Consider the following 51,770-nt stretch of genomic DNA (forward strand, 5'->3'; position numbering starts at 1 on the left):
TCCAGAAGCATGCATATACTGTAAAATTTTATTGATTCTCTGCAGATAAGGCGATCCTTTGGTTAAAACCAATCTAGTGGTAAGTTTCCAAGGGCAATCTTTCATGAGCTTCATAACTTTTTTTCCATACAAAACCTCACCAGCGTGCTCCACTAATTGTCCCGTCGATTCGATCATTAAACAAACTGTGTTTTTTTGCAAAACTACTCTCTCTAAGCAATTTTTCCGACTTTTCCAGTCGTCTATATCAAGATTGTGATGTTCACGATCTTTATCAGTAATGCTCAAATATCGGTCTTTAATCAATAATTCTTCGTAATCCGCCTAAAAAGTTAGCGATGAGCATTATTGAAAAAGATTTAGCTTCCAAATTTTACACATTATCATTCACATACTTGTATCGTAAAGGAATGATCCAATAGGTCAACCAAACTTTTAAATTTTGCTTCTTCCAAATCTAAACGATGTTCGACAATTGACATGAAAATTTGAAAAAAAATAATTATAGAAATAATGATAGTAAAAAAAAAAACTATTTTCTCTGACACTCTTTTAGGTTGTTCACGTTTGCAAGATTGACCAAAAATAAATTGAAGCATAATGATAAACTTCCAAAATTTTGGTTCAAAATCTAAAATTCGCATAATGAAATTAATAATTATTGCTGCTATGAAACAAACAGATAAATTTAAAAATTGATGAATATTAAAGTGATGCACGTGAGATTTAGTCAAAATTGGAACAACGGCACAAAATTGACTGTATGTAATGGGTTCTGTAAATTCAAAATCTTGTACAACTTCGTATTCTGAACTATAAATGCGTTCATTAGCAATCAAATCGGCGTTTCCTTTTTTTAATTCTTTGAAAAAGTCATCTCGGCGAATTTCCGTAAGAAGATTGTTCCTTAAAACATGCAAAGCAATTTAAGAATAAATTATTAACTTACATTTCATACTTACTTATCATCATCTGTGCGTTGTACAAAGTGTATATGAAAATTCATTCCTTTGGCGATATACTTCAACAAATTAAGTTGTGAACCAACTATATTGGTAACCGATCCCTCAGAATCTCGTAACAAATTAACGTAAGGAGGTTCATTAATCATATCTACTCTCAAAGTAAAGCCATGAAGATTTTTTATAAAATCGGGAAATAGTTGTATATTAGGTTTACAATTAAATGAACTATGAACTTTCTGAAATGGATCATACTGGTGAATGGTAGCATTATATGATGAAGATTTCAGAAAAAGTTGAGATGATTTCTCGGTAAAAAAATGAACAATCCGCATCATAGTTAAGTCTAAAAATTTTTTCGACCAAGCGTAATCAAGTATGCTATTATCGCACTCATGGGAAATACAGATCAATATAATTGATTTTTCTCTTGAAGACCATAATTGTTGATACAAAGTATCGATAACTCTTTTTATTGATGTAGTATTTGTATCAACAACGATGAATGTAGTTTTTGGATAAATATTAATTTTTCTCTTCTGATCGAATAAGTAATATCGTGGTAAGGTTGGTTTGAAAAGTATCGTTGGCGTATACGACTGTGAACTTTTCAAAAGCTCATTATGTATAGTAGAAATTGTCCAAGTCGGTAAATCATTATTGTAAATTACAACTATTTGATAAGTGGACGAAAAATTCGAATCGTAATGATTTCTTAAGTTCACGACACACTCAATTAAATTTTCTGAAGTTGTAAAGACGAGATTGACAACTGTGCACAATATCAAAAATAAAACAAAAACATCACCAAACATTGTGAGAATAAATTTTTTTTAAGTATCAGTCTAGTGACTCATGTTCAAAAGAAGAAAAATCATTCATTGTCATTATTAAATAGTTACCTTCAAAGGTAAATATACATAATGATCTTGCAGACTGTAAAATTTTTTAAGAGCAATTTTCTTTGAAATAAGTAGAAATCAATATCTGATCAATTTTTATGATACAAAATGTCGCTATAATGCCAAGACTATAAATAAAGTAATAATAGTTATAACTACCAGAGGATTATATGAAAAAGAAAAATGTAAAATTACAGAATATAAAAATTAATGTGTAGACTTATAAAATTCATTCACAAGACGAACAATTTTACTAAAAAATTTGAATTTTCTCCTCCCCTCCATGCTCTTTCAAAATATTAATTTACTCGTTTCCAGAACGAGCATGTTTTTATATGTCAATTGCAAATGTAGAGTTTCACTCGTTATCAAGGCCCTATGTTAGTCCTTGATGAATATCATAAATACTTGAAAGAAATAAATTAGCTTACTTCGTCACTTTTGTGTACCTAGAAAGAAAGATTTTATGTATAGAAATATGCTCGCTATAATCCATGTATAGTAATTTTGCAGACGACAGTGTCTAATGTCTACACAGTAGACAGCCGTGAGCCGACAGGCTATGTATACACTCAAAATAGAGACTTCAATCTAACCTGTACTAGCAAAGTAAATTAACAAAATTTTAATTGTAACTAAACAAATTGTTCATTCATTTATCGAAACATTTTTCTTTTTAATATTTTAAGTAAGATTCAGTAACATTTAATATGTCAATAAAAAACATATAATTATAAAAAATAACCTTGCAAACGTTGCTTATAGAATCTTAAACTTAAGTTGTTTGAGATTGAGTTTTCTATATCAAATTTTCAAATATTTCAGCATGAATCTTCCAATGTTGTGTATGCAGTCTCGAGGACTCTCTACATCTTCGGCTTTAAGTCAAGTGATAAGACTGACTCGTCTGAGGGTAGTTGATAACAGTGAAATTGGGAAACAAGCAATGGCAGAAGGAAAACCTCCTTATGTTTTCCATGTTTACAATAAAATGGGTGTTGGTTATATAGGTAATTTAATAAAGATGTTATAGAGTAAGCTTTGCTATATAATTTCTGTGCGTCAAATTTTCTTAGTGTTTTAGATCTATTGCTAATCATTGAATTTAAAACACATTTTTGATTAATTATATTATCTAAACATAATATATTTATTAGACATTCAGAATGTTTTCAAAAAAATAGTTATATATTCAATAAACAGACATCCTTGAAAAAATGAATTAACACTAATTAAAAACTTAAAAACTTAAAAACTTTTGTAAAAAATATTGAGTGATATTTACAAACTTCAAAAACTGTATTTGAAATTTTTATTATTGACACACCAATTACTATATTGTAAATAGAAGTTATTTCATTATCTTAGTTGTTACATTTAGATTTTAAATTTTTATGCAGAAGTATCCTTACCTAGTGTAAATTTTGATAAAGAACTTATTTGACATTTGTACATTTTTATTCAATTTGTTTTTTTCAGGAGACAGAGTTATGGTAGCAATAAAAGGAGAAAAGAAAAAAGGCATTCTTGTAGGATTAAAACAAAATCAAAAAAAGAAAGTACCTAAATTTGATACCAATAATCTTGTCCTCATAGAAGATAATGGATCACCAATCGGTACAAGGATTCATGTACCAATACCACATATTTTGAGGACCCTCATGAAAGAAAAAACTCATTCAAAGGGAGCAGATTATACTAAACTTATTGCTATAGCCTCAAGATTTATTTAGGGTTTATGAATGTTAATATAGAATTAATTTAATATTGTAAAAATTTTAATAAACTTAAATGTTATGTTGTAATCTAAAGAACTAATTTTTTTTATTAAAACAAACATAAAATGTTTTTGTTGTATTTATCATATTAGTAAATAGTTTTTGACCTTAGAAAAAAGGAATAACTCTTTTTCAAAAACGAAAAAAAAAACAATAAAATTTTCAGGTGCAATATATTGATTACGATAAAGATTAAAATCATTGAATTTTCATTATCGTCAATTTCCTTGAATAATTTCGACTTAAAATCAAGTCAACTTTTTTATGTTATCGAGCGAGTCATTTCATCAATATTTGGTTTAGCTCCCTCTAGCGATAAAATAATAAGTTAACTTTCCAACCAAGTTTCGTTTTTGTGTTCACAGTTCAAGCCATTTTGCTTATGCTGACCTGTTGGTGGAAGAAAGACAGATATAAAACGGAAAAGACCTCCGTAGCAGAATTGGGAGACAAACTCGTGCTCGTGGCTTGAACTAATGGCGACCCACGTCGGAACACGCCGACTTGTGTAACACCGGCTTAAACGAAGAGTACGACTTCTGCAAGACTCCCAGTGCTTTCTCCCATAGCCTGAACTGTTAATCAAGACATCCAGTACATAAAAAGTTTTAAAACTTACCAAGTAAATCATTAATTACTACTGTCATGGGTAATGTTCATGCCGGATCTGCGGCTGCTCCGCCACCACCGATGGGTTTTGCACCCGCACCACCTTCATCAGCTGAATCTGATAAGGATGTCACAAGCCTTGGACCCCCAGCAGAGGCTGGTGATAGCTTACCTTATCCTGGCACCATGGAGGAACTTCATAAAAAGTGCAAAGGTACGTTTTTTGTATGAATTTTTCTTGGTTTTTGTATAACGTTGTAAGCTCTCTTGCACTCTGCAATTGACATGCATATCAATAAGAAAAATATCTCAGTTTCTGATGAAATATCACCTAAAATTTATGAAAACATGTTTTGTCTAGTATGTCTTGGGACATTTTTTGATCTACAATTGTTAGAATATGTATCATTTACAATATTGGAAGAGATGTAACTGATGACTTTGCATTTTAACTTTTATCATGAATGCAAATCAATATCTGCTTCCTGCAATAATAATTTTCAATTTTCTTCAGATATATTCCCAACAAACTTTGAAGGTGCAAAGTTGATGCTGAACAAAGCTCTTAGTAGTCATTTTCAAATTTCTCATACTATCAACATGAGCTCTATGATGCCTTCAGGATACAGGTAAAAATTTATCCATTTGTTTCTGATAATTTCAATTTAAAAGTACATTTTGTTATATAAAATAAATTTTTCCAGATTTGGCGCTACATACGTCGGCACAAAACAAATTTCCCAAACAGAAACGTTTCCTGTTTTAGTGGGAGACATTGATCCTTCGGGAAATCTCAATGCAAATATTATTCATCAACTCACTCAAAGAATCAGAGGAAAGGTAGCAACACAAGTTCAAAGAAGCAAATTTACAGCTGTACAAATGACTGCTGATTATCGTGGCGATAGTTATTCAGCATCAGTTACTTTGGGAAATCCTGATGTTCTTAATAACTCTGGTGATTATAAATTTATCCATTTAAAATATTGTTTATAAAATCATTAAGTAATTGTATATAATTTAATATTTCAGGTCTAATGGTGTTGCATTATCTTCAAAGTGTGACATCTAATTTGGCACTTGGTGGTGAACTTATTTATCAACAAGGTCCAGGGATTCCAGGTGGATATGTATCAATTGCATCAGCTGCTGGACGTTATACAGTTGGCGATTCGATCATAAGTGGAACTTTGGGTGAGTTGAAAATTATGTTAATGATTTTAAACTTACAACAATTTCAATAGTCTACACAAGTAATGTTTTCTTGAAAGTTATGCACAATTAATCAATTACATACTGTTTTATTATAGGTCTGGCTGGTTGCCATTTGTGTTTTTACCAAAAAGCTAGTCCACAATTGCAAGTAGGCGCAGAACTGGAAGTTAATAGTAGAATGCAAGAAGCAATTGGTACCATAGCTTATCAAGTCGATTTACCCAAAGCAGACTTAGTTTTTAGAGGTTTGTTCTTTCACATATTTTTTAGCGATTGAAACAATTATTTTCTTAATTGCAAATATAAACAAATAATTCTTATGCTATGTACTATTAAATTAATTGGTACTCAAAAAATAATAATTTCCTTACAGGTAGCATTGATTCAAACTGGTGCATTGGTGCTGTTTTGGAAAAAAGACTTCAACCACTGCCTTTGACATTTGCACTTAGTGGTATGCTTAATCAATCTAAAAACCAGTTTAGGTTAGGCTGTGGCCTAATTATTAATTAAATTGTTACTTGTGGAATAAAGTTGGAATTTCATGAAATTTGTAAAATAATTTCATGAACAAAATGATATTATATTGTATCGTGAATGAGGTGCAAAGTTTGCATTTGTGTCATATAACAATTTTTATACCACTTTCATAAAAATCATTGTTTTTATTAGATAGAATAAATTGAACCATTTTACAAAATCAATTTAAATTATTTTTATTTGTATATTACTTCAAAATTAGTATATCTTCATAAATATTTTTTGATTCTAAATAGTATCCTTGTAAAATGGAATGATGAACTTAAAAACTATTTTCATAAAAAAAATTTTTGATTCATTTTGACTGACCATCAAAATTATTGAAAATGGAAAACATGAAAAAATTGTTCTTCAATGAATGAACTATGTTTTTCTATAATGTAGGGTTTGTTTCGTTATGCTTTGCCATTTACTTCAACAATTCAATTTTCAATTATTTATAGATAATTGTATAACATTTATCTGATTGTGAGCATAAATTTGAAATCTATTGTTAAATGACACATAAAACTATAATAACAACTGTTAAATTCCAACTGCTTAATGTGAGTCAGAGGATCAATTTGTATATTTCTCGAAATGAACAACACCAACATTTTTCTATCCTTGATTGCTATTTGTAAATTATGAACTGCGCGTTTTCCAAAAATTGTGTTGAATTTTTCTAAGAGCAATATTGTAAATATATTACGATTGCATTGAATTTAAAATTATTGGTTTATGAAAAGTTTTACTGGCAGTTAATAATTCAATCTTAACAGCAATTTATTCAAGTACTTATGCTTGAGATTAATGTGTACATGATACTTTACATCTTGTCTATTAAATAGGTAAGTTTCATGACTGCAGCAAAATGACTCATGCTCAAGAACTGCCTAAAAACGAAGTGCTTTATTGCATTTTCTCACTCTGTTGCTAAAACATTTTTCAATTTGACGTATTCAGTGGTTGAATTTGAATGTTTTTTATTTCTAATTTTCAAAAAAGACGCAATTGTTAACCATATTTTAGATGTAAGTTACTCATTAATCACATATCGTTCCTGATTTACGAACAATTTTGTTTTGTAGAGATTTTTGACTTTACATATGCTGTTGATTTTTAATGTATAAATAAATAAAACCAAATAAAATCTGAGAAATATTATAACAATTATAGTTTTTACTTTATTTTATTCAAATCACTTTTTTAAGTAGCCAAATTGGAATGCTAATACTCATGAATGTAGATATATAAGAGGGAAAACTTGGCGTTAAAGCTTAGCTAGTGTACTTGGTGATCAACAATTCAAATGACCCTGAATTGAAAGGCGCAACGCAAAAAGGATGAGAATCAAGAATCTTGGATTTCCGTTCAACGCGATGGAGCAAGTGGTAAAATTTGCAAGTTATTTTACCAAATATGGATGTTTAATTATTCGAGGTAAAGGAATAAATTTTTACCAGCGATTCGCTCGCGGAAACGTAGGCTCGCGAAACGACTAGCTGGAGTATCGAGGAGAAAAAGAAATCTTCATTACGCCCGACGCTTTGTAAGTCCGAAGTATAGGCGCATTATACATGTACGGCGCGTTTGTAAAGAGCTGGTATTGTATCGGCGAGCTAGGCTATTCGACGATTCCGAAAGAGCCGAGCTTCGTATATATACATGCGCAATTGGCAGGTTGCATTGCTCTCCAGCAGCGCTCCGAGCTCTGCGAAACATTATATAGCCGTTCGAGTCTCGCAAGTTCGCATACACACACACGCATATAACTTGACGACTCATTTTTCTCTCTCTCTCTCTTTTGCGCGCGCTGTGTTTCTTTTTTCTAGTATTATGAACGGTCAGAAGCAACGGGCACAAGCATATGAGGCTAGCTCCGCGGCTACCAGAGCAACGAGCATCGGAGGCTTCGCCTTTGCAACTCCCCGCTCCGAGCGATTGCAGCAGCAGCAGTGGTCGTGCTCGCGGACTCGTCGAACTCGCGCGAGAGCTTTGCCGCGCGCGCACTTATTACTGCATTCGCTCGTTCACTTGGTGCAACTTGGCTTTTTAGACGTCGAGATTGGCTCGTGCGCTGGACACTGCTGCAGCAGCTGTGAATTGTAGCAGTTTTTTGACAATCGACGAAATGTGCCCGAGGGCCCAACGCGTGGCTCTTTCAACTTGGTAGACTTTACGATCGCCGAGCGTGCATAATCGTTATCAGTGCTTTTCGAGTATTTTCGAACGCTTCGAGACACGACAATTAAGCGAGTTTTTAGTTCTTCGTCCTGTGAATTTGCTCAAGTACCTTTTTTCTCTTATAAAAGACGAGAGTGCGCGAATCAACTCCACGATCTCATTGAATCTGGCAGCAATATGAGCTGTGAAACAGGTGGGTCAACTTTTCTTTCTTCATTTTTTTTTTGCAAAATTGAGAGCATACTTTGCTCATTGTAAACAATGAAAAAATTAATGCGAAAATTGCAAAATATCGAGCCGGTACTTTTATCGCTTCTCTTGACATCTTCAAAAAATGCAGTTCCAGGATTAAACATAAATTATTTGATTACAAACGAGTCAAACGTTTAGTTTCGCAAGTTTGAACTTTTAAGTACCAAAGAAAAATAAAGAAAAACGGTTCACCTAAATTTGATGTAGTACATTGTTGTAAAAATAAAGCGTGTTGAGCTTACACTGGGCCAGGGGTGAAATACGAGACATTCAGATCCAAAAGTATAGAAGAAAAACATACACTTGCCATGGAGAAAACTCAAGCGACACTTACCACAGACTCAACGCTTCAAAATTCTACTCGAGTTTTAAAAGAAAAAGAGTCCTTGATCGGTGTTAAATCTAATTATAGATGCGCGACACATACATATAATACACAGGCACATGCTTAAACTCAGAGTCTGTGTAGGATCGATCTGCTTAACTTATAAGATACACATAGGAATTTTGAAACGTCCGCACCAGTTCATTTGACGAGGTACATGTCTCTCGGATGCGTTTCCAAATTTATGTCAGATTGAAGACTCCTCATCAGTACGTGCACGTGGCCCGGCCGATCGCGTATATCATCATAAAAAGGGGCCTGACCGCATCGCGACCCCCTTTGACAGCTAGATAAACACGATTGACAAATGATCTCTTCGACACTCTAGGCGGACGGTTCGTGTCGACAAGTGCGCCCCGTGCAATCGTATACATACCTACAGACTCCGATCGTATTTGGTTGTGGCGCCATGCCACGACTCGGCTGATCCGCGCATCTCGATATAAGATCGCGCGAGCGACCCGATCTGATATCCATATCGGATTTTCAGGCGTGTACGCGAGCGGGTTGAATGGAGCCACAACGACTGCGACGACAACGGCCCACGAGCACGTGTAGTCTGACTTTATTGTACTCACAACAAGCCGATCAATGAGCCAGTCTATAATATTATTGTTGTTTTTCGATCGCGCGCGCACGACGACGACGACTACGACGGCGACGACACTCAGAGTTTGTTCGATTGATAATTAGTCACGCGTGCGCGCGCGAGCCAGTATAAACAAAATACAGTACGTGTCATCGCGGGTCAGTAAGAAAAACGAACGAGCCGAATTATCGCTGCGAGATTCGCGTCTATGAAGCACGACGATATAGGCCCCGGTGCAAGCTCGTGGCCAGGAACGGGCTTCCGTGTAGCCTATCTGGCTGCTCGCACATACGCACACTTATACTCGATTCCGATGTGTAGTGGTGCACGCAGAGCCGATGACGCACCGTTGTTAAATGTTCGCTGCGTTCCTTTTTTTTTTCCTCTTCGCCATAATAACACAGGCTCGTATACAAGCGGCATGAGCAACACCGACGACGACGACGACGACGACGCGCGTCTTACGAGAAAGAGTCGCTCGCTCGCCTATATCGAATTAATTATTCGATTGTTTGCGTTTTGCCACAGGAAGTTTAGACTTTCGTTGCTTCGCGCGAACGACTGCGAAGCGCGCGCACGCGACAGACGCACACTTTGCCCACTCCATTATAACATTAGTCCTTTGTGTGTGTCTCTCGTGCAGCTCTTCCAAGTGCGATTGCTCCGAGTCGCTCCGAAGCATGTGTATTAGGAACTCGTAGCATTTTTATGGATGATTCGTCGAGGCTTTTCCAGCATTTGTGCCCTTTTGTTCATCTAACTTATGGGGATTGGTATTGGCAATGCTATTTCATCTTCGTGCATTTTTCAAGCTTTATTCCAGACCAATACATACCTGCAGAAGTTAATTAATTTAACTTTCAAACTTGTATGAAACTTGCGCCAATATTTTTCAAAAATCGTAAACAATTGACTCGATTCGATTCCATAACGACATATGGGGAAATCGTGGACGTACATGAACAGATTGAACCAGATTTTACTTGAAAGTAAAAGCACTCCGAGTGTATTCAACTGTATCATAAATCATATTTTAATAACTCAAATATTTGAAATTAATAAAGTAGTAAAAATATATCTATGCAAAAATTGCACGTCAAACTTTCTTTTATTACACCACTCATAAACTTAGATCCAAATGTCAAAATTATGAAATTGATTTTAAAATTGTGCGCTAAATTAAAAATTTTATGATATTTTATATGAAGTTGGTAAATGAAACGGTAGAAAACTTTAAAAAGACAATTGAAAATGATTCGTAGGCAAGTCGTAAAAAACAACTGGAATTATGATTTATGACGTTCTTGGAGTATGTCCAATTTTACTAAAATGCACGCGATGACTCGATCAAACGCCAACGAGATAAAATCAAGGCTTTAAGTGCACCCAAGAGAGAAGAACAATAAAATTAAAGCTTGAGAGAGAGAGAGAGAGAGTACAAACAGCTAAAACGGAGCAATCTATTGTACTTTGTATACGTCGGCGTTCTTGCCTGTCGGTACATGCTGCTCGGGCCATATGTTACTTGCAGCTTATAAAACAGAGAAAGGAACACACAGATATACGTATGGGAGAAGGATGAGCTCCGACGGAGAGGTGGAGCGAGAAAGGATTCTTCAAAATGGCGTTTTTCGCGAACTTTCTCGCTCGGTAGCCGCTTGTACACCTATGCGAGCATAAAACGCGTATCGTGTCTGTATACTTACTGGCGCGTGTATCATGTCTCGAGCGAATGCTACACGCGCGCGTATACGCGTAATACGCGGCGAATCGCCGCGGTCTAGACACAATTGACTCCGCCTTTCGTTCGATCGCGGAGCGTGCGCGCCTCGCGATGCGTACGAAGTATCTCGCTCTGCGATGACTCGTGTCGGTGCTCTGCTTTTCGCGAATCAGCCACGCGCGCTGGACAAAATTTGAACGGCAAAAAACGTTTGGCTTCCAGGAAAAGAGTAGTCAAATTGCGGGTTAATAGACTCTATCTCGAATTCAATGTCCCGCGCGCGATCATTAGCCTCGCGGCTGTTGGACGGAAATTTTTATCGTTACATTCGTCACCGCGTATTGCTGTCTATATACTGCTTTGCAAGGCGCAAGTGTCAAACTCTCGGGTGCGCGCGATAAGTGAGATCCGTATATACGCGCGGTCGGTGTCGTCGCGCCCGATGGACGGATTATATACCACGTAACTTGCTCGGGAGTTTTTTATCTCCGATTGACGAGTTTACACGATGACGAGACGAAGATGACTAGATCTCGCGTGGATGCGATTATATTATAATGCTACATACGCTTCGATCGCGGCACCCTCTATTTTATGCGGGGTCAAAGCGTCAATCAAACGGTTGATTATCGAGTCGTTATAATATATATTCATCATCAGATGTATAACCGCAAGTGCGTCTGTTTTAAGCCGACTCTTATCACCTAGTTTTTTTTTCTCTATTCTTACACTCGTTTTCCTCGTTTTTTTGAAACCTACAAAATGTAACATGTAAACATTATATACCGCTCGTACATCAATTTATATTACGTAGACATAGCTCGGAGAGAGAGAGAGAGATCGAGCAAGTAGCTCTCGAGCTTGATAAGAGCCTTTTTATTACACGACTGATGCAAGCACTCGAAAGCTCGTAAAATCAAAAGTATCTTACGATCTAAAATGCGCATGTTCATTTAATGCGTGGATCATTAAATTATTTTTGTATTTGTGTATCAGTGCACTTCAAAAGCTCTTTATATATAAGCTTACTTGGGGATCTTCACATTCGACAAGTGAAAAACAAAAGTGCTCCATCTTGTTTATACGTTTTTTTTTTTTTTTTTACAAGTAGCGCAGTTGGCAAATGTATAATTGCTTGCATTAGCAATGCGCGACTATTTGAGCAGCGCGTTTATTTCTATCGGCGTTTTGAACCGCGACTCAAAAGGTGTACGCACACTCGCATACATTCGCGAGTATTATAAAAAAAAATGCTCAAAATATTGTGCAACGCGCGCAGCACATTCATTTACTCGTGCACGTATGGTTAATGAATAATAGAAACTTCGTACGTCGCATGGTTCGATGGATTTTTCGGCATGAACGTTCTCGATGTTTGCACTGGAAGTCAGGCTAATTGACTCTATAGTGCGTCAATTCCATAAGCAAAAACAAAAGTTGGTAGGCCTATATGCCGAGCGATCAGTAATAGTAAAAGTTTTCTGTAGTCACCTAGGAAGCTCACTGGCAAAAGGAGCTGCAGCAGCAGTCTTTGGCTCAGCCAAGTCGATCGTAAGATTTTATCGTTTGCTCGCGCGCGCGCGTTCAAGCATTAGGAGCTAGAGGTCGAGTGCTGCTGCAGGCCGAGGCGAACTATGTAGCTCGGTATATAGCTCTGGCTCGCATGCACAAAAGGTACAAGAGTCTATATTATAACTATACACACACATGGCTAGCTCGGCTCAGCTGCAGCAGCAGCAACAGCAGTCGCGCGTCCATAGCTGTAAAATTCATTGCGTCACGGCCGGCCGTGCGCTTACATGCGAGTTCCTTACTTATTTCCTTCTCTCGTTTTTTTTCTCCTTTTTCTCTCGTTTTTCGCGCCCGAGCTCGCGACTACGACCGTACTCCGACTCAATTTGCTCGTTGAGACGCTACGTGCGCGATACCCGTACGCACGCGCACATGTACATAATACGCGCAAGCTCTACTGTATATGGCATTAAGTCTTGGCATTGTTTCCTCGCTTTTCCTCTCGCACGATTGCTCTCTCGCTCCATTCTCGTTCTCTCTCTCTCTCTCTCTCTCTCTCTCTCTCTGCGTTATATACTGCGTATGTAGCTGCGTGCCTATATAATACACACTATGGGTGTTTCACAAGGAAAATATTACGCGCGCTCTCGGGCTGTTTCATTCCTATATTCATGCACATTTTTCGTGCCTACAGCAAAGTAGATGCATTTCTTTGACTTTTTGCTGTCGCTCGCAGTTTCACGAAAATTGAGCGAATTCCAAGATTGAAAAATTATATGGCGCGCTCGAAGCGCGACTCTTGACGGATCGCGATCGTTGCTGCTGCTGCTGCATTGGACGGTGGCGGCGGCAGAAAAACCGATTAACATTCCGAGCTCGTCGTTACGTACGGCTGGAAATTTCAATAATGTCACTAGGTCACGATACATTGGGAGCGATAAGGCGTCGTGCGTCGCAATAATAACGCCTAGCCTGCCGCGGCACGTACTCGAGGCTCGATATGCTCATGTGTATGCGTATAATATGCCACTGCACGTGTAGATGTATTGTCGCGGCGCAGAAGCAGCAGCAACTTGGCAGAGAGAACACGACTCGTACGAATCTCACGAGTGCGCGAGCATTGAGCGATCGTCCAAGATCGGCTAGCGGCGCTCCAATGCAGCACATGCACGGGCAATTACAAATTTATATACCTGCTGCACTCGTTTATAATAATATATGAGGCACACGCACAAACACACGCATAATGCAAAATACACAGAGTCCTCGAGTCGTACGCCCGAGCCGATCACAGAGAAATAGTATAAAAACGACACTCGAAGTTAAAAGCAGTACAATATAGGTTTAATCCAGCCTCTGGTATGCACCGCACAAACGTCACTTTGGCCTCGCGCTGTCCCAATGTCGGCCGGTGAAGACGTTGCTGCGTTAAGGCCAGTTGAGACTCGACTGAAACTTCAGGACCATTGGATCCAAACTATATACAAGCTCTCGTGCCTAGCTGCTATCTCTATGGGACTTTATCTCGACCGATGCAGCAAATCAATTTATAGCTAGTGGTCGATTGGTCGATATAGCCAATACTTCGAGCCGTATAATAAACATGTGCGATGATGGAATAGAGCTGGAGTCGATGTCTGGTGTACGCTGCATCGGACTGTGATAGTCAACTGAGAACTCTAGAGCTATCGAAGCTCTAACCATTTAACTCGAAGTCTATATGTGTGAGAGAGAGAGAGAGAGCTCAGTTTGTCTGTGAGCGTGTACATGATAATGTTGTTCGCGAAACGTCATATCTCGACGACTGATTACACGAGCCTCGAGGCGCACGTATATATCATAATAACAACAATATATAATAACGTAACGATACATGTATGTATATAAGTCGCCGAGCTCGAGCTCGGTCGCATTCGCTCGCGAATCCGTACATAGCATATGACATACCTTTATATATAGGCTCGTCTTTGAGTGCGGGTGTGCGCACCGCTAGGCCAGCAGCAGCAGCGCACAGAGCCCTCTTTTATCGCCGCGAATCGTATTCGTAATACACGCTGCAGCATGGCCTTGCCCACATTCTCTTGCGTTCGCTCGAACGAGCTCCATGCTGAATATATAACACAACGCAGGAGTTTGCGTTTTATATAAAAATGCCAGTGTGAAAGTAGCGAGCGCAAACATATACATATTTTTCGTGCTTTATGAAGATGGGACGAATATAAGGCTTATCTGTAAACGAGCGCGTCCACTGTCGTATACGTATTCCTCTGTCCTCTGTCCTGCGAGCTCGACGCGTCGCTCATTTTCACAGAGCTCCGACTCGAAATACCAAGGCCTCCATTTATTCTTCGCTGCCCGTCAGCGGCAGCTTTATAACATCGTCACTTTCCTCTCTCTCACTCTCTCTCTCTTTCTCGATCTGGTGCTCTGGTGGGTGTGTGCTCGTTCTTGTTCCCTTTTCCGCCTCGGCTTCGGTAATTCTCCGAGGAGATGGTTGTCGATCGTTACACTTTTTTCATACTCATGCGTGTGCAATTGATCGACGTCGTGAAGTTATAATTGCTTCTCATATGTATATAGTGCACGAGGCACATATATAATATATAATGTAATATACATAACGATGACGTCGAGCTCGATCCAGTTTCGCGTGGATGACTTTGTGTTACCCGATCCCTTGAATGAATGCCAATGATCGAGCTCTCTCTATGGCCGTTGCGAATGAATGAAAGAGAGCTGACGTCGAGCCTCGTTCATGTAAGGCAATATATTAAGGGGTTTAGTACTGCAACGACTCAAAACGTAAATCTAGCTTAGTAGGGATGACCCAGAGTTAAAGTAATATCTGCAATGATAAAAATATATTGGGTTAGCTTGGTCAGAGCCCTGATTTCGCTCTATTTACACATTGAGCTGTTGCAGCACTAAACGCCTTTTGATTCATGAAACGCTTACGCACATTATAGCAACGTTGCTCTACGAAAGATCACCTCTCATTTTCTTGCACGCGCATGCATATACTCCTCGAGATATTATATATTTCGCGCGGTACTTCACTATCGAGTCCGATACGTCGAAAAAGCTTGCGTATATTTATGTGTATGGACACCCGACACCGACGAGCACATCTCGGCCCGCGCGTGGACTCCGCCACGATGATCGCCACATTACACGCATAATATACTTAATAATAATTCTTGCTATTGTCATACGATACATTATACATACGCAAGAGTTAAGTAACGCATACACATCCAGGCTATCGAGCTGCGTGTGCAGGTTGCGTAAAATTTTTACACTGGAAAGCTCCGAAGTGCACTTCACGAGTCGATTTGCCGATGCGTCGATTTTGCGGAAAAAAAAAACATTCGAAACGATATCTCGTAAGATTGACAGGTTGCAGGTCGGCGCGTCCGACGGAACCGATCAATCGGATCGAGACGAACTAGTTCAATATTGGAGCAATAGTTGGGTGCAATGGGATGAACTCCGAAAGGAAAAATAACAAACAAAAACGTAGCAGCTCTCTTGAAATAACATCAAGCGTGAAAAGAGTTTAGGTATTTGGGGTTTTCTTTTATTTTACTGCATGAGCTTGCACTTATTGTATAAGCGTGCGACGACACTGAACGTCCCTCGGAACTTGGCGTACACGTGCCATCTAAAACATACAGTCATGGAGCAAACAATAATCGCTGTATTTGTGTATTATGTATTCTTTTAAGAACGTGTGTTGAGAACCTCTGAACTAAGCACTCGAGTCAACCAAGTCAACGTTTTTCAAACTTGACTCGACGCCCCCGCAGCTAATTTTTTGTTTATACTATATTGCATCGAGCGTACAAAAAACGTGGCTGTATCGACAGGACTAGTTCTTTTTTTCTTCGCAGCTCGTTTTGCATTTCACTTCGCTCATATGCACGTATGGTAATTTTTCTTATTTTTTTTTGTTTTAAATATTTCAGCTCGACGTACGCAGCTCGTGAAAAGCGTGCCTGCGTGTTTCGCTAATACCGCGCCGACCCGCAGCTATACATTATATATTACACATGTACTCCCGAGTTATACACGGCTGCTCAATGCCGCCGCCACCGCAGTCGCGAGTACGGTACTTTTGCATGTACATTGAGTGTGTCATGCTCGGCGCAATGCGACGCTTATTGTTTTACGCATTAAATTAGTTTTCGAACTGCTCGTGGCATCGTACATTGCACGTACAAGAAGTCGTAGCTTTAAGCTGGCTGAATATTTTTGCAAGTTTTTCAATTCCTTCCTGGCTCTCGATGTAATGGAGACTCGACGGAGTCATTAAATTGAATAATTATTGTTCGATTTCTGCCGAAAGATAGTGGTGAATGTAATAAATATACAAATATTTTTCATAAGTTCCAGAGTTCAATGGACGTTAATCAAATTATCAATCGATTAGAATCAAAGCTACCATGTAGCACTTGAAAAAACTTCCCAACTGGGCTGATACGCGTGGATGCATACAACATCACAGCATAAATTAGAGGCACGAGACATGAATTACGCTCTTTGCAAGTTGACTCTTGAGACGCGGCGAGTCGCGATAATGAGCGAGCGTAATCGTCGGGCAACGGGAGCCGTCGCACCGAGACAGAGAGAGAGAGAGAGAGATTAGCCAAGGACGTTGAAGATAAAAGCGCGACTACTACGCGTACGTATTTCGCGAGATCAAAACCGGCCCACACGCGGTACACTGCACGATAATAATGCATACGACACGCACAGCAGACCTCCTTCTCCTTCTCCTCCTTGCGGCGCTGTAATATATGGTATAGGCCGCACTGCACCGGAGGGATATATCTCGGGTCTGCGTATAGGTGACGGCCGCGGCGTCGTCGCATCGTCTACGTCGACGTAGAAACTACTGCGCCTGCAGCCGTGACGTCACACGAGCGCCACCACCGCCTCGGTCGACGTCTAATCGGACACGAGCGATAAAAGATAAGACCCCGACGTGCACGAGAGCCGCAGCTAGCAGCAGCGCATGCAGTCGCGAGCGAGAGTCAAGTGTTATCCTGTCGCGCGCGCCACGCGTACTCGCGTACAGCTGTACTGTACTCGTAAGCAAAGCATCATCGTGTAACGAGCTGTTGTGTCGATCGAGGCGGCGAAAAATGAGACAATACTCCAAGCGGCTTTGACTCTTTGACGCAAATTTTCGGACCTTACTTAAACATTTGTTTGACTATTATAACCGCTAGGAAGATATTTGCCGACCACCTGCGATCTCACGGTCAGGTATTCAGCTTCCGACTTCCGTATTAGCGGTCCGCAAGTCCACAATCGCGACACATTATAATGGATGAATCCCTCGGGACCCGAGTGGAGCGATCGAGCAACGGTATAATGCAGCAGTGACATGTGTGTACAGGGACGCGATGAGACGGAAACTCGTTAGAGGTATAACATTAAATACGTGTTAGCTCCGCGCGCACACGACCAAATGAAAAATCACTACAGCCATACAACTTTCGAGACCACAGAGTTAGACACAGATTGATGTATATGCGTAGCGTGTAATATGCGGGCCTCGTGCTTCTTATTTACTCTTCCAAAATGGACTTAAAAAAAAAAAAGTTTTACAGATACGGCTTATTGATTTTAACGGGAGATACGATTGTTTTCCTAATGTCAGCGGCAGCAGCAGCCCAATGGCATACATATTTTTTTTTTTTTTTAGGTGTTTAGCTCGTTTTCGGCATCTCGTATGCGGTTCGTTCTTGTGGCCTTTGCGCCGCCTACTTTGGCTCGTGTTTATTATTATGCAACGCAACGCAACGCAGCACCACTACTAGTGCGCTCGGACACATACACACGCACGTCACTCAAATAGTTATGTACACATATACACATATAGGCACACAAACAATTGCCACGTCTAATGTACATACAAACACAAACTCTTGCATTGGCTATTGTATACCTCAAAACGCTCTATATATTTTATAGGTACATAACACACAGACGCGGAGCGTAAAACATTATATACATAAGCGCTATCAATAAAAGTATATGTATACTACGCTCCATATAAAAAAAAACTGTGTGAAGCTCCGATCGCGCATTTCCTTCGGCTTTTCACTTGCTTCATCGCCAAGTATAAACGTTAAGTATACGTAATTCACGCGCGAGTAACGAATAAGTAAGCGCGAGTAAAAAAGACGCTCCGTTTTATCGATCGAAATTATAAGTAGCGATCGGAGCGGTAAAAAATTTTTAAAAAATATAACGAGTCCTTTTTGGAGAGGGAAGTAAAATACGATTGGTGTCATTTCTGCAGCTTGTGTGTATAGTGCCCTAGTTGATATAGACACCAGTTGGCTGCAGCTATACAAACAACATCCCGCACCGAGTCTCAAGCAGATGAGCTTTGCAACCCTCGCACACCTCTCGCACACCAGCTCTCGCCTCGCCGGCCATTCGTCCGACTGCTGTATACAAAATAAAGCGTTATACACCCGCACTCGGATGTACACGGCTTTTTTTCTCTGTGCTGGTTTCCTTAAAAAATGCAGCATATGTGCGAGCCCATAGGCTGTTCACACATTAAGGGCAGCTGAAGCAGTGACGAGGGGCAGTTAGCATACGAGGTAGTTTTTTTTTCACCTTCCTGCTCCCCCGGTGGGCAACTAGTTGATAAGAATTTAAAAAGGCCGCATTGAACGCGGTTCCCTGTAGCGACATAAGCACGTGTGTCGGACGCGGCGCAAACACCAAAGTAGCTGTGTAGTACATATCATAGTCGAATGTCCTGCGCGTACCTTACAAATAGGATGTAACATTCGTAGGTATGTAGACGCGAGCCTCCACCCGCAAGTCTCGAATCTGCAAGTGCACCGCTGCGCAGGGACCTCCTCGCGAGCGCATAAGTGCAGCCGAGTCTATATACCGATTCCCAGTCCAAGCTCATGACATAGCGCATGATGATCGTGTGGGTCTCTATATATGTGTAAAGTGCGTGTGACACGCTCGAGCATGCGGGTTTTATCGCAAAGCGCACACAATAACCACAACAATAATATACATGAATAAACGTGCGCGCGCAAAAAAGTCAAAGAAACTAAATGTGTGTAGGCATGGAACGTCGTCGTTTGCACAATATATTCATTGCGTTGCTGTTGTTGTTGTTGCTGCTGTTACTATACTGCTGCTGCTGCTGCTGTGTCAGTGGCATGGGCTGCCACTGTCGCTTATCTATGTGAGAATATGTGAAAAAAAAACCGAGCGCAAATATTATAGAGCGTCGACGACGATTATGTGCCGACGGGGTCGTTGAGCTTCTACCCATGATGGCTTCGATTCCCTCAAACCCCTGACTTTCTTCGAGTCTGAGCACCGATCTATTATTGCCCTTATTATCTGTATTTCTTTAAGCTTTATACTGCAGAGATAATAAGTGATGAAAGAAACTACAGCTAATAGGATTAATTCGATATTAGCGGATAGTATCGTAAATTCATTTATTTCACATTTATCTGCCATTGTCGAGAATCACCATATACAAGTGGAATCTAGAGGGGATTGTCGTACCCGCTATAATTTTTATCGTTGTCACAAAATCACGTAAGCTCGTCGAATTTTTTTTTATTTACTTTTATTCGCGAAAGATGACATACATTACAATTTTGGACCAATGTGGGATTTTCTAAAAACCCATGATTCGAAGAAGTGATCGGTTTGCATAATACATCTCGGCGATTACATTAATTTTAATTCATGATCGAAATTCTTATTTACTAACTGAATCATTAGGATTTTGATAAGGGATCCTCACAATTAAAAACATCTGAAATACGAAGACAAATACTACTGACCGAATATTTTTCTGAATATTTCAATGCCGAATTATTATCTTTTTTCGACGGATCGACAATAATTAGCGTCGAGCCATAATTAACGCAACAACGCGAGGAAAGTGAAAGTGAATAATGAAATGTTGTAACAAACAAAACTGGACATATATATTTTTGGATTCATTGCAAAAATTTAGCGAGGCATTCTTGGTGCGTCAATTTTTGTTAAAATAATTATAATGAAAATTTTTCTTAGCCATTACTATATTTATGCATGATCGTGCATGAAAATGTTGAAAAGTACAGTAGCACAGTATAACCTACTTAATAACATAGAATAATACAATAAAGTAAACACTTCATCTCTTAGCGGCTTGAGAGATTTTCAATGTTTGCGTAACGATTATCTGTTTACCCATCAGTCATAACAATGCACTCATCAACATTGTGATGAATTATTGTTGAGATGACTAGGCAATATAAAAATTTAACAAAACAAAAAAGATGAAATAAAAAAAATACATACACGGGCAAGTACGTTATAAAAACAACTTGACAAAGCAGAGAATTACTTATCGCTCACAGTTAGAAGTCCAGCGCCCGAAGCTTTGCCAACGCCGGACGTCCGTTTGTTATATTCGGCGCGCAGGATATGACGTCAGGGGGGTCCCAAGCGGCTGCTTTTAGGATGGCCATTTCAGAATTCGCAAACATTCGGTACCCTTTTTCGCTAAAAAGTTTTTACACAAGATTCACTTTATACGGTATTTTATATTTCAAACGTTGCTATGCTGGTTTTATATTGTAACTTAAACTGTGCTGTCAAGTAATGAGTTTAAGCATCGTCTTCGAGCTTTCATCGCAAAGACGTTGCGGCAACGTGTAGCAATTGAAAATCGTGGCAATGGAAAAGAAAAGCATCACCTTTGTCGGTGAAAATGAACATTTCTCGCATAACTTAAGGGTGAATTTTCGAATGCAAGAGAAAAAAAAATATTTGCACAAGCACGAACCATACGAAAGCAAAAATCGAGTGAGCTCGATTGTCGAAATTTTGGTTGTAATTTAAAAAGACCTACAGCCACCGAACTATTTTCCAGTATCTTCTTAATACTATCCCCTCATCACGTGCGCCTTATCAGTGAAAAAAAGGGAAAAGTTTTGACCAAAAAATTTATCGTAAAAAAAGCGTCTGATAAACAAGTTGTGGAGTTCTCGCACACTATACGTCGAGCATCGTCGAGCGATAAGAAATAGATGATGTCGATGATGTAAAGTCGCGAGCATAAAAAAGACTCATGCACAGTGTACGTACAGCATGTAGAACGGGGAGGACGTGAAGCGTGAATGGAAGCCACCGACTATTATAAATCACATTAATAAGCTCCAACGACCGACAGCAAATAATAAGTCAAAAATAGTCGGATCGTCTCGACTTGGGATTTTTTTGTAACTTCGGATCGACGAATTTTTTTTCTCAATCTTACCCTGTTTGCATGACACACTAATCATCTTACATTGTAAATAATATTGGAAAAAATTTGTCGTACGAAAAAAAAGCAAAATTGGTCGTTCGCTCGACTTATGTGTAATCAGAAATATGTTTGTAAATGAATTTTATTTTCAATCCGGAGCGACGAAAGGTCACGAGATAATTAAGAAAAGTTTTTCTTATTGAAGCATCGGCACGAACGTGTTTACGAACTTTTAATTCCGTCTTGCTCGAGCACGGTGTCTGATCCACAGGCAATGATGACCTCGTTTGGTAAATCGAAAAAATGAGAAATAATTTTTCAATTCTCATCGTGATTTTTTGTCACGTTGTAACGTGCAAACAGATCTTTCAAATAATTTAATTTTTATAATGATATTTCACTCTGACTTAGTGTATTGAAAATCAGAGCAAGGAAGAAATTTTGTATGAAACAGATGCTTTTCTTGCATTCAGGTATTGTATTTTTTCAACAATCGGAATAAGGAAGTTCGGGATTTTTTTTTAATCCATCTATTACGTAAGCCACTTGTTTCGTGCTCACCGAATGACTTCTCTTCGATGCAAAGATTTTTTCACTTTTTTATAAAGAATGACGGGATTTTGTACTTGCGGTACAAATCACACTTCTCCAGGGTGCAATAATAAAAAAGAAATCATTAAGCTTCCTTTGGGACCTAAGCAATTCCCATATTTGCTTTAAAACTTAATTAAGATCAATTATAATTAGAGCGTTACGCCGTGCAAGGTTTTATTCACAAAAAAAGGAAAATCCGAACGAGGCATGAAAAGCAAAGTCATACGCTTAACTGGAATCGATGGAACATTTATCACTGCAGTAAAAAATAGGTTTCTCTTGAAGAAGTGATCACGCGCTCTATAAGTCTGTAATTTTTCTATTTCTTGCAAAGGACGAATGAAGTCGTTTGTACTTGCAAGAATTACAAGTAAAGACTTAAAGGATTAGTACAATTGAATTTTGAGGAAAGGCAAATCCCCGCACGTGGCTAAGTATTGACAGACGAAAAAGAGATGAGGAAAATAACCAGAACGGCTGCCTATTACTGGTCTCGGTTACATTTACAACACTGAAAAGGGGAGAAATATTATTTTAACGCGTGTCGCCTAACGTGTCAAAAGGTCACAAAGGGGGCGTCTTCGCTCGTGCCCTCAAATTATCCACATGTGCATATATATAACGTAAATGAGATACGTATCTAATGAGGTGCGCCTCTCACTTGTCATTGTACGAAGCGGCTGCAGCGAGGGCGTCTCCAACAGATTCATCATTTAATATACAACCTGATCGATTGAAAGCGCCAAATTGCGGTAGATAACCCAAAAGCATATCGCCTTTGAATAATAGCACAGTGGCGCACTAAATCAATTATTATTGACAAATGTACGTTGAATGTGAATCGAGTCAAGTGGCTGACAAGTGTTTTATAAATATATACAGCCAAGGCATACGAGATAAAAATGAAAATACGACTGATTAGCTCGCGTCAGTTTTGATGAAAAGCAGTTCACGGCTTTAAACTTTCTATACGGTGTGTACACGCAAATACACGCATACAGCGCGCGCGAGGCGCAAGGTTGCTTTGACCTGAGCGCGCGGAAAGAGTAACTCTCGTTTCAACGCGCGATAAAAAACTTTATCTAGCCCAAGTCGAAACCGGGCTTACTTTTATCGGGGATTTAAATCACGGCGCGGAGCAAAATTAGTCGCTCCCGGCTTCTTTGAGCCTCTAATGACCCCGAGTGCAAACATTTGACGATAGATATGAAAATTTAGATTTTATTGACTTTCGAGTACTTTCGCTGCAGTCCAGCGATACGATCGGACGTCCTGCGCGTATACCTAGTCGCGCCCACGTGCTCGCGTGAGAAAATTTAAAAAACTATACAAGACAATCGATTAAGAATCGCGCGCTCCTTGAGAACTTGTATACAACATCTTTTTTTTTTTATTATCAACGTCTTAGGAGACGTCGTGAGAAACATCCGTAAAGTCCAATGCTTTCCATATATATTTAAAGCGACGGCCAAAGTATATACGCAGCTGTTCCGGGCCCGGCATTCATCGGCTGTGCGAGAGACGAGTATGACGTTTTAATAGGCCGAATATTAAAATGTGCCCACTTTCGTAACTACACGGGGCCACAAAACGATGAGCTATATAGCCGTTGTGCGCAGCATCAAAACAACACCGAGCTTGTTTATATCAATTGCCTCCTCAGTAAAGGAGAGAGAGAGAGAGAGGATGCGGGGGCGTTTGCACATTGTCTTGGGCTTCATGATCTCTTACGTGAGAAAATGATTAAATCGAGCGGTAAAATTTTCACAGCATGTCTATAGAGGAACAAAGCACCTGCTTCATAAAAGTCAATGAATGAACGCACGGGAGCTCGGGTTATTCAAGCATGTGTACGCTTTATACTGCACCAGTTTCGTTACATTGAGGTAAAATAATATCTAATTCAATTAATGAGATAAGCCATGTGGCCTTGGAACCTGGAGTATAATTTTGAATTCAAAAGCCTCAGAGTAAAAATAATGTTCACCAACTTTGAGATTTTTTTTTGCAGCAAAAGAGCAAATTTAGTTTTTAGTGAGGGCTCTAGTCTGAAGTAATATTAACATTGCGCTCAACAAAACGTTTTTTTTAAATGGTGCGATGGGCTCAGTTTATTAGAAACAAATGTATTTCAGTACATTTTTGGATTTTCCGTGGCTACATATTTTATGTAAAGCAGGTGGTAAAGGTAGTAAACAAAAATATATATAAAAACATATAAGTGTTGTGAGGCCCATCGACTTCTCCTTCTGCCCCTGTTTAACCCCCGCGGAACCGCCGTTGGGCACTACATCGCGGGACTCAACAAAACGTTACTTTAGGTTGGAGGGGTACAAAAAAATTAGAAACCAATGATCATAGTTAACAATAGATTCGTATTTGATACAAGTCGTAGTCTACTATGGTCTTCAAATTTATGTGTTAATGTATTTCATTCAAAATTCACTTTTTCAGCTTTTATAACACCACGTACTTGCTACTGTAGACTTTATAAAAAGGAGCTTCACTTAGCTTCAATTTTCTTTTTATGTATCCGTTTACTTCATTGAATAATTTCTTTAATGTAACTATGTAGCATTGATTAAAATCCAACACTTCAAAATAGACACACGCGTAATTTCTTTTTTCACGGGAGCTCATTAGAACCATTTTATCTATCAAATTGTAATTGCGGAAGAGTTAATAGGAGATTTATATCGGTCGTAAAGTAACCTGCAGGTTGAGATTTTATGAGGTGTCAAAAATAAGGTAACAAATAAATAGGTAAATGAGGTAAAAATCTCAGGTTACTAATGTGTCGGGTGTTATTGAATAAAAGAATTCCAGGAAAAAGCGTGTCTGACTTCAAGACTCAATCAATGCTACCAGCATTCAACTCATAATCGTCATCACACCAGTCGAACTCTTGCCAAGCAAAGAGAAATCAACTCACAGTCATAATTGCCCCAAAAGTAACAGTTATTAAACAAGCCAGAATTATGTGATTGTGGTTTGAGTAGTTTCGTTTCAAGAGCTGCATTAATAAATGTAAAAATATTATTGAAAAAATCATACGGTTGAATATTATATACGAATCGAATATTGGGGAGACGTCTGCGAGTGTGCGCATACTCACTGGTTCAGAGTTCGCGTCGGGTCAACGAATTATTATGTTCGCTCTCCCTCTCTCACATCTCGTCTCTTCTTTTCCCTCTCTCTTCCCCTTTTGGAGCGTAAGCTCGCTGATCACAAGTACATTCATGCGTTCGATTTGCAATGCATTGCATTGTAAATCCATATATACTTACGTCATGAAATTTCCACTGACACCGCGACGTCGACTGCTTCTTTTTGTTCGGCACATACATACACATGCGCGTTTACAATAAATATAAGTATACATACATGCGTGTAATGTGTGATTCACTCGATACAAGTCGTACAATTTATCCTCGTACTGGCCCGCGAGCTCACATGGAGCGTTTATAACGAGCATATTATCACTGACTCGAGCGAGACTCCAGTGCGCGGCTCATCTTACTTTTCTCGAGCTGTTTATTTTCGCATCGATAAGGGACGGCCGCCGCGAGCTTGGCAACTCTTTGACCGACCGGTACACGGACTTTGTTTTTCTCTCTCCTCCCTTCGATAAAAGAAAAAAAGTTAAAGAGCTGTAAGTAATGAAAATGAAATGTTGATTGACTCGATAAGGCCTCGCGCGCAGCATCTCAAAGGATCGCGTAGCAGCAGCTCACAGAGACGCGCCGCCCAGATTATACACTTGCTTATCTCACCTCTTGGTGCGTAGGCTCGAAAAACGCCTACACGGTGTTTATGTTCGACCGCGGGCATGCGTAGACGACGCGTATCTATCCATTCCCGAGCTTGGAGCATATCAGCTAAGGCTTTTATCTTCGCTCACGTTTATTATATAATAAAATGTCAGTTGAAAGGATAAGCTACCGTCAAAAGCGGTACAAGTGTCGCCTTACAATAACAAACCAATCGCGAGCTCGTTATTTGGTTGGACGTTTTTGGATGTCAGAGGCCATCGATTGACCGAAATTAATCTTAGTGAAAATACTCAAAATTAATATTGACTTAAAAACAAAAAATTGATGAAAAATGAAAATTTAAGTGTTTGAAAAATTCAAACTAGCTCTCAAATACAATAATATCCATTAACATTTTCCCCACTAGATGGCGAGTACCTTTATCTGTCAATCTACAAGTGACAAAGTCAAAATAATGGTATAAGTTTAAGCACGTTTTTTTTACGACATTAAAGCTTTTTTGAGACTGGGAAAGAACACGGGCCAAAAATGACCACGAAAAAGGATAGATGTACACTAAAAAAAATCCGCGCGAGTCCAATAAAGTAGACAGCTGGATCAAAAAAAGATATTTTGCTGACACAACAAAATTATTGGGCTATATTTGATTGCTGAATTTTGGAAAATTATTTTGCTGTGGCAGCAAAATAAATACCTTTTTCTGATTCAGCTGTCTACTTTCGTTGAACTAGCCCATAAGATTTTTTCCAGTGTATAAGTTACATTTGAATGTATGTATACGCTTCAAAAAGGGAGATCTTTGAGGATATTGTACAGAGATAAAGGCAGGCATTGAATCTTTAAAAATCTAGTCAAGGCCGCGCTGGACTCGTGCAGAATCGCCTATATACAATATAGTTGAATTCATCTCTCGGCATCATACAGTGCTCTGCTATGTGTATCGTGCAATATCGTAGTTAGGGCGCGAAAAAAAGACATTTTAGTGCGAGAGAAAGACAAAGATAAATTCACGATCTGACTGACTCCGACTAAATACACCTATCCTTGTGGTACTAGATATACACTGAATATTTTTCAATTATGCCAATCGATCAACGTTCATTAAAAAAAAGTTGTTTCGTCAGTCCATTGGCGATATCGTGTCGCGCTATCGAGCTAAAACAATATAATTACGCGCACAATATATAAACTTGCAACGATATGATCCGGAATTTCGTCGGAGAAGAGAGAAAGTGTACGTATTTATATAGTTTCGGCGCGCGGTGACGACGAGCCGGCGAAAGAGCGATAAACTTACAACCTCTGGCCCGATCGGGATCGTGTTCGTCGGTCCGTCGCTCGCTGGCGTCGGTCGCCAGCTAAGGCTCCCCATTATATACACATATTTTATATATGCTCGATCGGAGACTCCGTTTCCAACTGACGCTTAGACGATGAAAAAAACATTTATTCTGACGAATTATTGCCGCACGTTCGTAATATGTACTAATGTTTATCACATTGATGGCCAATTCGTGCAGTGTAACGTACGATAAGAGGCATCCAATTAATATATTTTTGTAGAAATCGACCACTCGAAGAAACTTTATGAATATTAAATATCTCTCACAATGTGTTATCGGGTTTTGTTATTCAAATCGGCGTATTAAACACGATCGTAATTTTTTTTTTTACAAAATATTGCTATTATAATATTGCACACATTGTAAATAAATTTGATCTCGTTTCAGTTGGCAATTATCGAATGATGAATCTGTATCATCAGTTGTACGACTCGCCCGTCAGCGTCGCCGGCGTGGATCAGCGGTCGAGCGACGATTCCGGATGCGAACGAGAACAACAACGTATTTTCGGCGAAAATAAGGAACAACAGCAACAGCAGCAACACAGTTTCGGAGCTGAAAACGGCGGCCTAGAAGTTGCAGTAGCTGCAACCCAAGATGATGTGCAACAACAGCAGCAGCAGCAGCTCGGCAGCGCGGCAACGAGCAATGCATCGGCGCCACCGTCTCTACACGTGGGCGTGGCTTACGAGGGGGCGGGCCTCGCTCGAGAGCCAGTAAAAAATGGCGCAAGTCCCGTTTCTACTGTCGGTGTCGATGCTGCTGCCAACGCCGTGAGCGTTTTAACTGCTACCGACGAAGCCAACAGCCAACAACAGTTCGACATAGCCGAGTCAAAGGAGCACATCGGTGCACAGCAACAGCAGCAGCAGCAGCATCAGACTTACGAAGCTTACGAGTCGGAAAGTGCAGAGCAGCCGGACGATCGAATTTACCGAACTTACAACGAGCTGCAAAATCGACCCCTAGAGGACCGGTGAGTGTTTGTTTGTTGCCAAGAGTGTCCGCGAGTGTCTGCGCAAGTCAGTTATGTGTTTTGTGTGTACACCTTATCATGCATATGAGCATTCATGAACATGTCATAATCCTCACGAGTGAATATCATTGAGTTGTGTGTTAGTGCCGCGATACTATACGATGTAACGTAACTACTGCGTGGAGAGTCGCGAAAAAATCCAGCCGAAATGGCCGGATAAAAATAATTTTTTAAATGCCTCGAGCCGAGTTAACTTATCCGCCAATTGATTATCCGCGTACAACAAATTAATTAATTCCTAAACAGTCGATAAAACGTTTTGTGTACAAGATGCGCGATACTACAGACTGGGCGCTATCGTTTTTCCGATTAGGTGCTTGTAATAGATTATTGCTAGAATAATATAGATACAGCTCTCATAATCTTTTTAACACACATTTTTCGCGATAAGGGCCTTATATACTATGAATTCGCGAATTATAAACAAATCTGTGTCGTGCTGTAAGCTTTGCAGACTTCGAATTTATATATGGGAATGATTGCGCGAATTTATAGAGCGTTGCAGGATTCCACTTTGCGCGTGCAGTATGCAATTTGATCTTGCAACGTTTCGAATGTTTGTGCCAACAGTAATTTTTATTTATTAATAGAAAAAATGTTTGTTATACTAATTATTATGAAACTTTCATTGGGGTGTTAATTCCCATGTGTATCAAATAAAAAAGGATCATCCAATGTGTTTTAATTAAATCAAATTAAAAATCGATCATCAAAGGTGTCAGACATAAAAATCGTTTTGATGTCGACAGGTACTACACAGTCGATGAGGGATTAGGTGCTGACGAAAGCCAAACGAAAAGATTAATTATCGAAGAGCTGCAAGATCATCGACATTCGAGCTTGCAGCATCATCAGTATCATCATCATCATCATCATCATCATCATCATCATCAGTTAGAATCATACGATCAGCGAGCGCAAAACGATCGAGCGCTGGAAAATCTTAACGCATTCGGAGAGAGACAGAGCGATGCTTCCGTGATTTTGAGCTTGCCCCTCGCCCCCCACCATCATCACCAGCAAAACGATCAGCATCGCAGCAGCAGCAGCAGTGGCGACGACAGCCGCAGCAGCAGCATTAGTACTTCAGAGAAACGCGAGAGCAGCGAGTCTCGTTGCCTAGAGAAGGGGGACTCATCAGAAAAACAGTCTCGACATCATCAGAATCGATTTGGCTGCGACGGAGGCCGGAGCAACAGCAACAGCAGCAGCAGAAGCAACAGCAACGGTAACAGCAACAGCGCTTACATGCCTTCAGTCGCGATGCAGATGCGCTACCCTAACGAGGCGCTCCAGAGCCAGCACCACTTGCAGCAGCCACAGTCGCAGCAGCAGCAGCAACAAGCCGACGAGGTCGACGACAGAACGAGGATGCGGGGCCACGTCGAGTACATGCTCTACTCGGCTCCTCAGCCTCAGCAGCAGCAGCAGCCGCAGCAGCAGCAGCAGCAGCAACACGAGCAGGAAACCGCGTATTTGCATCTGCGTTCAGCGGACGATGTCTCGCCGACGCCGGTGCACCCGAGCCACAGCCCCGGCTCGAGTCGGAGTCCTCACACCGAGGATCAACTGCAACAGCAGCAACAGCAGCAGCAACAGGAGATGTCCTCGCCGCACTCGTCGCACAGGTACTCATCGGACGCGTACAGTCCCGGTGCAGTGGTCCAGCCGGAGCAGCAGCAGCAGCAGACGCGCTTCCAGCCGAACTTCACGCACTTGACGTCGGTGCAGAGCATCGGGCCGGCAGCGGCCCATCTGAGTGCCAGCGCCGCCGCGGTCGGTGCCGACGAGCGAATACACCCCGAGTACTACCTCGACTACATGCACCAGGTCCAGGCAGCGGCTGCTCAACAGCAGCAACACTTGCAACAGCAGCAGCAGCAACACCATGAGTCACTGCCCAGCCCGGCGCCATCGCACTCGCCCGTATCCAGGTGAGTCCTTTGAACGATCTTTAATGTTATGCGTGTAAGCGAAAAAGTCGATCGGTGCAATCGCTCGGGGGCTGCAGGCGCATAGGCGCCCCCCGTCGCTGTATACTGTATACGGTACGGTGAGCGATAAGGTGTGTATTATACTTTCGCTCGGCTGATAACTGCGCGCCGCCGCAGTGTTTTCATTGCGGGATAGTGTCTCGAGATATCGGACCCCGTCGTCGCGTGCGACTCGTGTATGTATATAACAATGATATATACCGTATTACTCGGGACTGTAAACGCGCGAGTGACATTTTCGCGACAGGTGCGTGACGTGCTAGATTCGCGTCTGCTATTATGAAATGATCTCACCCGCGGGTCATTCCATGACCAAAATTGCGCTCGATCACGATCGCGATCGGTAGTGTCCACTACTATATAGGATCATTGACTATTGTCGATGACTATATCCATTTCAAATCCTTCGGAAATTATTTAAGACTAATCGATATAGTGCGTGTTTGGAGTGCGGATGGCATTTGTGGCTCGTGCCGCGTGCCTGTGTATACATAACCAGCGCTGTGTTTTATTAATCCTGGTGTTGGAAAACAAATGGCTTTTTGGTATTTCGTCGAGGGGTTTATGAGCTTCGAGTCTGTAATACTTAAGCTTGAGGTTTATACACACGCGCACCTTCACGGCGGCGCCTTTCTCAGAAGATTTCCGATTTGACAGATGATTTTAATTCCATTTACGTATGGCAGTGATTCATTCATCGCCCCGACTCTGCTTCGGCTGGAGCTTATGTGTAGAGATGGGCTGAGGCGTCAATCACACCTCACTCTGTCTTCATTGCTCCAATATAGCTGCTCCAATATAGCAGAGTCATTTGGTCCTAGCTCAATGAAAAAGCAGAAAAAAATCACGTCATCGAAACAATTGAACTAGGAAATTGCTAGATCCACAATTGCCGACGCGTGCCGTTTTAATAAGCTTAATTTATTAAATTTAACTCATCAACTTGAAGAATTTAACTCCAAATATTCTTTGTTATAACTATAAGTAAATCACTTCAAAAACTTCACCAACTGTTGGTTCCCGATGCATAGCCATCAACGACAGCAGTTGTTGACTACGACCATATTGTACTTGGTTCGTTGAAACTAGTTCAATTCACGTGTAATTTAAAAACGAGCAATTTCTCTCGTTGTCAAACCAATAGCAGCATTATAGTAGCTTCAAACGGAGTATGAAATATACGTATTGCGCTTTCGCAATACATCATGCATTGTTGCACGCTTTGTTCGTCGCGGTCGTGATTCAGAATTCAAAAATGACGAACGAGCGTTTGAAGCAAAAAAAAAAAAAAAAAAGAAAAAAGAGAGAAGAGCGAGTATATCTGTCACGACTAAAGAGCGTTAACTTGCATCTGATTCATAATTCTAGCGCTAACGACGCTAATCATGCGGTGGCTCGTACATGCATTTGTTTCAATGATGTGTAGTAAACGCGAATCATCTGCATAATATCGTCTATATATGGCTGGCGTCAAAACGGTCCGTCTTCACGGACCGCAAGATCGAGCCTCGTTCATTTTAGGGAAAATCGTGTGAAACATTTTCTTTCGCTCTTTCCAACCCATTCTATAGCGTACTTAATTGTCGCGCTACATAATCTTGAATTAATATCCAATTATACTCGCATTGTTCGGCTGTCATAATTTTGATCAATCCATGGTATTCACGAACAAAAGGCCGCTGACATTTTTGAGTGGCTCTCGGGCTAATAATTTCAATTTCACATTCTCCACGCAAGTAAAGCCAACAAAGTCACCGCAGTGTCTCCACACACATCGTATAATATATACCTCGGTGTAAGTTTAATAGACTCTAACATGTTCGTATATATATAGGAGTTCCGGCGTGTAAGGAGCACGTGCGCGCGTTCGAGCTTAAAAAAGAGAGTAGTATTGGTGAATGTGTGTAAGCGAGCTCGGTGAGCCAACCGAGAGAGAGAGAGAGAGACTCTGAGCGATAGAGAATATTAGCCGTGCGCCAAGTGACAAAAAGGGGGGAAAGGGAAGAGCAAGAGGGAGAGATCCTGCAACGCCTTAGTGCTGCTGCTACTACTACTCCTATGTATGCTATCGTACGCTCGTCGTAGTAAATTCACGAGAGTGAGTGAGAGCAGCAGCAGCCACAGCCACAGCCGCAGCAGCTTAGTATCGGAGAATCACTTAGCAGTCGTCACAGTTGTTCTCCTCGGCTCGTCTGCGAACGTCGGTGCTGACAGATAACGAGTAGTGGCACATAAACCGCAGCGCTCACGCACACACGCACCCAACGCAACGTTTATAACGTACAGAGTATACCGCGTGCGTCGACTGTGGGGCCCATTCAGCAGCAGCAGCGTGATATAATTTACGCACATTTTTGCTCGTTCGCGCTTTCTCTCGTTCGGTGACTCGAAACTGCATCCATAATTGCATTGCCATGCCGTCGGCTTACTGTGATACGCCCTACAATTCGTACAGGATGGGAGCGCTCAACGACTTGACTTTATTCGATGATAGGTCATCGGGGATACAGTGAGTTTTTTTCTCATATCTTTTTTTTTCTTTGTTTATTTCTTTCTTTTTTACGTATAATTTTCTTTTATCGAACCGATTTTTCATAGTAGAAAGTATAGAAAAAATTATTTTTATTTAAAATTTATTTCGCTTCGGTCTTTGGAATGAGTGGCACTATTGGAACAGTGCTCACTCATTCTGTCATTAAAAACAATATAACGCGTGAAAATTTTGAATTATTTATCCTACTTCTGGGAATTGCATTCTCATCCTCCTAAGCCGCACATCGAACGAATCAATTCATCGTGGACCGGTCTGTTTGTTTTTGGAAACTCTTCGCGACTCGTGAATACACGTATTCGTTCTCTACTTATTTTTTGATAGAAAAAAGCAAACAACATCGAACGCAAGGGCAAATATTGACCCACGCGCAGCTCCAAAATTTCTTATCTGCTTGACGCTCGACAATATAATCCTTACATAGAGAGAGATGCGTTGGATCACTCCAGCGCACGTCTGTATAGATCAGGCTAGATTCGTGTATACTCATTCGTACGTCCGTGCAAACATACGAAATAGTGAAAAAACCGAGGAAAATAACAGAAAAAGACTCGATCCATAGATAATGGAGCCCATTGTGCTAGACAATGCTCGAAAGCGCGCGAGGCATCATCGTGAGAAATTTTTCATTATTTCCATACCCGCGTGTGGTTAGACGAGGAATTAGAAAGAGAGAGAGAAAAGGTCGCCGTACGCATTTCACTCTTTCTCTCATCTGAAATAATATAATGAATTTATATATATTGTATTGTATTACGCGTTATTATATGCATTCCGCGTCAGTCAATGTGAAGAACCTCGTGAGGAGTTTCTGTGCTCGAGTTTTAGTATAATATATATACGCGAGGTATCCGTTGTCTCTTCTAATTTTTCTCATAGCTCCGTACAGAGTGAGCGGCCAATGCGAGGCAAGACCAAAGACTGCAAGAGTTAGCTCTCGAGTGTACAATAACATAAAACGTTATGTTTTTTATTACGTAAACGAAGCGTTTAAAATTGCAAACGAGAGCAACAACAGTCTATAACGCATTATACACTCATACACACCGTAGAAAGTTCATTAGCCTACGGAACTACAGTACGTAAGCATGAAAAAATATGGCCATCAATTTCTTTTCTATTTTTTATTTCATCTTTTTTTTTTCATCAAATGCATCGGCCGATCGCGCGAAACAAAGCGACGAAATGCAAAAAAGAAAAAGAATCAAAGCTCGCTCGAATGTCTTAGATTTAACAAGGCGTAACGAGTCAAGTTCTTGGAGGCAGGTCGAAAATGAGAAGCAACAAGTACTATATATACGCGTCTCGGATGTATTTATATAATATATATAAGCTCTGGTCGTAGTGACTCGATACCGTATTACGCGTACTATAATACGCCTATTATATATACGCGCTCCATCAGCTCCAGGCTTCTTCTCTCGAGTCGAGTATATTTTTGTTTTGTATTTTGGAGTTCCTTCTCGCTAAAGAATGCCGTGACAAACATACGCTCACATACTCAGCAGCAGTTAGTATACGCATCATAATACAGCGTACGTATATGTATTGTGTAGCGATCGAGCACGTGCCCAAGTACGCGAGGAGAGACGTTTTGATTTTCTACACCGGATGTAAATTAGCTTTAATATGTATCGATTGCGAAGCGGCGAGCGGCTCACAAGTCGGCAGAAATTATTTAGTCTGACACCCACTCGAGGCTCGATGATTACTTGTTATAGTGGAGCGAGTCGCGTGTCAAAGGTATCGTTTTTTTTTAATCCGATCTTTGTCGCAGCGCTTTAAAGCCAAGGGCTTTGCTTCGAACTCGTCCATCATCCGATCGAGCACTCGAGGATATACTGAAGAGGGCAAAAAATATTATTTTCTAGCAGGATAAAAACATAGTCTTAGCTTTAGAGAGCTGACATATTTTGTGTGCGTTAAAATAAAGATCACGTGCCGTACACGCACTTGAGCCATTAGAGCGAGCGCACAACAATAATATGTAAATTCCGACTGAACTATAATATTATGGCCCGCTCGTGCTCGGCTCGAGAATTTGACCCTCGGCGCGCGTAACTGGGCCAAGGTTCAGTGCTCCTGCCATATTATACATAAAACTTACTCGACGAAGTACTTTTACGAGGCCCATTCGGCAAGTCTTTCTTTCTTTCTTTTTCTCTAAATATTTTTTATTTTTTTCTCGTTTAGTCGTAAACTCTTGTGCCGGAAGTTTTTTCTTGTGTCGCGAGCAAAGCTATACGCAAGGTACACAAGCCTCGAGGAAATTCGGAAGCGCGACTGCACTTCTAGCTTTTCTACCCGACGCGATCTGCACTTGCACTAGCTCGGCCAAGCGGAACTTTTTCATGCATCCGGAGTTAACAGCGAAAAGCGCTACAAGTCGGAATCGAACTAGGCACTTTTCCGCCTCTGCGCACTATTACTCGGTGTCGCATCCGTCGAGTGAAAATACATACAACTATGTAAGCGACTATTGCTGCTGCTGCTGCTGCTGTGTCGAACATGACGTGACCCGCGAGTACGAGCTCATGTGTATGTGTGTACATACAAGCTCGCGGGCGACTCGTCGTCGCGTTATTATACTTGCGCGCAAAACAAACACGATCGGTTGCCGTATACGCGAAATTAGAACCTGACCTACTCTCCTCGTCCCCACATACATACATACGTACGAAACGTGTATATTTGTGTATTTCTCTAAATATATTATAACGTGCATTATAATTTGGCCTGTCACGGCGTAATTCGACTCGCGCAATTATTATTCTCGACCGATGCACTATCATTGTTTAACGCGCCAACGTAATTACACCGTCTCGCTGGCCAAAAACGTCCATACGAGTCTCGTATATATTTGTGTAAGTGCAACGATGTACATATCGAATGACGGCGGTGCGAAGATTCGCAATATGCTGCCGCGGACAATATTTTTTTTTTTCGTGTGTGTATAATATGCACAGTCGATGCACACGCGGGCCTCTCGTGCGCACCGCCTGCATCGCACTCGGCAGCTCGAGTGCACACTGCATTTTCCTTTTAGCCATCGGCGTCGCGCGCGCGCGGCTCCGTCGAACGGAACGTGACATCTGCGCGTGACGTCAAATTTTCACTCTTCCGCCTTTCGCGTATTATGTGCTGGCCGAGTCGCGAGTCGCCAGGAGCAGCATAGCTCGGTGCAGCGCAGCGGCGACTCGATTCTATTGTGCCCGCGCTCGTGCGAGAAAAGAAAAGAAGAGAAAAAGAAAAACAATCGTCCCGTGCTCGCGCGGTCGCGGTCGTCGTCGTTCGCGCGTACACACATTCGCTACAATATGTGTGCATCATGTCGGTGGCTCGCGACAAAAAAATGACTCGCGAGCACGTATGTAGGCGCGCGAGCGTGCCAAGGTCGCAAAACGTCGCGCTTTGACTCGCTCCGTATTGACATCTCGGGATGCGTATTCGGCTCGCGAGCGAACGTGATCTGGCTTTTCGCGCCTTTTCTCGCGCCTCGGGAGCTTTCAGTCGCGCGCCCGAGAGCAGCTCGCTAGCAACGACGCCGCCGAGAGCTCCTTTTTTGATTTTTCTCCGCGAATCGCTCGAGGCTCGAGTCGCCGCCACTGCCAGCCACCAGCTGCAACCTGTTGTCTGTCTTCATGCCGTGTGCCGCACTGCAACTCCTTCTTTATCGACCCGAGCTAGTTCCCTAGTTCGCGTTTCTAATTGCCAATGGACAGTCTAAGGTATTGACGCATCACCATTTCATTTTAATCGAGTAATTGATACTTGCATCTCGGTGCATGCGCTGCATCATTGTTTCACTTTCCTCGTTTCTCATTCGTTCAAACTTTTTATCCAAAGTGCCGTTGACGCGTTTTTACCGCTGTATACGCACTTAACATTACGTTCCCTCTTATGTAACGAGTGTTTATTTTTGCCTATATACATACTTTGCTAACCAAATGAACACGCGGAATGTATTAGGCTGCGTGTGTCGAGAGCTTGAAACTTTGAAATGTCAACGCGCGTTGGTTACGGTATCGCGGCGTGTGGTCAAAACACAGTGGGTCGTTCGTCACGCGCACTCCCAAGTTCCAAGCCATAACCGGAAGGAACTCTTTGTTTGTGTCTCGTAGAGATGATCATCGAATCTCTGCGACCTCTTCACAGCTCGGAATTCTTTCATAGTATGGTATATATTACACGAGGCTGAGGCGATATCCATCGATCTTGTGTACCATCGAGCGTTGATAGATATTTGATACGGTGCACAATACGAAACCTGTTTTCGATTGTATTGACGAGCAGGCTAAATTATGTCAAATTATTGAGTGTGTGGTCAGTATAGGATTTATTGTGGTCACTTTTGAATGAGATTACAAGTATCTATTAGTCGAAGCTAGCACGAGTTCCGATCCTCAGCTCCGATTACACAGAGAAAGGCTACTCATACTATATAAATGTAATATAGCTAATTAACATACGTAATACCAATGATTTTCTCGCATGTATAATAGCCGTCTGCGGGAGCCCACACGAATTTTATGTACCGGGGGAAACGAGTTGACGACAAAAATTAATGAAGTACATTTCAGTTTAGCCGACTATTGCACTCGGCAAATGGAGTTGTCGTGTTCCATGTGTCTTTGGGCGCGTGCCGTACTCTACTGCACGGTAAAACGCGGAGTACGCGTCGCGCCCGCATTTCCAACGAACGCCTTCATTTCCTTGTTGCGTTTCGCCCATAACAGGACCCTAGCTCGCTTTGAAAATGCTAGAGTGTGCATATTGAAAAATTTTAATTTCCATATTTTGCGAGGGAAAAAATTGCCCAAGTGCATCGACCCGTGTGCGTTGAAATATACATACTATAAGTTCGAAGATATATGCGCAGTGACTGAGCGATTGTAACGAAACGCCCCTAATCGAATATATATGATTAATTCAATTATAATAAGCCAATAATATCACGATGATTTTCTATTTTTTCCAGCCCGTCGCTGTATAGAATGACAGGTGTAGGTAACGCGGCTACTACGCCAGTATACAGCATGTACATGAACAACGAAATTCAAGCCCAGCAACAGCTTTGGTCGAATCAAGGTAGGTGCTAATTGATCATTTGTAATCGCTTGAAAAATCCAATCGTCGCGGTCGTGATTGATTGATCTAACAAAAATTTCGTCTCATCGCGCCCACTGAAGGTCTGAGCGCCGGACTACCCTCGATAACGAGCGAAGATTACAGCAACGTGAAGACGACGGCCCCGGTCAGTAGCCACGGGACGACGTTACCCGCCTTCTCGCAGCCCTACGGCGGCAAATTCTCGCGCTACACCCCGTACCACCTGGGGGCGGCGAGCGACGTCGCGGGATGGAGCACGAACACGAGCTACATCGGTGCCGGGAGCGCGAGCAGCGTCGCTGCGGCGGCGGCCCTCGAGCAGACCGGTCTGGCCTCGCAGTACTCGACGACGGTGGCGGCGGTCAACGCGTCCGAGGCCATCGTCAGCTCGACGAGCAGGCGGCAGTCGAGCCAGCAGCAGCAACAATCCAACCCGGCCACGACGCAACACCAGTTGAGCGCGTCGAGCAGCCTCTCAGCCAGTAAGTAGTCCCTTTCTCTCTACATACATCTTCATCTCTCACCGAAATCTCTCGGCGGCATTTCGACCTCTGTACACTCTGTTCGGATCGTCGTCTTGCTGTTGATTTCTTCTCTCTCTCTCTTTCTCTTTTTTATTTCTCCTACTCTCGAGTTAGGCAACAACTTGCGAATCAAATATTCAGATAAAAAGCGCAAGAGAGTCGTCTTTGGAAAATAACTGGACACAATATTTGCCTCGTAAATGCATGCATATTTTCACGCACGGCAGATACGTGCGCGCGTGTAATCGAGTGCATTTGCACACATACAAACACACACACATACACGGACATATGCACACGAGTGACATCGCTCTTATCCCAAGAGGCTTATAATTCTGGAAAAAATCACGAAATCTTTTAAGGAGAATTTCATTGTTTATTGGTCGCGCGCAAGCCACAACAATCATTACTCATGAGTGTCTCATACCGACGCGCATTTTATATGTAAATTGACGATGCACAACGACTTAATCCCGCGAGCTCACCGCCCCTGCGTGAAAACGCGTCACATGCTTTCTTTCAATTCGACGCTATAACACACAACGTGTATTTTTATACGAGTATACAGCACAGCGACGATCGTTTATACGCAAGCCATACGCGCTCGCAATTCGCGCGCCATACAGGCTGCGGCCTTGTAAGTGTGCTGCGTGGAAAGTGTCAAATGATCGGTGGGCGTGTAAAACGCATCAACCACTTTCCAGACCCAAAATCGACGGAATGAAAAAAAACTACGTACAAAAAAAAAACAGCTGGACTCTATAATAGCTGTGCTCGCGGTCCCGTACATGTATCATGTTATTTAACGTCGTTCTAACTTGGTCTTCGACAAGTGAGCTCTGCACTTTGCTCTTCATTTCGAGAGTATGACATGTGTTTTTTCTTCATGTAACTTCCCTCGCTCACAAATCGTTTACTTCAAATCTCGTACGATTGAAGTACGTCGTTATTGATCCTGCACTTGGATATTTTCGATTGGAAAGAAAACTTCAATTTGAAAAATAATATCTATAAATTCTTATTATAGAAGCGCGTCATATTTTTATGAGTTTATGCATTCTAAAATTAGATTACTTCGATGTGGATCTTGTATGCAGCATGGATGCTGGATATATTCAAGTGAAGTTTCTTAGATCGAGAAAATAAGTTTGCTTACGAATTTCGCGTCTGCGCGTTTGCGTGTATCAGTCGAACGCGTTATCTCCCTCGCGCCAGGCCTGAAGACCATGACATTATCAAATGACTGTTACGGGTCAGCAAAAATCTCGAGCTTGCCTTCGGACTTCTCTCAAGACTCTGTTTATATGCGTGCGATTCATTGGTCTCCCGGCCCCGAAGAACAGAATCTGCTTCCATCGTATAGTCTACCGTAACCTTTGAATGATTATCTCGAATAGTTGATAGTTTTTCTAGACTGTGAATTCGGTCATTTCTGAATGTGACATCAACTCAACCGATCCTAGCGATAAACTCTATAGCAATTCCATAAAATCACATGCGTCGTAGATAATGGCTGCATACGTCATAATTATTTGGACTACTTTAATATCTTTGAGAAAAAAAAATAAAAGAATAAATTCAATAATTTCAAAATCTAGTTAATCGATACTTTTTTGCTGCCCAGTTCTTTCGTAGTTTCGCAATTATTAAAAAAAAAAGACCAATCTTTCATTCGCATCTGAACAACAACTTGTTGCGTGCCAATGAACTCGTGCGCGTATTATCTCGAATCGCAATTATTTTCTTTCGACATCGAAGAGCTTCCCTCCCATGAGCGCGCCAACGATAATCGATAGATTTGCAATTGCAATTGCAGAAATAAAAATTACAAAATGTAGTTTGATTAGGCTTTGTAGAGTGTGCGTAAGACCTTGACCCTAGGAAGCCTCAAGCGACGTAGGTGTGTACGGGCAGCGCAGCAGCCGTAGATTGTCCCCGGAGAAAGAGATATATGCAACCTTATTCCTATCTAATCACTATTACTTGTGTATCATAGATAACATGGCTTTTTTTAGCTGTCCAAATCGTCGCTTACGACTCTTGACACGGATCAATGAGTCGATAATATCGCTTGCTACCGTGTCTATGTACAAAGGCGTCAAATTATTTCGATAAGCCTCTATAATCTGTTAAAAAGATTTGGTCTTGTATGTATGCGCGAGTTATAGTTTTCGATCGTCTCGGTTGAATCAAAACGAATAATTTTTTCAACTCAGCTCGGGAGAAAAAAAACATAGTTTGCGCGTTGAGTGTAAAATTATTTTTTTCGTTGACTCGCTTCGTGAGCCGTTAATAAAGATGTTAAAATTGAACTTTGAACGATAAAGTACGCCCCGTCGTTGACCGGCAATGTCTGTTGCGATAAAGTCGACTATCGTGCGCGTGTACCGTAGTTACACTTCCACGCAAATAATATGTCATGATACGTGTCGGAATTATTTTTATCGTGAGTCTGGTTACTTGTGTACATTTAGGCAAATCCTCTTGTAAAAATGACTATATTTTCGCTGGACAATATTTTACAAGCTCAAACTATGGTAGTTTTCTTTTATAAAATTTATAGATAGTCCGCTTGACCGAATATGTATCCACTGAAGAATTTTGAAACTTTTCAATTTTTCGAGAATTCACTCGTGAGAACGATCGAGCTTTTTTTACGTTTTTCGTTCTTTTGTCTCATTTCTCTTATTAACATGGAGTATATATTTTCTTTTTCTATATGAATAATAATTTGTCGGTCCAATAGTCAAAGGCCCCTTTTTTCAGGCATATATTTGCCCATAACAATAACGACTTCTGCAACGACACTTGAAAGAAACTCGTTGATGCTAAGTAACTGAATTATTTTGTTGAGCGCAACTTTACTTATGAAAAAGTACGACGCGACAGTTGACAATTGCGGCATCAGCAAGTGATCGAGTGTATCGTGCGCGCCGATTGGCAGAAAAGAAAAGCCGTCGCGCCACCCCGTCGGCACGAGGTAACGCGATCGTCACCATATGCATTCATGTAGGGCTCGAGTCAATATAATACGTATATATTAACGTCTGTGTGTGTAATGTGCGCGGGAGAGTGGAGTGCGATCCCAGCCCTTCTCGCTAAAAGGATATTCGATCGGGCCGCGAATACGGAGACGCCTAGAGGTAACTTTAGATGACGGTATGCCTAGTCACATATCATCTCTTTCTCTTTCTCTCTCTCTTTCTCTCCCGCTCTCTCCTCGGCTGTAATTGCGCTTCTTCTGATTTCGCTTAGTTTGGCGCCTTTCTCTGTATTTAATATGAGAATTAAAAAAACAACGCGCGAAGAGTCGTTGAACTATTATTGCGCGTTGCGCAGAGATACCGAGCCATTGCAAAAATCGCATTAATCTCAAATTCGTATGCGCGGCTGGAAAAAGTTGGAAAGTAAAACATAAAAAAAAACAAGTAAAGGAAAAAACGACGCAGCTTGCATCGTAATTGCGGACGAGCAAATGTGCGCGCGTGTACAAATGGCACTCGGTACGCGTACATACACTGTAGGTCGACGAGTCGCGGGGGTTTCGCGACTGCATAATACAAACATGTTTTGTACTTATCACCGGAAAGGCTCGGACGATAACGCCCATGTCCTCTTCCTCCTTTCTCGTCGCGCTGCTGCTACGTTTTACTATTTTATTGAAAACGAGAGAGGTCCTCTTCCGTTGACGCTCCGCAGCTGCTGCAATTTTTCATCCTTGATTTGCAAACACATCATATTTTTAATGAATCTGCGTGTTGGCTACCGCGCTCGGAAAAAAAATTCGCATTTTTCATTAAAAACGTCGTTGATAAAAAATTTTAATAGATAATTACGAGGAGAACGCTTATCACTTCGTTACGAAATTATTTTAGCGTATTAATTACGTTTTCTTCAAAATATACATCAAGATCCGCCTCAAAGCGTACGAATACAACCATATTATAGCGTGCCAGGAAACTACTTTCGCGCTCGTTTAATTTCGGCATGAGTAAATGATTGTGAAATATGTCCATGGCGTATATCTTTTTACACGAGCCAAAAAACAAAGTCGAATACAATTTATACACTGCACAAAGTACTCAATCGAAGTTACACACTAAAAAAATTTGACCTATTTTTCAAGTCGATGTCATTCGCTCGATGGCATCGCTTAGTGCATGCTAATTTCCACCTATATTGACATTAAATATGAAAAAAAAAAAAATGACGATGAACAATAAATTAGTGCACAACATCGATGCTGAGTACTTTACGGAGGGCCGTGAGTGCGTAAATTGCGGAGCGGTTCATACTCCGCTTTGGCGAAGAGACGGCACCGGCCATTATCTCTGCAATGCTTGCGGCCTTTACCACAAGATGAACGGCATGAATCGGCCATTGGTTAAGCAATCACGGCGAATGGTAAGCAGGGAGCGATCATCCAATCCTGGTAAAAAATAAGAGAGCTTTTTAACCGAATTGAAAAGATCTACTGGAATGTACATAAGAGAGTAAACAAAAAAAAGCAGATACTTCGTTCGAGCTTCTAGTATCGATTCATTAATTAATTTTTTTTTGTTTTTCATTACTTCAATATTATCATTTTTGCTTCAATACACACATTTATACTGCTTTTACAAAGAAAAATTACATCAACGGGGTTAATTTATTTTTATCGTACTTAGTGTTCATTCGATAAATTTTGAATTGATTGCTTGCAATTTAAACATTAGTGTAAATTCATCCGAGAAATTGATAAAATTGTCGAGTATTTAATTCAAATTATTGTTCGTTTACATTTAATGAATGCACAACATGTAGTACGTAACTTGAGTAACCGGTGTATAAATACGAAAAATTGATCGAGTAACGCCTGTGAAATGGCAACCTGTTAACCTAGTGTACATCATTTACTAGTTACAACCAGGAGCCTCTGTGGATTTTCGCCCTTGGCCGAATTGCTAAAAAAACCCTTCGCCAATGGCCACCCGCAAGTGAAACAAATGTTTAAAGATTCGCATCATCATCGAATGTGCGAAAGATGCGCGCTTAATGTATTAGTCAATTGTGGAAACTTAAAAAAAAAACTGTTTTCTTTTCTAACGACGATGATGTTGACTCGCCCTAACGTTTGGCCTAATGTCTGTTTCAGTGGCGGACCAGGGCGAAATCTGCAAAGGCTTCTATGGGAATACGTTTAGTAGTACTCCCAACCTTCGAGAAGAGAAATCAAATAATCGTCGCTTGGTAGGTGTCACATACCCATTCATGCATTTTTATTTCATTAATTTTTTTACTTATTTTTTTTTATTTTTCATATAATATGCATGCATACACTTATCTACTGTAATACACAAATTAATATCATTCAATTGCACTGTGATCTATAAAAAAATTGTTCTAGCTCGAATGTTTTAAATATTTGTTGCAATGAAAAATTGATAGTCGATTGCGAGTACAAAATTGATTATTATGGAATGAATTGTTTACAAAAGTACGAAATACATAAATATATTAAAAATGGTAATATCAGAATATTAGTATAGTACGTGCATTTGTTTAAAATTCCAGATAAATATTCATTTTAAAAGATGTTTAAAATTATCAAGCCAATGATTGAGTTCTCTTGTATTTTTGCTAAGTAGATCTTTCGATATTGGTGCATTTGAATCATTTACAGTAGTATTTGTTCAGCTTTCAGCATATACTCAGCTTATTTATTTAGAAACATTAAACTTGACAACTAATAGACACATTTTTTTTAAAGACGGCAGCTAGACGCTCTGGACTATCGTGCAGCAACTGCGCGACAAAGACAACATCGTTGTGGCGACGCAACGCCCAGGGGGATTCAGTTTGCAACGCTTGCGGACTTTATTTCAAACTGCACAACATTAATAGACCTTTGACGATGAAGAAGGACTCCATTCAGACGCGCAAACGTAAACCGAAAAATATGAAATTGACAGACACGCCAATATCAGGACCTGCACCTTGTGTCAATCATAACAACAATACTATCAGCAGCAATAACAATAACACTCATATCAAGATGGATCCTGGTAAGTTATTAATCCATTTAATGGTTTTTTACTGAGCCAACTCGACAAATTTAGAGGGTGATCTGAAACTTAATTTTTCATTTTCTATTTTTAGAAAACTACAGCGACATGCGTTTAGTCCCACAAACGACATATAACCCAGGTTTATACAGCATGTCCAACATTTACTACGATGTGAACGCACAACACCAGCCTCAACAGCAGCAGCAGCAGCAACACTCGCCTCATCATCACCATCATCAGCATCAGCAACACCAACAACAACAAGGTCACATTCTGAGCGAAAGTCACAATCACCACTCGCCTAAGATCGAATGCCCGTCGCCTCCAGGCCCAACACGATCACCCGTCCTAGTAACAGCTTAATTAGTGATTAGTGATCTTCCTTGTAATTAGTTACATATGTAAATATTTTTAAATATTAGGAGTAGATTATAAAAATCAGTTACAAATATTCATTTTTTTTTTACTATTAAAATTGTAGACCCATTTGATTGCTAATAGAGCGAGAATCATTTTTAGTTTTAAGTTGTACAGTTTTCATAATAAAAAAAATTATTATTATATAAGTAAGTAATAGAAATTCTGGTGAAAAATTAGCTTGTAGCAAAATTTTCCATTATGTATTTATTACTTAAAATACATATAAAAAGTTACAGTTATAAATAGATTCGATAAACCATCTTGATATGAATTTATCAAATTTACATTATTATATATTTTGTTGTTAGTGAAAATTTAATTGGAAATGTTAGTATTTATTTAGCAATGATGCATGTAAGACTTACTGTTCGCGGTATTTGCGCATTTTTTGAACAGAGAATGAAACAACTTATAATTAGTGAACGTAAAAATAATGCAAACTGATGAATCAAATTCTATCAATTTGCAGCTTTTTCTTTTTAAATTAAAAATGAAAAAGAACCTTATTGGAAAATTTAAAAAAATTGTGAGGGAATTATAATAGGTAGAAAATGACTTCTTTTTTAAATACAAAATGTTATTATATTGCAAGTTATTGAATTGTTTTTATTGTGTAATAAACATTCTGAATAGTAAAAATTAATCTTTCTTTTTATTATCAGATTTATATTTTATCATATTATATGGTCAATTAAACAATGCAATAACTAAAAATGTTACAAAAAAGCCTCGTATAAAAGAACTTATTCTCATATGTACATTAATTACAAATCTTGTAATGATTAAAACGAGTAAGGGGATAAGTGAAAGTTGTTTATGTCTCATTAGCACGTAATTCTCACCATAACGTACTATTATTTTTCAACAAGATCTATTAAAGAAAACATCAAAATAAACAAAATTAAAAAATATATATTTTATCGTTGTTTTTAATTCTATTTACATTGCAAAGACATTACTGTAATTGCTGTAATTAATGTTTGAATATAACATAGTATTTTTAAGTGCAATGCACTCAAAGAAAGTCAGCTTATGGAAATAAATGTCTCATCAGTGGGTGACTAATCTGGAATTTGGAGGAAAATTGGACATCACGTGGTTATATTAAAACTTGATTTTTGTCAAATCGTTATGTCATTAGTCTTCAAATTTTGAAAAATTTCTCGTTAACATAATGTTAAAGCTCATATCATTCAGCTATAAAATTAAAAATTAACTAAAAAAGACATAGACTTATTAAAAACTTTTTCAATAATTTTTCAAAGATGTGTACGTAGTTTTTAAACAAGTTTTTGAAACACACCTCAATAAAACTTTTCGAAAATTATCTTTCTTACCATGGATTCGGAGTATTTGTACAAACATTTTTATCATGTAAAAAAGAATTTGTTTTAAATGTATTGTCAGTTTCATATTATTACATCATTATTCTCGTTATAAACGCCAAAAAAATGTTAACATACTAAATTAAAATACTTCACAAAGCGTAATTAAAGGGTTGAAAGTATATTAGCAGTATAATACAGATAGTATAATACCGATATTAGCTAAGTTTCATCATAATTGTATGCGGAAGCTCCAGAAGTGAATGAACTTGTTTACAAGCTCAACTTAACAAAGTGTGAAAATTAAAGACCGGAAGGTTGGATGAATATTGGGATGGTCCATGGATCAAATCACAGTGGCAGTTTGGACAAAACAATATGCAAATAATAGTTAACATTCAAAATATTTGATGAGAAAGATTACACGTCATTTCCGTACTATTCAAGTAATTTAAATTATCCAATGTTTCACGAGAGTAGTGTTAGATGAAATTCTGAACGATGTAGCAAATATGAATCAACGAGATGTTCTTTCAATCTTCTCTGCATTACTCACATATCCTAACACAAGTCAAAAAACACACAATGGACGAATTCAACTCTGTAACTGTAACTTTACAGGATATGCTTCTATATAGCGGAAAGTCAACGAACTGTCTGAACCACGCAGCGAAACACAGTGGGTTTGTATATTTTTCGAATGTACGATAAGATGATAGAGCTCCGCGATAATTTTGTCTTAAATGTGCGTGTATACACACATATATTTTCTGTTTATTTACTGTTATATAATTGTTAAAATAAGATATCGCCTATAAACTGAACATTTGAAACTTACGCATGAATTGACAAAAAAAGCCGAGCGGGAAGCTCTTTAACACCTCTTAAAAGTACAGTGCTATTTTCCGTTCCCTTTTTTTTATTTTCGTAAATACTCTGAACCATGCTTATAATCTCACCTGTGCGCAGTTGATTCTTATCTTGCCGAGGATTTTTTTCAATGTGTGCTCTAGAGCCATGACGACACCCTCGCTTGCGATAACTAAAACTCAGCGTCGTATAATAGGAAGTGTTGCAAGATAGCGGTGAAATGGAAAATGCACGAAGAGCAAAGCCACAAGAAGATCTATCTACATGAAACGAGACCAAAAAACTTGCCGACATCTTTCATTTTTCCATTTTACGGTTTTATCAAGATCTAACTTAATGATCCAAAGTGAAAATTTCGAAGATTCGAGAGTAAGTTTAGAATTTTTATTTAGAGCTGCCATGACGAATCTACTTAATGATCCCAATTTAACGTGTAGCATTCTCAAAAAACATTTAAATAATCATTAAATTGTCTTAGTGGAAGTTTACATTTCAAGCACTATTCAAGCATTTTCCATTGGGGGTTTGCTTGATTATTACTATTAAATATTGAAATTTTGAAAAGTACTTCCCTGGGATGTTTATAACTTAATTTGAAAAAAAGGCAATAATGAGAAAATTTTTAATAAAATTTATGACTAGTTGCCCATAATCACATTCACAAAATTTCAAATATCGCGTGAATAAATACAAGGCACGATTTTTTTCAATAAATATTTTTATTTTAGCGTTAAATAAAAATACAAGTATCGTTTTCTTTTCAATTGATTATTTATACGACATTATTTTTTAATTTTTTTATTAATGAATTAAAACAACAAGCTTTTTAAAGCAGCTTAAATGCTAAACTTTGTTATATGACATTTTATCTTGTCTTCTTTAATGATATAAGGATTTTATTAATTTATTGGCAAAACTATTTAGTTTTTATTTTTTATACGGTATTACACGCTCTTCCTACGTTTCTGAAAAAAAACCTGAAAAAAATTAAAAGGAAAGCGAATTTATAAAAATGTGAGTAGACTTTGTCATAAACATTGTATAGATCGAGGCATTAGTGTGAAGCAGCGGCGAATCGAGCGAGTGTCGCATGATACGTCGATGTACATTTCACACTCGTGCCGTTTCGAGATGTTACTGCTAGACGGCGTGGGTGTGTTAGCTCCATAGACTATCGTCGACTGCGTGTGGTATATTATACATTTTGCAGCTTGACGCTTGCACCTGTGTCAAGTATCCCGCACAGCGAGGGAGCACAACTTTTGCACCAGCAGCAGCAGAAGCAGCAGCAGCAGCAGCAAAGCCGTCGTCTCGCGAAAACAGTGCACGTGTGTATGTGTGTTGTACGGTAGCGGATTATTCGGCCCACGAAGGAAAAAAATCGAGCCAGCATCTGAATTCGCCGTAATCGATCGAGCCGATTCAACCAACGTCTCTTATCACGCAAATTTTCGCCCGAAAAATATATACCGATCCGAGCGTTTTCTTTTCGGCAACCTGTACAAATATTAATAGGTGAGTCGCAATTTTTCATTTTTTATAACGTATTCGTACTGATAAGGTCATGTTGTCTGTATATGATTTTCTGCCGGTTTTTATCTCGGAATAATATACACAGAATAATGATACATCTACAAATTCACGCTATTATTTGCTCTAAGTAAAGGTATTTTCTAGTCGTTTCAAAGCGTTTAACGTATACACGAATCATGAGTAGCACTCGTACGTACAAGTCGCACATGTATGATACATGTATATTGTTCGCAGACACCGACGCTCGGGCTCGCTGGCGCGCGCGCTCATTTACACTTAATGATTTGTTAGCTCGGGTATTTTGTAATCAGGTGGTGCGTTGGAGACTTTTTTATGAGGTTGACTCTGCTTGCGATCGCTCTTTACTTCGGCTCCATTAATTATAAGCATAGTTTATTTTTAATTGCCGATGCTCGGTTACATTTTCTTCGATTTTGCAGCACAATTGGTATTACCCGGGCGTGACTCCCGACTTTAATCCAATGGCGAAAATCCGATTGTTTAATTTATCGTTCGAGCGCTTAAACTCACACTAAAAATTGTCTCGAAAACACAGCTGTAAGGTAACTTTAATGTGTCTCGTCGTTGCCGAATGAAAGCGCGAATTAAAATATAAAAGCATCCGTGAAATGAGGTGGTAAAGCGATTTTTTCATTTGAAATTTATTTTCAATAAGCACAGGTAGTTGAATTTGAAATTGAAGACTGAAAACTCACGTCTAATACTTTTCTTGCTCCTTCAAACGTTATAACACCATATTGTGTTTACACGAATTTCAATGAACCCTAAAGCTTATAACTTGATCCTAACACGCATCTTAGAATAATCTAAGTACTCACTGAAATTTTTAAAATTTCAATATTAGTTGAAAATTTTATTGTATGTTAACCCAACCAACTACTCGCTGACTTTATGTACATTGAAATATTGGAGCATTTCATATAATTTTAAACTCAAAATGATGAAATACTCTCTTGATAAATTCAAACACTGTAACAGCTGACATACAGTTTAAAATTCCACAATCTTACACCGCACAAGCAACATAAGCAACACAGTAATTATAGAAGCTCATAACTTTTATAGCACGATTTTTTCGACATTTTTGTGGTTCAAAAGATGATGTACATCGATACCCACAAGTAGACACTTTTAAAAAATTCCTGCAATACAGAAGCTTTTGAAGCACACATAACCGATTCCAATGAAAAACATACAGCCACTTTTCCAATCACTCCTTTGCCGTACACTCGCGTCTTTTTGTCGTCGAATTGATTTTGGCAACCAACGGGTTGAAATGAAAAAAAAACTTACAGCGACGAATCCGAGGTTAGAGACTCTTAACGAAGTGTGCTCGAGATCCTCGGTTCGGAGGTATGTATAAACGCAAGCAACATCGGTGATACACTGTGTTTGTGAATTATTCGTACGATAAAATGTTTTATTAATGATTAGGAAATTGTGCTAGCTGCAGATTACAAATACGCAATAGATAATGAAAATTAAGTTGTTAGAAGATAACGACAATGTATCTTTGCGATTGCGATTTTTTTTTATTTAAATCGATCGTCGCCGGCCGGAATAACAATGCCGGGCGAGACGCGGGGGGATTATTATCAACAGTTGTTCTTCCATAAATAAGCTTAAAAATTTTTTTTGTCGATAAATCACGCCTGGCTCGTGCTCGCAGCCATTTCGTTGAAAGCTCGTATAATACAGTCGCATGTCGCATGTGTATGCGTACCTGGGCTTGTATTGCGGCAATTGCCTCGTTTATTATAAGCGATTATTGGCAATAAGCGAGGCATATTTCGCAGCAGACGCGATGCGCGAGGAGCGTAATTTGACTGATAATGCGATTGATTCGCGAACTTACAGCTGCAAAATCGTCAAACGATAAGAATACGATGGCACAATGTAGCGTCGCTGTGCATGGTTTATTGCTACCAATTATGTGCCAAGCAACGCCGAGAATCATTACGATGAGAGTTGTAATAATAAAAAAAATAAGCACGAGACATTGAGACGCGCAGGAAATGTAATACCAAGTAATACTGGTATTACATTCAAACTAAAGCTCGAACGATTTACTATTATTGTGGCAATTTACAAGTCGTCGTCGCGCGGGTCTAAATTAGTATTTTTTTTCGTATGAAACATTGCGTGCGCGACACATGATGCAGGTGAATTTCGGAATCGCGTCGCGTCACGTTAATAAACATCAATACGTCGGACACGTAGGCAAATCAGCTCGATCGCGCGCTATCGTAAACATCATCATCGTCATCCGAGCGAGTCTTTTTTTCGAATCGAACGAGATTTTTAACGCGTTCGGCCCTGGGGTGCATAATCGTCGTCGTCGTCGTCGTCACACCGCGACGAACAATATCGATCGCGAAGCTCGATCGATCGATCCGCGGCGAGCTTATAATTGCACGCCAATAACGCACACGACCACGGTGCATGCACAAATCACAACGACGTCCTCGTGCGCGCGCAATAATACAACGAGTATATATAAAATATGACAGAGCGCGCGATCGTTCGATCGGCCGTCGGGGGAATTTCCACGTCGAAAAGTGCGCCTCGCGGTGTAACGTGCGGCTAGAAATTTTATAATCGTACGATATTAAGTGTGCGCGTTACATTGCAGGTACATTGCCTTAATAGTTTTACAGACACATGTAATGGTAGTTTCGGTGAGAAGTGCTTTATAGATT

General features: G+C 40.0%; 3 protein-coding genes across 6 annotated transcripts; all 3 read left to right on the forward strand.

Moving 5' to 3' along the window:
• The first annotated feature begins 2,212 nt into the window (after positions 1-2,212).
• Positions 2,213-3,675, forward strand: LOC106658871 (39S ribosomal protein L14, mitochondrial). Of its 2 annotated transcripts, none has more exons than XM_014381014.2 (3): positions 2,213-2,473; positions 2,690-2,874; positions 3,344-3,675. In XM_014381014.2, exons 2-3 carry the CDS (start codon positions 2,691-2,693, stop codon positions 3,595-3,597), a joined length of 438 nt encoding a protein of 145 aa, XP_014236500.1. In that variant the 5' UTR covers positions 2,213-2,473; position 2,690; the 3' UTR covers positions 3,598-3,675. The 2 variants fall into 2 exon arrangements, with proteins under 2 accessions (XP_014236500.1, XP_014236501.1); XM_014381015.1 differs by having other exon boundaries at positions 2,460-2,552.
• A 352-nt stretch (positions 3,676-4,027) lies between these two features.
• Positions 4,028-7,159, forward strand: LOC106658754 (mitochondrial import receptor subunit TOM40 homolog 1). Its single transcript, XM_014380858.2, has 6 exons — positions 4,028-4,465; positions 4,766-4,880; positions 4,956-5,209; positions 5,284-5,445; positions 5,562-5,711; positions 5,840-7,159. The coding sequence occupies exons 1-6, from the start codon at positions 4,288-4,290 to the stop codon at positions 5,977-5,979; spliced, it is 999 nt and encodes a 332-aa protein (XP_014236344.1). The 5' UTR covers positions 4,028-4,287; the 3' UTR covers positions 5,980-7,159.
• An 890-nt stretch (positions 7,160-8,049) lies between these two features.
• On the forward strand, positions 8,050-46,235 carry LOC106658582 (myb-like protein Q). 3 transcript variants are annotated; one of them, XM_023461523.1, is made up of 8 exons: positions 8,083-8,365; positions 28,029-28,617; positions 29,427-30,611; positions 38,201-38,310; positions 38,412-38,813; positions 43,084-43,259; positions 44,605-44,899; positions 44,994-46,235. In XM_023461523.1, exons 1-8 carry the CDS (start codon positions 8,350-8,352, stop codon positions 45,263-45,265), a joined length of 3,045 nt encoding a protein of 1,014 aa, XP_023317291.1. In that variant the 5' UTR covers positions 8,083-8,349; the 3' UTR covers positions 45,266-46,235. The 3 variants fall into 3 exon arrangements, with proteins under 3 accessions (XP_023317292.1, XP_023317291.1, XP_014236073.2); XM_014380587.2 differs by lacking the exon at positions 43,084-43,259 and adding an exon at positions 43,990-44,084 and having other exon boundaries at positions 8,091-8,365; XM_023461524.1 differs by lacking the exons at positions 43,084-43,259; positions 44,994-46,235 and having other exon boundaries at positions 8,050-8,365; positions 44,605-44,697.
• The last annotated feature ends 5,535 nt before the right edge of the window (positions 46,236-51,770 follow it).

Source organism: Trichogramma pretiosum, unplaced genomic scaffold (genome assembly GCF_000599845.2).
Source record: "Trichogramma pretiosum strain Unisexual culture from Peru unplaced genomic scaffold, Tpre_2.0 scaffold2, whole genome shotgun sequence".
Classification (NCBI taxonomy): Eukaryota; Metazoa; Arthropoda; class Insecta; order Hymenoptera; family Trichogrammatidae; genus Trichogramma; species Trichogramma pretiosum.

Excerpts from the sequence above, each read along its gene's own strand:
- LOC106658871 (XM_014381014.2), top strand. The coding sequence starts at position 2,691 with ATGAATCTTCCAATGTTGTGTATGCAGTCTCGAGGACTCTCTACATCT. Across the intron at positions 2,875-3,343 it reads AATGGGTGTTGGTTATATAG|GAGACAGAGTTATGGTAGCA; the intron begins GTAATTTAATAA and ends TGTTTTTTTCAG.
- LOC106658754 (XM_014380858.2), top strand. The coding sequence starts at position 4,288 with ATGGGTAATGTTCATGCCGGATCTGCGGCTGCTCCGCCACCACCGATG. Across the intron at positions 5,210-5,283 it reads TGATGTTCTTAATAACTCTG|GTCTAATGGTGTTGCATTAT; the intron begins GTGATTATAAAT and ends TTAATATTTCAG. Across the intron at positions 5,712-5,839 it reads AGCAGACTTAGTTTTTAGAG|GTAGCATTGATTCAAACTGG; the intron begins GTTTGTTCTTTC and ends ATTTCCTTACAG.
- LOC106658582 (XM_023461523.1), top strand. Across the intron at positions 38,311-38,411 it reads ACAGCTTTGGTCGAATCAAG|GTCTGAGCGCCGGACTACCC; the intron begins GTAGGTGCTAAT and ends CGCCCACTGAAG. Across the intron at positions 44,900-44,993 it reads TCATATCAAGATGGATCCTG|AAAACTACAGCGACATGCGT; the intron begins GTAAGTTATTAA and ends TTCTATTTTTAG.